Source organism: Phoxinus phoxinus (assembly GCF_949152265.1).
Source record: "Phoxinus phoxinus genome assembly, chromosome: 2".
NCBI classification, from domain to species: domain Eukaryota; kingdom Metazoa; phylum Chordata; class Actinopteri; order Cypriniformes; family Leuciscidae; genus Phoxinus; species Phoxinus phoxinus.
Genome location: NC_136877.1, coordinates 32,241,239 through 32,313,327, shown reverse-complemented (window position 1 = coordinate 32,313,327; position 72,089 = coordinate 32,241,239). Strand labels below are relative to the sequence as shown.

At 39.3% G+C, this 72,089-nt stretch overlaps 1 long non-coding RNA gene across 1 annotated transcript; it reads left to right on the top strand.

Annotated features, from left to right (window-relative positions):
- The first annotated feature begins 11,844 nt into the window (after window positions 1-11,844).
- Window positions 11,845-55,772, top strand: LOC306994756. Its single transcript, XR_013796734.1, has 5 exons — window positions 11,845-11,975; window positions 23,768-23,802; window positions 25,817-25,936; window positions 50,414-50,474; window positions 55,596-55,772. It is a non-coding gene; the product is annotated as an uncharacterized lncRNA (long non-coding RNA).
- The last annotated feature ends 16,317 nt before the right edge of the window (window positions 55,773-72,089 follow it).

Sequence of the window (72,089 nt, the reverse complement as noted above, 5' to 3'; positions counted from 1 at the left end):
AAGAGGAAAATAAATAAGTCTGAGTATTGAGGATTTTCAAAAAGTAGTAGTCACACTCTAATTTAAACACATTATCCCCACGTATCCCCCCATGTGTTATAGATCAGAGATTCTCTCCTGTTACGAGCACAATACGAGGAAGAGGAAGGTCAGAATACCCTGTAATAGTTTACTGTAGTTTCTCTAAAGCCTTTTGCAAGGGCACGCATGATAGCCCAAGTGCATATTGGCAGCCTCATCCATAATGCATGTGGAGCAGCGCCTGATGATCAGTACTGGGGGTGGAGGGGGGTCGTAAGTTAAATCAACCTTAATTGAAGAGGTAGAGCGCACTGACCAGTCACCTATCACTTTTCATCCCTATTGGTCTCACTGCCTTCAGGATCTTAAGAGTTCGTTTCAGATATGAAAACATCACATCCATTTCATAAAAATGATGTTTGGTCTTCATTCTTTCTTTCTTTCAAGTGTATAGATATATGTATAGATTCCAAACTTTGAATTATAGCATTCTCTGTGACAAGGGAATTTAAAATTTGAATGGTCTCTTCATTTACCTGTGTGTGTGTGTGTGTGTGTGTGTGTGTGTGTGTGTGTGTGTGTGTGGTGTGTGTGTGTCTGGGCCTCTGTTAGCCTTGCATAGGGATTATGGAGGCGCAAAGCCTCACAGCAGAAAGGTTAAACCAACAGCCAGCTTCACCTTCTCATTTAATACATTTCTCAGGCTGCTTTAATGAATTTCACAAAGCTTTTCTGCTTTTTCATAAGACAGATCAGAGCTTTTTTATGAAATAATAATAAGGTACTGCTCAGAGAGGGGCAGAGTGAAGGGGAGGGGACACAGGATCGAAGCAGAGTGATATCTCATTAAACAAGTCTGATATTCCTGATATATTCAGATGAATCCTAGACATACGAGATCCTGAATTATTGCTCACTGTCTCTGCTTGCTTCATTCCTGGCCAGGTATTAACACTGCTAAATTATCCAAAAATTTAAAATAAAGTAATAAATATTCTAATGAGAAGCCCTCAAATTATAATGGATGTGGCCATAACAGTGCCCAGCAAAATCCAAAACAAATTTCATCTAAGCAGATGGATAAATTGACCAGAGTAAGGGAGACTTTATTCTTCAATTATCTTCATCTACTAGAGAGGTAATAAAGTTATCAATCCAGCTATGTTAATAAAAGCTTTGCATTTCATGCAATAAAGTTGGAATTGCATCGACGTCTGTTCCCCAATGTCAAGCTTGAAATCATATAATTGCTCCATTTTCTGTAAATGGTTGATTTCTCATTCTATTCTATTGCAATAATTATTGTTACAAAACATGGTACATATGCCTATTATACACTATTATTATTATTATTATTTAGGAATTTAGAACTTGTGGTGGCAAACAAAAGACACTACACAATAGTTTCAGAGATTTGACAGTGTCCCTGAATGAATGTGCATTATAATTTATAATGTACATTTAAGTTTGTTATTTACGGTTTTCTCGAGTTTGCATGAACAGGGCTGGTAGCACCTCTGAATGTTCCGATGTAATTCAATCAGTGTTTCTGTGCTGTCAGGGATTTGTAACTTGTTACACAGAGATTTAACTGGCAGATACTTGGATGACTCATTCAGTGTCTCTAAAAATGCTCTCTAGTGAGTTTGTTGAATCTTTTGCATGTGTATGTATGCATGTTGTCTTCATACTATGCTATAGTTTAAATGTATGTTGTGTAAGGCTCCACCGTGTAAAGCAGAACACAGAAAAGGTATTGAAAGCAGTTGTGCTGCTAAATATTTTTGTGGAAACTGTCGTGCATTTCTTTGAAATAGAAATCTTTTCTAACACTACGATTGTCTTGTCTAAAATTCTTAATTTGTAAAACCAAATCTTACTGACCTCAAACTGGAATGACATGACAGAGTATAAATGATGACATTATTTATGTATTTATTTTAATAGGATGTGTGCGCACATGCAATGCTCAGAGTATGGCAACTGGGGAAAGATGTTCAAAGCACACACCAAATCTGTTCATCTTGCCAGTAAACTGTGGGGACAAATAAGTGCAGTATTACATTAGTGTCTCAGTAATTGACCGTTCGCAAAACCCCGCCCTCGAACGGTTCTCGTCCAATCCTAGCTCAGCAACTGTAACTAAGGAGAAGGACCTCCGTCAAACATTCCGATTTCAGCAAGATAGTGCAATGATGCGCCTATGGCAGTGAGGTCTGCACGGGCTTAAAACTTGCTGTATTTTATGATTGCTTGCAACTATTATTAAAAAAATAGGCTACATGTACTAACACCGTTTCACTACGGCACTGCGGCCCCTCATCAGTCAGCAAACAAGAGGAAAAAAAGAGAAAAAGCACGGACTTACTAATTACGAAACTTTGATGTGGTTGAACAGGTACACAGTCACAAATTCCTCTGGAACTCAAACATTAAACTTCAAAACAAAGTTCGCGCAGTTGCACAACTATTCACACAAATATATCCTTCTCAGTAGTTTGAGTTATGAATGAAGAGAACCGCATCGAGAGCTGATGGTTTCAGCGCGTCCTCTGATTGCAGTGTTGTGACTGAAATAGCGCGCGCGGGAGCACATGCGCAAAACAGTTTTGTAAAATGATATATGATCAAATAAAAATGATTAATATATAATTTTACAAAACTGTTTTGTGCATGTGCTCCCGTGCGCTATTCTGTCTATATTTCTGTCGTGCACTGGAGGATATGTCTGCTGCATTACTCCAAAACCAATCACTTAATGTATGGATCTCAACCCAGCCATGGCTATGGTTCTCAATTGTTTGACGGGCGTAGTAACAATAACTAAGGGGCGTGGCTTTTGCGAACGGTCAATTATAACCCTCATCATGACCTGTGAGACGACAACATCTGCAACATCTTGTGTGGTTCTAAAACTTCTGTAACTCTAGTCATCTTCTCTTCTGTGACCCCTCTCTCGTCCTCTCCTCTCTCTTCTCAATGCGCTTGTGGCCCCCTTGAAAAGGTCCCATCTGCAAATGCTTGTGGGTGGTTAACCAAATGCTGGTGCCAAGTCATACAAATAGCCATGCTTGGTGTTTGTTTGCATAAACACTTCTGAGAGGCTGCACTGTTTTGTAGCCGTTTCTTACAGTTGGTTGGAGGTTGAAGGGCTGCGACAGAAACACGGGGGATACGGTTCATTGCAAGGTCCCAATCTCCATTACTTGAGTCTGGATTCTGAAGACTGTAGTGCTTTTGGTGTGCAGGGCAGGATAGTATGGTTAAGTCCAATTTTTTTTGCAAACATTAAAGTAATCCAGGATGTTGTGATGTCAAATTTACTTTTTCACTTGCTCCTACTTCAAAGCCTCGTCTTGGGTACCATGCAGTATTAGTCAGGAGAAGTCCAACTAATTGAGAAGTTTTCGTTCACTTTTGATTTTACTCCTCGATTGAAAGAACGCCAGAAGGGGGAAAATGTTGAGCCGTGTAGGACGGGAGAATTAAAGATTAAGTTACATGTACAGGCAAAAAAAGAACATTCGTTTATCCCGTATTATGACCGCACATTTTAGTTTCAGGTTTTCATCCCTGGGATTTAGGAGCAACTGAAAATGACCAATTGGGTAGTCATCATCACGTAACTGTTGTTATTCTGTAGGTTTAAGAAAATGGACCTGACTGCTTTTATCTTCAGGTGAGAGTGTGCCACACCGGAGGTAAGTGGAAACAGACAGGCACTGTTGAAGCCCGCTCACATGCCCACGGACAAAACCGCCTCTCCTGCAATGACAGTTCAATTGCTGAGGCTTCTGGTCCTCATTTGCAGGCCAGGCACTGGAGAGGTTTTTCTTCTCCATGCTTGCTCTCAAACGCAAGCCAGATGGCTTTAAAAATATTTCCTCCACACGTTTTATTTTCATCTTTCCAGTCGAGCCCTGTCGTGTCAGTACTTAATGGTGCATTATTTCTGATGTGAATCCAATGTTCTCAACCAAGTAAAAAAATAAGAATAATAATTGTCCTAAACTAGCATTTCTTGTCATTTCTCTCTTTTCCATGCTGGGTAAACATTGCTGTTTATGAAGCTATAAATGATTTGTGATTGGCAAGACTAGATAAATAAATAAAGAAGTGCTAGATTTATGTATCTTTCATAATTTATCTGTTTCCTCTTCGATATTAACTTTAGCCTTTGGCAAAAAAAAAGACTGTGTTGTTTTATCCCAGACACAGCTTGGATTCACTTCACTCTCATGTAACACCCTAGGAATGTCAACCCGTACTCATTTTACAGTGTTGTGGATTTTCATTTCCAGGACACAATGCTGTTACCGTGGAGTGCCATTCAGACATGGCTATTTCATTTCATTTTTTCATTCAAATCACATGCATTATGTACTTCCAGAACCGACTGAGGTTATTTTCCCCAAACTGGAATCTGGTTTTCACTATAGCAGGCCTATTGGGAAAAATTTCCCTTTGCAGAACTTAAAAGCAGATGTTACATAGCTGCCAACATCAAACACTCTTGTTAACTGTACAGAAAGTGAAATTAAATACCTTTGATTGCAGAAGTAGCTGGTTATTGTAAACTAGTTCTCAACATGGTTCTTACATAGCCCTTGACCTTGGCCGCACATGCCTCATCAAATTTCAAAACCAACTGCAGCTTTTCATTTTTACTACTAATTCCTGATTAGCAGATTGCCAAGCTTACTTTGGGGACTGAGAAACTTGGATCAACCCATATAGGTGTTTCCTTTATTGTTTTAGAGTCAGCTTCTCTAAATAAACACAGATTAAAAGCAGTGTTATGGCGTTTGAAATGCAATAGTGCTTTTAAGATTTTTGCCAGCCCAGCAATTTTCTCTTACATATGAATATCAGGTTCAGTTGTTCTCAACCATATTATCTTAAGAAATTAGTGCAGAACCGTTGGTAGTTACACTATTTATTTATTGTATTCATTATTATTCTTTTCACCAAACCCTTGTTTAATTCAGAATTCAGAATTTAAAAATTGTTAAATTGTAAAAAGTTAATTCATGGGTGTGCATTTGAATTAAATTTGCTCCACAACACAAGAGTGTTGAATTGGAATGACAGGAAGTGGAACTTGCTTACATATAATTTCAGCAGATAATGGCATTCTGGAAAATTAAGGGTTTTCCCACCCTTCCGTAAATCTGTCTATAAGGCCTATACAACCTTCACACTTTTTTTTATTTTTTATCTTTCAAACAGGGCTGTCAAGCCAGTTAAAGGGATATTCCCCCAAAACTGAAACTCCTGTCATTATTTACTCACCCTCATGTTGTTCCAAACCCATGAGATTTTGGTTAAACTTCAAAACACAAATTAAGAGGTTTGAGAGGTTCCTGTTCCTCCATTAAAAGTCCAGGTAACCAAAACTTAAAAGATCCAAAAAAGGTTATAAAACTAATTAAACTAATCCATATGAATATAGTTGTTTGATCCAAGTCTTGTGCATACACAATTTTACGCTTTAAATGATGAACAGACATAGGACCCTATCATGCTCAATGCAAGTGTTTTTTTGCTAGTTTCAGCCCGACGTAGTTATCTTTTTCACGTCATGTGCCGTGTTGTTTAAATAACAAATACATGTGTGCCCTTTGTGCGCCCATGTGCGTGCTGGTCTGAAAACGAGGTGTGTTCGGGCGCATTGTTGGCACATTGCTATTTTAAGGCAAGTGAATTTAATAGACTGTGCTATTGACCAACTGAAACCTGGTCTAAAGTCAATGGTGCAGTATTTTTTTATTTAAAGGGCGCATAAGTAATATGCACCTTTAGGCGGGTGCACAATGCGCACGCTCTGCTTATCACACACACACATAGGGACGTGCAGCAGCACACAAACTAGCAAAATATTATTGCTTAAAGATATGGTGGAATCCGGCTTGTCCCGTATATGGTCTGCTTGCGCACTTTAACCTTACGCATGAGAAGATCCGTTTCTTATGGAGAAGCGTTCAGTCTTTCCGCTTGCAGATTCCGCCATTTAAATAGCAACCCGCCATGGTGCAAACACAACTGGCTTTTAAAGGGATAAAATTAAAATTAGCCCATGATTTACTCACTCTGAATCCATCCTAGTTATGACATTCTTCTTTCAGACGAATACAATCTGAGTTATTTTAATAAATGTCCTGGCTCTTCCTGTTACGGTTTCCCCATGTCCTGTCTCGCACTACATCTCCCAGCTCTCCCCTGGATCCGCACCTGTACGCACTTTCCCTGATCCCTGATTATCCTGCACCTGCACTTCATCAGCTCTGATCACCTCGCTGCTCACTATATATCCCCAGTCTCACTTCAATTCACGGTCGGCTATCGTCACCACGTCACTGATTCCTGGTTCCTTGTATATCGTCTGAGAGACATTCTATTCTATTTATTCTGACAGAATATCCGACCACACACGATGCAAGACTCTTCCCACGCCGTTCTTTTGGATTTTCTACAAGCCCTACTATCCCCAGCACCTCTTCCTTCTCCGCAAGTCAACCCAACCCAGTTCATCTTCCGTCTCCGTCTCCGCCCTGCCGAGCTGGCGTATCAGTTCGGATCCACCAAACCAACTCCTCACACCCACCCTTCCGAAACTGCCCTTCCGCTTTGGTTCCACCGAGCCTACTCACCACACCAGCCCAGCCAGCACATCTCATCTATTCAGCCGATTCAGCTCATCCCGTCTGCCCAGCTGAACCCACCCACCTCGTCTGCACAGCCAAACCTACGGAGCTCGAATGCCCAGCTGTGTCCACGTATCTCATCTGTCCTACCGAATCTGCACCTGCACTTCATCGCTGCTCACTGTATCCCCAGTCTCACTTCAGTTCACGGTCGGATATCGTCACCACGTCACTGATTCCTGGTTCCTTGTATATTGTCTAAGAGACATTCTAATTTGAGTATTTTCTGAGTGTTTGTTTAATTATCTGATATATCCTGAGTTTGCATCTCGTGTATAAATAAAGCTTGAGTTCATCATACCTGTTCCTGAGTGTATTGTGACACTTCCAAGCTTTATGTGAATGGGTATATATTTTTGGAAATACATGAAATGCGTTTGTGTAACAAAAATATATTTAAAATTTATATCGACTAAAATAACTAGCAGACGGCCGTACGCTTCAATTTACGGCGAAAGACTTCCCTTGAACTTGACGCAGAACGTAATGATGAACGCGGTTGTCCAGTCCTGTTTGTTTGAACCACAAGAGGCTTCTAAGCTTACACTACTCCTACATCCTACTTCATACATTGTAAAGTGTTAAGGTCATTGCACACTGAGTCCGATTCGTGATTCGGTGGCTCTGAATTGTCAAAGCACCATTCGAACAAAATTCAAATTGCTTTTTACGGATGCGAAAAATGCAGAAAATCGAACCCGTCTCGTTTTTCTTTTATGACGGACGAAAGTTTCAGATGCAGTGTGCAAGCGTGATTGACATAACGTGAGGTCAATCCATCCATCCATCTTCTTCCGCTTATCCGGGGCCGGGTCGCGGGGGCAGCAGTCTACGTAAGCAGAGATGCCCAGACTTCCCTCTCCCTAGCCATTTCCTCTAGCTCTTCCGGGGGGACACCGAGGCGTTCCCAGGCCAGCCGGGAACACAGTCTCTCCAGCGTGTCCTAGGTCTTCCCCGGGGTCTTCTCCCGGTGGGATGTCGCCCGGAACACCTTCCCGGGAAGGCGTCCTGGAGGCATCCGGAACAGATGCCCGAGCCACCTCAGCTGACCCCTCTCGATGTGGAGGAGCAGCGGCTCTACTCTGAGCTCCTCCCGAGTGACCGAGCTTCTCAACCTATCTCTAAGGGATCGCCCAGCCACTCTGCGGAGAAAGCTCATTTCGGCCGCCTGTATCCGGGATCTTGTCCTTTCGGTCATGACCCAAAGCTCATGACCATAGGTGAGAGTAGGAACGTAGATTGACCGGTAAATCGCTTTCTTCACCACGACAAACAAGTACATCGACCGCATTACTGCAGAAGCTGCACCGATCCGTCTGTTAATCTCCCGTTCCATCCTTCCCTCACTCGTGAACAAAACCCCAATATACTTAAACTCCTCCACTTGAGGCAGGAACTCTCCACCAACCTGAAGTAGGCAAGCCACCTTTTTCCGACTGAGAAAAAGTCACCACTGCCTTTTACATACATACTTAACGTGAGGTCGTATTTATTTTTTAACATGCGAAAATTTCAGATGCAAATTTTGGACTCAGTGTGCAATTGCCTTTGCTCTTTTTTTCACAAGTCGACTTGCGTATGGCCGTCTGCCGGAGGCGAATTATTTTAGTCAATAGTAAATATGGAAATTTTTCTTATACGAATGCATCACTTCACTTCAGTAGGCCTTTATTAACCCGCCAGAGCTAGGGTGACCACCTGGCTATTGCTCTGTTGCAGGTCAGCAGACCTGATTTTGCGGGACACGAGGGAGAAAACTAACTATTATTATACTAGGTGGATAAATATTTATTTTATATTAGATGTCTTTTTGCAGTGATGTTAACATGCTTTAAATTGCTAATAGGCTTTATAAAAATGTTAATGATGGCGCTGACCGGCGCTTTGAACATCACTATTAATATAAAACTCATTTTAACAGCACGGGTCTATTCTAAATAATTAAATGAAAATAATAATCCAATTGCTAAAAAGCACATTTCCAAATAAGCACATAAATTCCATTAGTGAAGAATAGAAAGATTGAATGCGTTCTTACCGGATTCAGTGCATCTTGAATTAATATTTTTTTTGTGTGTTTTTTTTTTTTTTTTTTTTGCTTCTCAGTGTTTGTTTTCCCGCTCTGGCTAGAACCAATAATAACGGCTGCGCTGCGCATGTTCAGTGTTTTCTTATTATCAATTTTTTTAATTGTAGAATTGTAATTTAAAGGACGATTAAATAAAATACAGACAAAATTAAAATGCTGGACACTGTTTATGACTTGCGGGACACGGGACAAAGCTTCAAATTTCGGGACTGTCCCGCAAAATGCGGGACAGGTGGTCACCCTAGCCAGAGCCGTGTGGATCACTTTTATCATGGATGGATGCGCTTTGATGGAAAAATATACCCATTCACTCCCATTATAAAGCTTGGAAGAGCCAGGACATTTTTTTATATAACGTTGATTGTATTCGTCTGAAAGAAGAATGTCATATACACCTAGGATGACTTTAGGGTGATTAAATCATGGGCTAATTTTCATTTTAGGGAATGGGAAATGACACTCTGATTGTTTTATTGCATGTTATGCCCAAAACATACCCATTATTCATTAAGAGAATAGGGACAACCCTTTTAGACCATGCGCCGAGCGCTCCAACCATTTTTCCCGTTAACTAGCAAAAGTGGATACGGACATGCCCTGAGTGCTCTTGCACCGTGCAATTTAGACCATGCACTTTTTTCGTTAAAATAGGGCCTATAATGTAGGTATTTATATTTATACCATGGTCTGCCTGAATACTCTATTCTGATTGGCTAGAAGGTGTTGAATGAAACCGTTTTAAGCACAGGCAGTTCCAAGTCAGTTTAATCACCGTTATATATTAATGCACTGTTTTCATTGAAACGCATACACACATACGTCACTCGCACACACGGAAATCGCGCTGCGCACACAAAGTAGTCTCACGTAGCCAGACCTCCAGACTGAAATTTGCCAAGGACCGCCTAGGGACTTTCTGACTGACATGTAAAGCAATCAATCACAGTTTGTTTTGTTCTGCGTCATGTTTAGGGATGTGAAAAGTTTTACACAGACCTGTTTGTAAAACTCTTGGATGTAGTTTAAAGAGTCGATGCCCCAAACTTTATATACTTCACTTCTGAATATCCAGCGTTTAGTTTATCCTGATAAGCGCTCATTGTCACAAGTGTAAACACAACAGGATTCTTCTTCCATAAGGGTGTTGACGCCACGTTATCTTTGTTTTCAGGAGGACCGTTAAAGAAAGTGACACACACGTCTCCCGGACATCCTGTAGAATTCAACCAATCAAATGACGACTTTGAAAATCCTGAAGTATTTCCAGTTAAGTGTGCCTTTTTTTTTTTTTTTTTTTTTTTTTTTTTTTTTTTAACCAACAGAGGATACAATAACACACAAACAATTGACCTTCAGACAATAAACAAGTTATGGCTATTTAGTCAACGAGAGAAATGAATGAACCTATTGAAAAATAGTTCATAAGAAATGGAAAAGAAAAATTAATAAAAGCATATTACGAAAGAATATTAACCCCTTAAGCGGCACCCCCTTTTTTTTAATAGACATGAAAATGCACATTCTGAACTTAAATGGTTGTAATTCAAGAATGCTTTGGCATATAGATGTAAGATTTATCTTTTTTTAAAGAAGAAATTTGGCAGATTTTTGTAGAAGTTAAATGAATTGAGAAAGTTAAACAGAAAAAAGTTATAGAAATTTGAGTTTATGAACATGTACAATGTTAAAAATGTAATTATTCATATTTTATATAAAATATATATTTTCAAAACCTGGTGAACTCTAAAAATGCAAAAAAATCAAAGCCAAAAATCTGAAAATTTGTTTAAATTTTAGGTTGATATCTAAATAAGCTTTCAGTAAGATTTTGTTTGGGTGCAGTACCAAACTTTTTCACTAGTTGACATTACTGCCAATATAAGGGCGCCTCCATTTCCATATGTTGTTTGAGTGATCTGAACCATTATTTTTTTACAATTTTCATACAATTTATGAAGTAGACATCCTTTTCAGAAGTAGTATTGGAAGTTTGACAGATTTTGAAATGAATTCAAAACACAAAAAGAACACTCAGACCTTTTTTTCTAAAATAATTGAATGGATGCTATCTTTTGAACTCTTGGCGTGAAAACAAACTGAGGTTTCTACCATTCTTTCATGATTTTTCGTGTTCATCACTGTGTCAAAATAAAGGTCTGAACACGCCTTAGGAGTATGATAATATTCTTGTTGCAAATTGATAAATTACGGCTCCTCTGTAATTTATTTTGAAATAAATATGTAATATTATATATGTAAACTAGAGATTGTAAGCTTTCAAATTATATAGGCTATAGTTTGTCAAGATTAGTTTAGGTTTAGTATAGGATATTACTGTTTTAAATATGTAATGGCTGTGTGGCCATTATAAGGGGTTAAACTTAGCACAAATTCTTGATGTTTTTGTAGCTTTCTTAAGCCACTGTGTGATTTCAGCAATGTTTTTGTTAAATATCAATTCACTGTGCAAGTAAACCGCATGCGATGTAAAGCCAAACTTCACAATTTATGTGATCACACTATGCGCTCCGATCATCAAGCAATGATTTGACTGCTCACACTTGTTGCGCACTCACGAAACAGGCCCTGAAAGAGGCGTACACCACTTACGATGCATAACTTGTGAATGATTTATAAAAACAAACTTGACGTGAAAAATTGCGCACCTGCACGCAAACTCTGACCCATGCGTATGGACATTTTGAGGGACTGAAGGCAGATGAAGGAAAACCACTTTAAATCTCATAAACAGAGGGCATGTTCACAATAACAGTTTAACAAAAAAATAAATAAATAATGTTTTAAACTGTTTTAAATCTGATATACACATTTAGTTAAAGGTGACACATTATTCCCCTTTTCACAAGATCTAATATAAATCTATGGTGTCAGCTCAAAATTCCCCCCAGATAATGTATTATAGCTTGTCAAATTTGCCCCTTCTTTGGTGTGAGCAAAAACTCGCAGTTTGGTGTGTGTCCCTTTAAATGCAAATGAGCTGCTCTCCTCCCCCATCTTGCTTCGGATACAATAACAAAACATGGAAATCTCACTCATCCAAAATATCAGAAATAATCTGTAGCAGAGTGCAGCCTTACGGAGAGACTCAGGAAGAGATTGCAACTTGCAACTGTTAGACTGCACCTGGACGTTTCTGAATGGTTAGTGGATACATGTATGTAGTTGTGGAGTTTCCTGATGTCTTATAAGACAGCTGTGACATTTTTTGGTCAAATAGTGTTCTGTGCTTGTCTGTGAGAACAGTTTGCATGCTTTGCTCGAATTTTTGCCATTGCCTTAGAACTTGTTACACCTAAATGGCGTCGCCGTGGGTAACCTGCGGGTGGTAATATTATAATAAGATACCGTTCCTACGCTAGAAGGGAAGCGAAATCTGATCGGCTTATTTTTTGACATGCTTGCAGACTGATGCGATGCTTTTGAACACTTTTCCTGTTGCATGCTGTGTTTTAACGTTTTAACAACAGTGAGGATTGCTTAGTGTATGATAATAGGTGAACTCATGGTTTGAGAAAATATTTTTGCTCAAATAATGATCAACAATGCACACAAATAAGGCCTATCTGTTTCCATTAAAAATATTAAGCAATTAAAAATACTTTTTAAAATTTAGCCAGTGAAAAAGATTGAGAAAAACATTATCTGAAATGTATTTTATACTATTTGATTTATTTATTCAAAAACAAGGCAAAGATATGCTACTAAATGATTTACAGAAATTTAATGTAGCAGCACATCCATATCTCATATTTTCCTAATGTCTTGTAGTACCATTTAACATGGTATCACGTGGATGAATATGCATATGCAATGATATGCAGATGAGGATATGCATAGTAAAACTGGGCGTTGTAAGCTCCAAATATGGTTATTTCGGGGAGGAGACGCATGTGCGCACATTTCTGGGATTTATAAAGGGAATCTTGCGCAGGTTCTGGCGTATTTTTGGCTTTCGGGCACACATAGGTACAGTTTTAGTAAGGATCCTACTCACAGTTTTAGAAATGAGACTCCTGAACTGGGCCATAACAAGTTTTAATATTGGTACCTATTCACAGCCTTAAAAGGGATAGTTCACCCAAAAATGAAAATTAGCCCATGATTTACTCACCCTGAAGCCATCCTAGGTGTATAGGTCATTCTTCTTTCAGACGAATACGATCTGAGTTATATAAAAAAATGTCTTGGCTTTTCCAAGCTTGATAATGGGAGTGAATGGCTGTCTGTCTTTGAAAGTCCATCAAAGCGCATCTATTCATGATTAAAGAGCTCCACGGCTCTGTGGGGGTTAATAAAGGCCTTCTGAAGTGAAGCGATATGTTCGTGTAAGAAAATATACATATTTAAAACTTAATCGACTAAATAACTAGTTTCCGGCAGAGGGTGTTGTTATATTGTATATTTCTCTCATTTGCCATTGTTCGTTTTGTGTAATAATGTTTTGGCAAAATTTGTGACCACAATGCTGCAGTGCATGTGAGACTTGGATGAATAAGATCAAATTGAACCTTTATTTATTTGTATTAAATATTTTTCATTGACAATTGACAATAATTCCCACGTATGCCAAAATTCGCAATATTAAAGTAGTTGCACTGTAAACGCGTTACTGTTTAAAGGTAGGGTAGGTCAGAATTGTCTGAAAAAACTTTTATTCAAATTTGTTTAAACTGTCTTTATATACCAATACATAATTAAAATGCAAGTACTCTGAAATAGAGAGTATACAAAACTGAGTGACTCTAGTGTATTTAATCTTCAATAAACACAGCTCATTAATTCCATTCACTCCCACCTATAAACGGGTGCACGACTGCGCGCACGTGGGCAGAGCCAGTAATAGCGGCGGTAGTCATGGCGACAGAGAGTGATAGTCGCGCAAGCCAATCACTTGTTTCGTCCCGGTAGGAATTAATAAGCTGTGTTTTTTGACGATTAAATACACTGTAGTCACTCAATTTGTATACTCTCTTTTTCAAAGTACTTACATTTTAATTATGTATTGGTATATAAAGACATTTTAAGCCAATTTGAAAAAAAGTTATTTAGACAATTCTCACCTACCCAACCATTAAGATTAATTAAATGTTTAATATTGTTAAATTTTAGTTACCGCACATTTATTTGACTATTTTAAACACTGATTATAAGAGCTCCAACGCAAGCAATACTGCTCTTGCGATAATTAACCGCAATTTTACAACAAATAAAACCAAAAAAACATGGTTATTGTAGTTAAACCGTGGTTACCACAAATTAACCATGATTTTGCTACACTAACCATAGTTTAACCATGGTATTTGTAGTAAATCTGTGGTTAAATCACAGTTCCCAAATCACGGAAGTGACCTCGACGTCCGGTTTAGTGGTAACATAAGTCATCAGGCAAATGTTATTTAATTAAACTCCTGAAGTACTTACAAACTTTCCAATGCCTCATTTTATGAGTACAGAACGCTGGTTACTGGTGTAACCTTGGTTCTATGAATAGTGGAAGACCGCCAGAGACGGTCGAACATAGTGGAAGAAGTCGTTGTTCTCTGCAGTCATTCTCTCAGTCCGAGTGACCAGAGACTCTGGCAGTCTTCCACTATTCATAGAACCAAGGTTACACCAGTAACCAGCGTTCTATTTCACTGTTACAGACCGCCAGAGACGGTCAAACATAGTGGAAGACGAATACAACCAAGTCACGAGGGCCGCTCACCTAGATACTGTCCGCTAACACAGCAGAACTGACCAAAGGAATAGGGGCCGCATTGATCCTGTAGAATCTTATAAACGTGCAAGTTGACGTCCATGTAGCCGCTGCACATATTTCAGAAAGGGGCACCCCACGTAGTGCTGCCCAAGAAGCAGCCACTGATCGGTAGATGCTGGAACTGTCTAACCTGCCGAATCATATGCCTGTACAATGGTATCCACCACCCAATGAGACAACCTTTGCTTCGACAAGGGTGAGCCTCTCTGGCAGGCATCAAAACGGACAAACAGCTGATCAGTGGTGCGCCATGAAGCAGTCTTCAACACATACTGTCGCAATGCTCTCACTGGACACACGGCTGTCTGGGAAGCCTCTTGATTAAACGCCGCAAGCTGAATGGGTTGGTTCACAAAGCAATCAGACAACACTTTAGGTCGGAAAGCTGTATTCGTTCAGAGTGTAACCTGATTGTACTCCGGCCCCCATCTGAGACACTGTGGACTCACCGAGAGGGCATGGAGCTCACCTACTCTTCTGGGTGACGTTATACACTTTATAGACTGGGTGACTTTCATCGAAAGTCTCTTAATATCAGCTTGTTCAAGTGGTTCATAAGGCGGTAAACGGAGGCTGTTAAGCACCATCTGAAGATTCCACTGGGTATGCATTATCCATGCCGGTGGATTAAGATGTACTGCTCCCTTAAGGAAAGCCACCACCAATTTTTCAGCACCAATCGATATCCCCCCCAAGGGGTTCCGATCTGGCCGCGATTTTGACGCACGAATAATTTGCGCGATGGTTTTATTTTTTGATCAGCTGCTGTGTAATGAGTGCTTCCACACCGAACGCGAATGTGCTGCGGCGGAAAAACTACTTTTTTTTTTCCGCTTCAATGTCGATTTTTTTTTTACTTTTGCGGCAACAGAAAAGGCTTCAGCCAATCACATACAGTGGATTGTTTATTTGAGTGCATGTAAACGTAGCCCTGATGATTTTAAGAGGACAGCTCACCTCCGCAGACTGCCATACGCTGCTTCGGACCGATTGGTTCTCTGAAGTTTGTGGTTTGTCTCGTCAGATGCTGTCTGAAGGAGCTCCTCAAATTGTCCCACAGAAATCCGAAAGTAAGTGCGGAACCGGCCATGATAAAGTTTTAGCTCCTGTGCAAGATTAGCATCTACTCCCCTTCAGACTCTCTGTTCTTTAAGATTGGGTGCACCCAAAACCTTTTCTGTTTTTAAAAGAAAATGAAAAGCTCGTCTTCACTGGATAATGATGATGAAGTAATTCTATGAATTCGGACATACTTCTCTGCTTGCGTACTGTTTTTCGCATACTATATACTATAGTATGGAAGTATTCGATTTCGGACGCAGCTCATGTTTTCTCAGCTGTCGGCGCGAAAGTTTTGGAATGTTGAAGCTCTGAACGTCGCAAATTCGCGCTGCGGCTGATGTGAAAGGTTTTGACACTAACTATTCGCACGCGAACTATTCGCTTTTTCGTTTCGCTTTTTCGTTACGGTGTGAAAGGGCCTTTAGAGTTTTTGGGGACCGCTAAGTGTCCAATAAATGTAGTAAGAATTCCAACACTGAACTGATGGAACACGTGACTGGGTTAACAGACCGATCTGTACACCATTGAAACGAAGATCTTCCATGTACTTGCATAAGTGCGACGTGTTGATGGAGCTCTTGTTGATCCTCACATCTTCGGAACACTGAGAGCTCCTGCTAAACCCCAGGGGCCATACACATAGACTCAATTTGCCCGGTGAGGGGTCCCAAAGCCCGTTCATTTGTGACAGTAGGTCCTTCCGATCTGGCAATGGTTGCGGTGGACCGGTCGTCAACAGCAGACTGAACCACGGTCTCACTGGCCAGCAGGGTGTCACTAGAATAAGCCTGTGTCTTCTCACCTGCACACTCTTCAGCACAGGCCAGAGAAGTGGAATTGGAAGGAAAGCATAGAGGAGGAGGTCTGGCCAGTCGTTAGCCAGGGCATCCTGGCCTAGTGATCCCTGCTCCTCCTGCTCCACGAACCACAGCGGACAATGTGTTGTCTTCCTGCTGGCAAAGAGATTGACAGCTGCGGTCCCGTAAAGTCCCCAAATTGATTGAACTACCGCCTTGTACAGACACCAGTCCCCTGGCTTCGGACCCGATCGAGATTGCAATGACTGGGAATGTGTGCCGCTCTGATCGACAGGAAGTGCTGGTTTGCCCACAACAGCAGCACTCGTGAAAGTCAATGGCAAGGTAGAGACCTCGTGCCCCCTTGGTGATTGATTATCCGTACCAGGATGTGCTTCCCCGATAACTCCTGTCTGAAGTAGAGGTCTTCACGGGTCCAAAAATTCTTACCCGAACCGGAAGGGACCCGCAATTTGCTACACCGAACCGACCCGGACCCGACTATTATTTCAAAAGCTGGACCCGGACCCGTGCAGACCCGATAAATGCCTAACAAGACCCTACCTGGACCCGTCGATTATTTTTGTAAACTGGACCCGAAACTGCCGGGAAGACACAGACCCGACTGGACCCGATTGTCACATTTTCCACCTTAAACTGCTATTACAAGTCAATAAACCTGTTGCGAAAAATTACAACTTTTTGTCTTACCTAATTTAAGGAGCCGTAGCAGCGTAACGTTAGTAGTCTCTCCATCCTTTCCTTGTAACGTTACGTTACCTGACTGGCTGTGATGCATTACAATCCTTCGGCTCCGACAAGAAAGTTATCCATGTTATTCCTCTCGTTATTCCACCAAGTCCAAGCTTAATCCTTGTTATTTCAGCTTCAAAAGTCCACATGATGTCACGGACTCACGGTGACGGATGACAAATTAAACGAGTTAACGTTAGCTGCTAACTCGCACAATAACTTTTGGCTGTTTGCCTTTTTGAACTATAACGATTGCTCGTTCGCCATGGCCGCTGCGCTGACGTTATTTATCATCTCCGTGCTCTCTGCTCTGCATCATCGAGTCTGAATCTGACCACTAAAACTTTAAGATTGAACAAAACGATTAATTGACATTGTAAAATCTAAAGCGCGGTTTGGCTGTCCCTCACTGAAGCTCTGCCTCTGGTAACTGGTTGCCATAGAAACATGACACGCGCTTGACTGCAAATGCGCGCTAGCTGGATGGATCAACCTAAAATATGCTTTTTAACGCAATTTATTTTGAGTGTCAAAGTAAACATTCATGTGACAGTTCACCTCAGATTATGTTACTGATTTAAAATATATTAAATATGAGTGTGACAAGACGCATTTTTGCGATTTGATGACTCGCACGGGTATTACACACAATGTTAAACAGACCCGGGACCCGAAGTAATAGATTCGACCCGACCCGGACCCGGCTGATCATTTAAAATATAGACCCGAACCCGTACGGGTCCCGGGTCGGGTCCCGGGTCAACGGGTCAACGGGTTCACCTGAAGACCTCTAGTCTGAAGTGTCTTAGGGTGAAAAGCACTGCCCACAGCTCTAGGATGTTAATGTGAGATGTCGTCTGCTGCAAGGTCCAACTCCCCTGCACACCCTGGTGTTGCTACAGCCCTCCCCATCCGGAGAGAGAGGCATCTGTTGTCACCACTTCTCTGCGTGCTGGGGGTGGTCCCATTGGTACACCCCCTTGTAGAAATAGTTCCTGTCTCCAAAGCCTCAGGGAGACAGAGCAACTGGTTGTCACCAAAACAATGGTATGTCGGTTGTGAACTGCTGACAACCGTCTGGCTATCAACCAACGCTGAAAGGGGCGAAGGTGTAAAAGCCCTAAGTGAATGGCCGATGAGGCTGCCGTGAGAAGGCCCGCTAGCCGTAAGAAGTGGACATAAGGCAGCTTGTGCCGAACCTGGAACCTCGCTATGGCTCCTCATATAGCCTGCCTCCTGCATACTTCTGGAGTCCAGATGCAATCCCAGAAAGCATATTGACTGGCATGGAGTAAGTCAGCTTTTCTCTAGGCTTACCCTCAGTCCTAAATAGGGCTGTAGCGATACACTAATCTCACGATACGATACGATACACGATATTCAGCTCACGATACGATATATATCACGATATTCAGCCAACGATACGATTCGATATAATTCGATACGCTTACATCATTTTCTGATAGATTTAAAGGGGACATAGTGATTTTGGTGACATCTTGTGTTGTGAGTGTTTCATTTACTTGGATTAATTGAAATGAAAACTCAAAAAACATCAGACAGCTTTGCAAATAAATGCTGGACAAAATTAATCAAAGATGTGTTGAGAAAAGTTGAAAAAAAACTTGCATCACAATAAGTTGTGATTTTCAAAACATTTGGTAACTTATTTTTATTAAGTTTACTGACAACATGTTACAGTGTTTAAGTGTTTAGCTGCATGGTTACAATTACGATTCATTTTGATGATTATTAGTTAGATACATGTTAAAAAATAAATCACTAATGCTGTAAACATAGAGAGCCCTAGGCTATTTTTATTAAAGGTTAAAAATAACAACTTAAATAAAATATAATGCGTTCTTTATTATAATAACAACTTTATAATATTTTAATGATATAAGTAAAAATATATGTAGCCTAATATAGTGGACATATTGAACAAAACTCTATAGCTCATTTTTCCAGCCTATAAATGGTCATTAAATTGCTTTCCTGATCCATTTATATTTACCATTTACCTGTTTAATTTACTTCTTACCGTGGTTGAAAAACACTGATTGATCCGAGGCATACATTTCGGTAAGTTCGGGTTTATAATAGTAAAGAAGAATTAGAGTTGATCGGGTCACGTGCCGCTTGAACTGAGGCGCTACAGAGATCTGTCACGTCGCATTTACAAGCGCCAAAACGGTATTATTGTTTGAATTGCGTAATAAAATGGACAGAATCTGAGAGCTGATAATTTAATTTAATATATAAGTAACCGGCTCTGTCTTGTCTGTCGTTGTCAGTGTCCTCTTTGCTCCGCGATTTTTTTCTGCGTGAGAAAATGGATGTGTGGCGTGAGAGCGTGTGGAAAGGGCCAGCCCTGCGTTAGTGCCACATAGCTTACAAACCGCAACGCTTTTATCCAAGTCGTTGCTTTCCTTCTTTTTTTTAAAAAAACCAAAGTGCTCCCACACATCTGCTTTTAAGCGAATATCCTCGCTCTGACTTGGTAAACACCAACACCAACCAACACTAGCGGCTGGCTGACCAAATCGCTCTTCCTGCAGTGCGAACGGGGGAAAACACGGGGGATTTGAATGGGACGTATGTATCGATACTCGCGGCTAAAAAATCGATACTTTTTTGGGAAAAAAAATATCGATTTATATCGCAGAATCGATAAAATCGCCCAGCCCTAGTCCTAAAGCAGTAACATGCTCCAGTAGGCGCTGTATGTTGTTGGCTACTTACTGAGGTGATCTGGCACAAAGCAGCCAATCGTCCAGGTAAGGGAGAATCAACATGCCCTCCCGTTGTAGAGGTTCTAGTGCCACTTGCATACACCGTGTGAATATGGCCAAATGGTAGGACTCGATATTGGTATGTCTTGCCCTGGAATGTGAACCGAAGAAACCTTCTGTGATGAGGTGCAATAGGGATGTGGAAATATGCATCCTTCAGATCCACAGAGGTAAACCACATGCCGGGTTCGACTGCTTGTAGGACATCTTTGACACGCAGCATGTGAAAAGAAAGGTGTTTGAGATTCCTGTTCAAGCATCTGAGGTCCAAGATTGGCCTGAAACTTCCGTCCTTTTTGCGAATTAGGAAGTACTTTGAATGAAATCCCTTCGGATGGATTTGGGGGTTTACTAGCTCTACCGCACGTTTTTCCAGTAGTTTCCGGACCTCGAGAGATAGAGCAATAGCTTGACGAGGGTCCCAAATCACTGTGGGCCGAGTGTGTGTGCATAATTGGGGTCTGTGACGGAACTGAAGAGAGTAGCCCTTGTCGAGTGTGTCGAGGAGCCACTTGTTGTTTGTAATCCCTCTCTAAAGTTGTAGTTGAGAGGTTGAAAAGTGTCCCATCACAGACCCAGACCATCACAGACGATGGGGAGCGGTTTCCTTATCCCTGGATGATAAGTCGCCACAGGGCAAGCAGGTGGTCTACGAGCACGGGATGCTTCCCTTCTCGAGTCATACCCAGGTCGAGTAGCCTGCTGTACAAACCTCTAAGACTGTCCCTGCCTGTGTTGGAGTGGATTCGCATGACGAACAGGCATTCAATACGAGGATGGTCCATAATTCACACTGCGCTCAAAGTGCTGGGACCGAGACTCCACTGCACGAACTCTGCGCTCAAGAGCTTCTTGAGGGGCTGGACCAAAAATCTGCCCAGATACAAGTGGTAGTTGATGAAGATTGCTACGGCAAGCCTCTGGAAGTTTAGACTGTGCTAGCCAAACCTGCCGCCTAGCCTGTGTAGTAAGCCCAAGAGCCTTTCCGCTAGAGAAAGCGATTGAACCCAAGGCTTGTAAGGAAGCCTCAAGTAACTCTGATGCGGTATTATCTGGTGGGTTAGCTGGGTTAGGACAGCGAAGATTCTGTCTAAGAGCCTCATCTGGTGACACTATCAGTGAAGAAATGCATGGCTCAACTGGAGGCATGTTACCAAGGCCCTTTTCGTCGGCTTCAGCCATCGTCGCTATTGTACGAGCCACGCGATCAGGTTTGGATAAAGGAGCTGACCGAAATGCAGAAGAAACAACATCTGTGAAGTCAGGACAACTTGGTATTAGGAAATCCTCTTGCTGGGAAACTGAGCGACGCAAGAGGTTTGACTGGCCTGGTAGGGGAGGAGGTGGATCCAAATTCTGCTCAGCGAGCACTATCTTGAGTGTGTCCTGCAGAGAGAAAACCACTGAAGAAGGCGCATCCTGAAGGCCAGAACTGGGAATGTGAGGGTATCGTCTCCTCCATGGGTGTATAATAATCCTGTTCCACCCTGTCTGAGTCAGAGGCCACAATAGATAAAGTGTCTGGTTCTCTCCTTGAAAAACTGGATGCCAGCTCACACCTGGGCAAGGGAGGAGCTAAAACACCGCCCCTGTCCCCTCACTCACATTCTGACGAGTAGGGGGTACAGATAATAAGTCTTTAATACACTGAACCGCGTTCGCAAGCTCAGCTACTTGCTGGGTCAACGTACTTGACTCCAAGGAGGTTCGCATCTTCTTTGAAGGCCTTCTAGTCCCACTGGCCACACGCTTGCTACCCACATGTGACGCTGCCGACGGAGCAGAATTCTTAAACTCAGGATCTAATTCATCCAGTCGACGTTGTCTCATCTCCAAGGACATCAAACCACATTCAGGACATGGGTCTACTAAAGCTTCTCGGAGGTGATCAATGCCTAGGCAAGTGGGACATTGAATATGAGCATCCATGAGATCCATTGGACCTGAGCAGAGGGAGCATGAATCTGCCATAACTTCAGACCAGTAGTTGAAAAAAACCCTGGTCAACCAATGGGGTTATAATAAAAAGGCGTTACAGTTGCCACGATAAGCCTTGTCAGTGTATCACTCTGGTTAACCAATAAGCATACACATAAAGTAGTCGTTTCAGACAATAAATAATACTACACACAGTCTGACAGAACCCTGGTTAACCACTGAGTTCACGTGAATACTCACCTCAACACTGCTAGTAGCGATCGGTTCCAAACAAACCCTGGACAACCAATGGGTATATGGTCCGATGCACGTCAATAATCCAATAAGTCCAATTATAATCCAAATATTTCTCCCGAGACACAGCTGTAGCGGGGAGCAGTTGCTCACTAAAAAAGCTGTGTACGCTCTATCAAGATCTCTTCGCAAGAATGACAAAAAGAACGACTGTGACATTAACGGAGTGGATATACTTCCGGCATGTCATCGGTCAGGGTCACAGGTGACAAATCAATGCAAAATTCTCGATATGGCTCGCGAGACGCGACTCCTTCCACTATTTTCGACCATCTCTGGCGGTCTGTAGCAGTGAAATAGAACCTATTTGTACTACTGTAGAAGTCTGGTACTATTCCGGGTATTATTAGTGGGGTAATTTACGAGATACAACCTTGGATCCATTAGCGCCTGCACTAAGCCATTAGGCTGATATCTCGAAATAAGCTCTAACTTTATTAATAATGTTCGACCAAATTACTCCGAACCATTGCTTTAAATGAAGATTTTAAAATACATTTAATGGGGCTACATGATTTTATTCAATTCATTTTATTCTTCTTGCATTAGTTTAATTTAACCTCAATTTAAATTCAGAAATTGAATTGGAATTTAAAATGCATTCTCATTTCAAAAACTGAGTATTACACCTCAGTGTCTCTGTTGATCTGATTCTGGTATTCTTGCCACTGCTTATCACAGGGTTTCATCTTGTGATTGCAGTGAGGAGAGATTCAATTTGAAATCCTATTATATCTACAGTATCTGGTGTGCAGCATGTATTGTGTGTGGTTCTCTGTCTGGTTGGGGAGTAACATTTTGGGCCCACAGAGTACAGGCAGAGGATGAATAAGTGAAGAGTGGAGCTATTGCAGAGATGTAAAGATTTTCTTAGAGGACTGCGTTTCAAATCTCAGATTATTGAGCAGCTCTTTGTTTGGCGGACTGACACCCCAAATGAATGCTCTCAGTCCCATACAGTGAATATTTTACACCTTGGTGGATAGCATAAAACCCATCCAGCCTCAGAAAAAAGAGAGAAAGAGAAAGAGCATAAACTCTCAATCCTTTTTAATTCATCAAAGCACCTTCTAAATGAGGGGCTCAGTTAAACTTTCATACCACACGAACAAGGCAAACAGCAGAGACAAGTTTTGGGGATTTTTTTCGATCTTTGGTATGCCCGTCTGAGATTCATTAGATTTTGAAGGCATGGGCTGAAATGGGTGAGAGGTAAAAAAAAATTAAAAATAGAGAGAACAGAAGAGAGAGAAATAAAGAATGATGACCGTTGCATCTTTTGACAGATGGTGGTAAGGCAACACCATCATCTCCTAAGGTTCTTGTCATTCACTGTATGATTGGTAGCTTTTGTGAGCTCTCACTTTCTGCATGGTTGTTTTTTAAATACTTTGCTGACAGACTCTCCTCCAAGGCCTGTCAGATCCACCTCCAGCAGACAGTCTGTTTATTTCCTTTCTCCAAACATGTTTTTATACTGATGTATAATTACATCAATCCATTGCTCAATGTGACATTTGTATTACTGTGTTTAGGAAGTCTTGGAACATCCATCGGACAATCCAGACAGGTATTTTTACCCAAAATATATTTTTTAAAGGCAGTCATATATGGAATCGTGTTTCCACCTCAGAGTAAAAATAAAAAGTATGTTTGTGAGCTTATTTAATATAAGAAATACAATCATATTGCGAGATGATAATAGAAAAAGCATGTTTTTCTCAATTCCTGTAGCTCAAACAGAAGAGCATGGCACTAGCAATGCCGAGATCATGGTTCGAATCTCAGAGAGTGCATGAACTGATCAAATGTACATTATACCTTGACTGCAGTGTAAGTTGCTAGGATAAAAGCCAAATGTGTAAATGTACAGTTGTGTAATATGCAAATTTAACAGTGAATGTCTGAAAAATGGTCACATTGTGAGGTGTAAAATTTAGGTATTTAGTCAAGCTGAAATTGTGAGATATTAATTCACTAAATTAATTGTGATTAATTGAGGAAAAAAAGTTACTGGTGTGAGATAAGTCACATTTAAGAGAAACATTGCAATATGAGAATTTAAAGACACATTCCCTCAGTTTCACAAACAAGGCTTAAAGGGTTAGTTCACCCAAAAATGAAAATAATGTCATTAATGACTCACCCTCATGTCGTTCTAAGCCCGTAAGACCTCCGTTCATCTTCGGAACACAGTTTAAGATATTTTAGATTTAGTCCGAGAGCTTTCTGTCCCTCCATTGAAAATGTATATACGGTATACTGTCCATGTCCAGAAAGGTAATAAAAAAATCATCAAAGTAGTCCATGTGACATCAGTGGGTTAGTTAGAAGTTTTTGAAGCATCGAAAATACTTTTTGGTCCAAAAATAACACAAAATAAGACTTTATTCAGCATTGTATTCTCTCCCGGGTCTGTTGTCAATCCTTCACAGTTACGCTGATGGCGTAAGACGCTGATGACGTGTTATCTGGTGCGCCAGAGCTTCATTTATAGACTGAGGGAAACGCACGCTGTAAAAGTGTCTCATCCGCGACATGCACATTTACGCACCATTAAAAAAATGATATCCACGCAAACAATGTAGAATAGCTTGAATATAGCGTGCGTCTCCCTCAGACTGTAAACGAAGCTCGGGCGCACCAGATAACACGTCATCAGCGTCTTACGTCAGCAGCGTCACTGTGGAGTCCTGAACGCAGATTGACAACAGACCCGGGAGAGAATACAATGCTGAATAAAGTCTTATTTTGTGTTATTTTTGGACCAAAAAGTATTTTCGATGCTTCAAAAACTTCTAACTAACCCACTGATGTCACATGGACTACTTTGATGATTTTTTTATTACCTTTCTGGACATGGACAGTATACCGTATATACATTTTCAATGGAGGGACAGAAAGCTCTCGGACTAAATCTAAAATATCTTAAACTGTGTTCCGAAGATGAACGGAGGTCTTACGGGCTTAGAACGACATGAGGGTGAGTCATTAATGACATTATTTTCATTTTTGGGTGAACTAACCCTTTAAGCTATTTCCAGACTAAACTGCATGTTTGAGCTGTTTTAATTGAAAGCAATTTTGCTCAGACATATCTTAAAATATGTCAGTGCCATTATTTGTCTCAAGATGCACACCACTACTGTTTTATTCCAAGGCATTTTTACCTAAATGTCCTAATTGAACTAAGGGCTGATCCTGGCTTAATTTGAAGCCCCCCTGGTGGAAAATAAATATACTAAGTATACTTGCAGCCAGACTAATTATCAGTATACTTCAAGTGTGTTAATGATTAACGATTAATTATTAACTTGAAGTGTGCTATTTTGAAACAACTAATTTTGTTCTAAATATATTTTAGTTGTAATTAAATTGTAGTAAAGCATAACTTTAAGGTTATTTGTGTACTAAATTGGACCAACTTCAAGTATACTTAGTATATGCCTGTGTAGGGACTAATTACATGCTTGATTAGTGATATTAAAGTGTACTTTATTTGTATAAGTACATTACAAATTCATACAAGCAATATACCATGAGTGTATTTATATTTTTGTCGTTATCACCTTTTATTGGGATAGGACAGTAGCTAGACAGGAAGTGAGGTGGGGAAGAGAGAGGAGGGATGGGATCAGGAAAGGTCCACGAGCCGGAAGCACTTGTCGGCGCACTCTCATGAGGCTATCATGGCTATCATATATGTGAGTAAAAAGTATAGGCTCATTAATACCTTTGGCTTAACTGCATACTTTGTCTTCAATAACAAATGTACATTATTAGACAAATAAAACTTAGCTATACTTTGTACAAAATACTATTGTATACTATAATGTATTTTGAAAGTATACTTTCAATGCATTGTTACAATGATCATTTCCAGCAGACAGTTAAAATATGCCTAAAATACATTTTTTAAATAGTGCAAATAAATCCACTGAATTTTCACTTCAAGTATATTTAAAAATATATATTTTTTGAGAAAATATACTAAAGTACAATAATTTTAAAGTGTGTTAAAAGTTGTATTGTGAAAATAGGTAAAAGCACGATGCTAATATACTTTTAATATATTTAAAGATAGTCAATATTTTGTTAGTATATTTGCAATGTACTATTGAAAAAGGGAATATATTTAAAATACAATAAAGTATACTTTTTTCACTAGGGCATACTCGCATACATTTGCTGTTTGAAGAAAATATTGATGACTAAGTTTCCCTATAGTCAACCAAATCTTGTGCTGATATGCACAGAAACTGTTTACGCTTTGTTTCACTATGCCAAACCAGATCATGTACTTCAAGAGAGGAGCCTTAGCTAACCTGTTACGGAAAGGTTACATCCTAACAAACAAATCTGAAAAATAAATAAGATAAAAATGTGGTTGTTAACCAGGCACAATATAGTTCCATCTTCCTTTAGGAAGCCCCCACCTCTTTTCCTCTTTTCTCGGTCGCTCTTCTTGTCACATTTCCTGCTGCTGTCTGAGTGTGAGTGGGGCGCAGGGGTCAGGTAGCTCAGCTCCATGATAACCCCTCATAAGAGCCGCCAGCACGGCTGACACTCACCATATGGCCCTCTGACCCGGTCTCCTTGGGAACAGGACATGGCACAGGAAGGAGAACACTGCTGAAGAGATTTGTACTCGGTGGAAAGGGATGGAAAAGATATGTATGGATAACTTGGACAAAACTGGGAACATTACGATAAGCACTTTCGGAAAGCAACGTGGATTGTATTAATGTAGTTCACAGCTGAAATGCTTGTTGACTGACGATAAGGACTTTAAACATGGCTACTCAAGGCTGCTGTTTGCAAATGCATGGAGCTATGATGTTCATTATGGGAATTAGTCTTTTATCTTTGGAATTGCAATCAATAACACACGTGCACACATGCGCATACGTATGGACTATCTGGACGGTTCCCTGGGGTTGAGGGCGTGAGGAGGGGAATGTGCAGTCTGGCCTTATTAGAATGCTCCATGTGTGATGAGAAGAGAGGAGCAGCAGCTTTCCCAATGCAGACCCCACGTCACATGCAGGCAGCGCCGCTAGACAGGGGCCACTGCCCCCTAACCCCCCCTTCCTCTTGGGAGATAGTCCAGGTCTGCTTTCTGTCACGGTGTCTTCCACACCACACCCCAGGGGGGCGCGCGGTGTGGGAACCCGGTGTTTTAAATCCCATCGTACTGTGAGGGATAGAGTGATATTTCCCCTGAATCAGAGGCTCTTTCCTTTTTGTCAGTTTGCCATTGTCTATCTCAGCCTTCTCCGGTATGTGCCTCATCTCCCTCTTTCCTTCGGATCAATGGTGTTAATTGGTGTGCTCTGTCAGTCCTGCATTGATTGTGACCACTAATAAAAGAGATATTGATTGGCAGTTTGTTTAACATTGGCCTGCGCACTGCGCACTGCCCTCTAATGCTATTCCTACAGCAACCTTTCCTGTTTCCAGCACTTCTTAATGTCATAAATTAAGCTGGTCGATTAGGCATTTTTTGTTCCTTTTTTTTCTAGACTCAAAAAAGAAAAAACTTGGATGGCAGCCTTATTTTTTATGTGAGGATTTTTCGTATACACTATATACACAATTGGTTAATTGTAAGTGACTTACAACTGTAAACTGGGGTAACATTGGTTAAGACCAAATTTTCAGACAGGAATATTGTTCCAGGATCAACTAAATATGTTGATCAAGGAACATGTCTTACTTGGCAAAATCACAGTGATGCACCATCACAAGGATTGGCCTTTATGGTCAGGCCACTTACGATGCACTCATTATGTGGTTCTACAGGCGGTTGTACCACCTTTATTATCATATTATATTATGTATTATTATGGTTGTTACTAGTACTTTTAAAGGTAAAAAACAAATTTTGGTTGTTCAAGTAGATTGGTAAACTAACATTCTATCACTTAATGAATATGGTTATAAGTTGTAAAATATACAGGCACCAATAAGCCATCCTGTAATACGTACTAACACTAATTTATACTCTATGAGGGCACGGTGAAAGTGAAAGTCCTCTGTGTGTCCCCTGAGTCTGTGTGAGGACTTCAGAAACAGTCTTAAGTACTGTACTTCATAGATTTAATTATCCCCATTAACTATTCAGTGATCAATAGAGTTAGTTTTATCCAATCGATAGGTGCCCAACCACCAGAAGGACAATGTGCATAAGTTAATATTTGCATTTGAAAGTGGCTGATGTCACATGCCCCATTGGAAATCCATAGCGTTTTGTGCAGCTGTATCTTATGTGTCTGTGTTTATGGCTGGCCGCTATTGATTCAGCACACTGTATTTACTGCCGGGACGGTGCCGTAGGTTTTAATTGTCAGAATGTTTTAGACCCCATCACATGTTCTCTGCTCCTCTTACCTCACTCCTCACACCTCTGTCATCTACGTCCTCTCGCTTTCTCTCACTTCTGCCAATTTAAAAATCTTTGTCTTTCTCCCAATCTGTTATTCTTTACTTTTTTTTTTTTTTGTATCCCTGTGGTACAAAGAAACTGATTTCTAAGTAGAATCCTCCTAATTTGCTTACTGTGTGTGTGTGTGTGTCAGTGTGCATATGAAGAAAAGGATTTGTGAGTTAGATTTAAATGGATACCTCTACGAACCCCAGAGAACAGCTCCAGTCACTTCTAAGTGTGTACAGCTGCTTATTGAGGCCTGTTCCCGATGGATTTCTGTTTGTTTACTAACTCATTTTCTGATGTAATATGTTTTTTTTTTCCCTGATCTCTCAGGCCGGCAGCACTTCACATTTGACATTTCAACATATGCAGGCAAAGCTATTGCTTTGATTTTATAGCCATACATTTCTTAAATCTTTTGATCTTTGTACAGTCAGGTTTATCCAATTTTAAAATATATTGGTGCCACTTTATATTAGGTATTTTCAACTATATACATCAGTCAAAAAAAATATATTAATAATAATTTGACACTTTATTTTACGGTGTCCTTGTTGCAAATTACACGTTACTGTAGTAATTACAGTAAATAATGCATAATTACATGCAACTCACACTAAAACAAAACCTAATCCGAACCCTATCGTTATATGTAGTTCATTATTATTAGTCAATAATTAAATGTATAATTACACTGTAATAAGGGCACCTTAAAATAAAGTGTAACCAATAAATAATAATACTAATTGTAATAATAATAACAGTATACTGGTACAATATTGTGTTCATGTTATATTGCAAAACCCTGTTGCTGCTATTGAGGTAAATACGGGTAAGGTTTGGGACAGATTTCATGGTATAGTTAGGTTTAAGGGTGGGTTAAGGGGTATGGGTCAACAGTGTAATTATAGATGTGATTACAGAAATGAATTACAGCTGTAATTACATGAAGGAATTAAAAACAAATATATATAAGTACAATGTAAAAACATATGTACACAATAAGTGCATTGTATCAAATGATTCATTTAAATGTTGCATAGTAGTTAAAGACACTTAATAGGCTATAAAGTGGGACCATATAATTTAATATTTGTATTTACTTTTTAAAATATTTACATTCTATATTCAATAGAATTAACCTTATTGCACAGGCTACAATTAAAGTCATTTTTAAGGGTCAGATTAGCTAGAAATAGATATCTGCATAATGAAAAAATGAGATTTTATTCTTGTTTCTTGTGGATGAAGCAATGTTCTATATTGATGTAGAAAGTATTGATGCGCAGGTAATGGATTATACAAAGTCATAAATTAATCCGTCTTATTGACTAAAACAGTTTATGATGGTGGCAACATAATGTATTGATTAGAAATTAAGTTAAATTACCCCCCACTGTAATTTCCTAAATTGTGTAATGATATTAAGGAAAGACATTGTGTTTGGCTGAGTCCAAAACTGAAGCATCTATTGATTGTAAAGTTGGTATTGACATTATTTGCGGAAATGCTATAGTGACAATCTGTCTCTCAAAGCCCCCTAAACTCTTATGTTTTGAAACATGTAAAATAGAAAATGTTTTCACAAACTACTTTGATAATGGTGTATATAGAATGTATTTGTGTTGGTCAGAATAGTATCATTCTCAGATATGATTATGTTGCGGGGATAACATTAGTCGGAGTGGCTAAAGACACTTTGAAAAGTGAGTCTAGTTTAAATTGCTCCCTGCTGTCTTTTTAATCTGCTAAAAATCAATAGAGCTTTTACTGTCACTCTGAATGGGAGGCAACGTGTATTGATGTCCAGATGTCATTCGGAAAGGATTTGAAGCCTCTATTTCTCCTCCTCTCACAGGGAATGGTGTGATATATCAGTTCATTCTGTCGTTTATTTTTAAGAGAGTTAGTAAAGCTTTCTGCTGTGTGCTGCAGAGTGCAGGATGTTGGGCCTTGCTAGCGTCTCTTTAACGTGCCTGGTTTACACAACAGGGCTTATTTTAAAGCCTTTTATTGATGTCCGTCTCAAAGAAAGCTCTTTAAATGAATACAGTCTTAATGGGTTATCACTGTAAGCTCTTACACATAGCTTGGCTCGCACAGGGCGAAGGCAATTTATTTGGCAATTCAATCAGAGGAGAGAAAGTTTTACATGATTCAATAAGGCTTTCCGGCTGGCAAGTCTCTCCTAAGGAGTAGGGTAGGGGAGAAAGACATGGGAAGGAGACAGAAAAGAAGGAAGAAGGGAAGAGGAATGAATAAATTAATGTAGTAAGGACAGATGGAAAATAGGCAAGACAAGAATAGGCATTTACATGCACTTTAAAAGTTTAATTTCAGACTAAAGCAATAATTCATCTTTCTTAAAATGTCATGTAAATGCTCCAGTCCGACTGAAATTGTACCAGTCCAGTTTTGTGAAGTTGGACAACATACCTAGATAATGTTGAATTGCTGAACGAAGCCAAGCTACAATCATGTTGGCCTCTGTGGGATCGTTGTTAAGCGATCCTGCGTCCTTGTGTTCTTGTACATCATCAACCATCAAACTGGGTTGGGTTCCAATACTCAAGATCGCGGTAACGAAGTTCGTTGTTATGGGAAGAAGGAGGCGGGAACTGGCGAACATTCAACACCCAATTTAATACCAAAAATAAAACAAATAAAACACCAAAGTGAAAGACAGCAGCCCCTCACGGACGACTGCTGTCACATATAATAAAATAAAACATAACACAAGTTCAGGCCTGTTCCTTTCTCGATCTCCAATGTTGTCTCTCCTCCTTTTATGCTTCCGCTCCTCCTTGAGAGATACGAGACCGGTATGTCAGTTGAGCAACAAGATCATGCACATTTAAATTTCAATTCTGTGTCCACGTGTCCTTCTGAGTTTGTTCTTTCAAGGATAGAAAGATAGATGGATAGATGGATAGATGGATAGATGGATAGATGGATAGATGGATAGATGGATGGATGGATGGATAGATTGATAGATAGATAGATCCACGAGAACACAAGTCTTTTGTTTGTGTTCTTAGAATTGAGAAAAAGTCTATAACTGGACTTTGCAAAATCCCGCTGTATGAACTGTTGATGTTAAGGTGAAAGCGGGGACTAACTGGATTGCATGAAGGCATATAGACATAAAGTGAAACAGGATAGACCTGTTTGCTCTTGTGTATGAGGCTTTGATTACTGATCTATCTCACTTTCTTCTTTCAATTCTCTCATTTTTGACTCTTCCAGAGTATCAATGCATGGGCTGGTGGGTATTGCAGGCCTATAAAACTGTAAGTCTGCCTGGATGGGTTTGGCCTGTGGGACTCTGCTGGTGGCCCTCTGTTTCTCTCTCTCTCTCCCTCTCTCTCTCTGCTCCACTGAGCCCACTGCCTTTGCCATTATTTATTTAGCCCTTAAGTGTTTAAAACGGAGAGGTCTGGGGGGACCAGGAATAGCTGATGAAAATATTCCCTGATACACTGCAGGGCAAGAGGGAATCATTTATTTTATTTTCTTACTTGAATCTCAGCTAAATAACCAATGTGAATGAAGCATGGATATAGATATAATAATGCCGTGTATAAATGTAGTGATGTGTCATAAAGAAGCTAATATGACAGGAGAAGGAGATGAGGGGTCAAGAGAGTATCATATTGTCTGAGTGTCTGTGTAATGGGAGATCCACATGAATAACTGATCTTTGACTGGAGGGTCCCTATAGGGGCATCACTGGCCTGAAGCGATTGGCCTTTGAGATAACATCGTCATCAGACACCCTCAGGTCAAAGTTCACCCCAGGGACCACCGAATAGGCCACTGCTTTTGTTAACCAGCTTGAGTTTGGATGTCTTATAGAAAGGTCTTATCAGTCTTGTCAGAGCTGTGCAATGATTTATTGTCTGTTTATGTTGGAACATCTAATATCATTACTCTGTTACCAGGTCCGCACTGTCAGTTATTGAATTTTGCAATCAAAGGTGTCACGCCTTTAACATTTTGCTAACACTTTACAATACGGTTCAACTGGTTAACAGTAGTTATTGCATTAGATATCATGATCTAAAAATTAACTGCATTTTTACAGCATTCATTAATCTATATTAATGATAATTATAAATATTTGTATTGCTAATTCATGTTTGCTCATAATAATATATTAATGTTCATTTATGCACGTTAAAATTTGACAAATGTATAATATATGAAGAAAAGTACATAAACATTGACCAATAAAAAAATGTGATAAAATGTTAAATTATATAATGCAAATAATGTTAGTTGAACCTCACTGTAAAGTGTTACTAATTTTTCGGTTACACACCGTGCACCTTTAAAACGTTTGGGGTCGGAAAGATTTTTTTATAGATTTTCTTGTCTTATGCTCACCAAGGCTGAATTTATTTGATCAAAAATGAAGCACAGCATCAGTTCTACCAGAAAGACTTGGGAGAATAAATACTGTAACAATTCTACATTCATTAACAGCCCAGCAAGCAAGATATGATATAAAGTGCTCGCAATCCGAGGGTCCGGACTCAGCATTTCCTGCCTGAAGACGAAGCCAGGGGCGCAGCCGACCCCCTTGGAGGTATCGGAAGGGACCATTCTGGTGGTTGGAGGATGGAGGTGAATGAAAGCATCAGCATCTGCGAGCTCAGACATGTGTAAATACAGATCTTTATACTACAATATTAGAACACGATTGGATAGATGAGAAGGTAATAAGTGACGTTAAAATTTAGTCTTCCCGGCAGAACTTATACTAAAGCTTTCATTTCTGGTAGGTCACGTTAGTCAAGCTCGCATCAGCTGACTCAGTCATACGTCATATGACGCCGATCACTGTATTAAGCTCCTTCAGTATTACCAAGAGCCATCGCGTTTCTCAGGAGCTCATTACCCTCCTCCATCCCCAGCTCCTCCTCTCGTCAGTCAGTATGGCTAAGAATATGAATCCGAAAATATATTCTCGAATTATGTTGTACTTTAAAAACTTGAATTTATTGCTGCTCTTATCCATGCTAGGATGCATGGATGCGCAGGGAGTTCTTGCCCAGAACAGAACCATACGGCCAGTCCTAACTGTATGCTAATTGTCAATCGTATTTGACGATAGTGGTCCTGACAGAAATACAGTAATATTGTTAACTGCAAGCAGTCATTACACCAGCTTTCAGTCACATGAGTGCTATTCACTATTTTTCAGCACACTCACAAATGGGTCACACACCCTATAGGGACCCTGCTGGTTTCCCCCTTCGCTCTCCTTTTCAGTCTCTTATTTTTTTGTTTGGTCTTTTACTTTATATTGATTTTGTATTGTCCAATTTTGGTTCTCTTTCTCTCTCCCACTCTTTCTTTCTCTCTTGCCTTCTCCTCTCAAGTTTACAAAATCTGGGCCTCAGTAAGAGCATCTGTGAGAATAAAGTGCCCCATCAGGGAATCATACTCACTCATACACATCAAAAAATGATGACACAAACCTGTACTGATCAAAAGAGGTTTGAAGTATTCTGGCCTTTGTGTGTGCAAGGATGCCAGCTGAGATTTTGGTGCATTCCCTCCACTCCGATTAGACAGAAATAAAATGTACTTAACAATGATTAAAATGCATTTTTATTGACTGTTGCTTATGGTTTGGCAAGCAAACAGGCCAGGGTTTTAGTAGACAAGTCAGTGAAACAATATTAACAACTGAGAGCTCTCACTTTTTATTGCATTCTAGAGCAGAGCCGACAACGTTCACTTCCACTGCAGCATTTCATGAAACACACATCCAGTCAATAGCCTTAAATCTGTGGAGAATTTAAGCTGAAAATTAAAGAAGTCATTAAACTGCATTGCAGATGGGATATTTAGATTAAACTACACTTAATGTAATTTCTACACAATACAGTGTTGCGGAGCCCCTTATGAATAGCCCATTTTTCCAGTTCTATATTCTAGGCTAAATGGCTTCTGTCATATCCTGCTAAGCCTAACCTGGTAAAGGTTATTAATGGGAGCAATAAAGGGCAAATTATACTGTGAAAGCAATGAAAAAATAAATATCTTGAGTCATAATGTGCATTTGTTTGTTTACCTTTAGTGGTTATTGCTTGTGCTGTGTGCTATTGGTAACTGTCTGAGATGTGACAGCAATGTTGTTGTCTTACTCTTGAAAGGCAAAAGCTAATTTTCATTATCTTCTGTTACTTTTTACAGGATCCCTGGTGGAGGTACATTTCAGCACACCAGAAGCGACTAGCCAAACATTAGAATTATTAATCACCTCCATTATATCCTGTAATTCCGGCATTGGTTTTTTATAAAGTATTAGTCTTCTGTAAACTAGCACCTGGAACTTCTCAGCTGTCAAACACACTCATGCAGTACACTATACTCTGAACTGGCCCTTAATCATATCCTCCCTCTCTCTTATAGTGAATGAACCTTATCAACTGCCGTTCTCCGGGGCAGACACAGCAGTGTGTATTGATTCACCTCCTTCTCCATAATGAACTACTCAGCACAGCTTTATCACAGGGCTGTGCTGCCATTGGCTGGTGGTAATATGAAATTAGACAGCATGCAACCAGCCTGTCAGTATCGATTTCCCCACCCAGATAACTTGTTATAAAAGAATAGAGCTGTCTGTGGCATAATTGAACAAGTTAACTCCTTGTCTCGTAAAATGTAAGCTAGCATTGATTCATAGGGACTTCTGCGTTTTCACGCTGGATAAAAAGAAAACGCCTTCGTGTTTTATCTTGATGAGATGTTCATAGAATATGTTTTCTTTTTCACTGTCCTATGTTCCTTCACACTGGCTTTCGGTGTTTTTCTTGCTGAATTGCAAGAAAAGTAAATGGGATTTTGTTTGATGCTGTAGGTGTTCTCCTGAGCGAGCCCTCAGCCCATATTCTCCGTTGTATTTTTTTTATTTTTTATAATGTTATTTACTGGTGTAACAATTAGCGTAACCAAGAAACTCTGTGTGTACGAGGAAAGAACTGCACAGATACATATTCAGACATAAATCTATCTATCTATCTATCTATCTATCTATCTATCTATCTATCTATCTATCTATCTATCTATCTATCTATCTATCTATCTATCTATCTTTTTCTAGTTAAGAATTATTAGTATTAATAATTGTATTATAATAAGTATTGAATTGCTCAGCTCAATTCAATTCTTAATGTCCACACACAACTCTTATATGAAGTGGAGCACCGGAAGGAAGGAGAGGACACACACACACACACACACACACACACACACACACACACACACACACACACACACACACACACACACACAGAGATAGAGAGAGAGCTGCGCCCCATAAAGCAGCTCTAAGCAGGTGAAGACTTTTTCCACACTGTTACTCCTGCTAATTACAGAATGGCGCTCAGTCAAGGGGAAAAATGCAGTCTATCTGAACAAACACTCCAGAATCAGCCTTTCAGGCCTCGCACTAAACCACTCCTTTTTGTACAGTGTGGGGGGTCAGCGGGCAGGTTGGGAGGGGGGATGTAAATTGTTTGATGAGCGTATGTAGCTCTTGTCGTAAGTCCAGATGCAGGCTAGATACAGTGTTTTCCCTCAGCGGGGTTAAGGGTTAATGAAACGCTCCCTCGCTCCCTGATTCTCCTCTTCTCCTCCCGGCACAGTGATAAGTAGCTAACCAACGGTGCCTGTAATTACAATCTTACAGAAACTGGCCAGATCTGTATATAAATCTCACCATCCAATTACAATGTGTAATAACTTTGCACTCAAGCTGGTAATGAGCTCTAATACTGCAGCATGTGATAATCCCCTCTGGATGCTGGCTTGATCAGATGTTGGCTTTGTAATTAGACTGGCAGAAAATCATTATTTCGTGTTCAGGAAAAAATGAGGTTGGTGGGAAGTTAATTTTGCTAGCGTTCTCTGAAGCGTAGACAAGAATTTAATGATTTAATCATGATTGTTAGCTATTTTGCAATCAATTTGTAATGATTGTGTCAAAACAGAGGGCTTTGCTAGGGAGAAAGACCGGGAAAGTGTCGCTGATATGGTGTGTGTGTGTGTGTGTGTGTGTGTGTGTGTGTGTGTGTGTGTGTGTGTGTGTGTGTGTGTGTGTGTGTGTGTGTGTGTGTGTGTGTGTGTGTGTGTGTGTCATATAATACCAGTCATAAATAAATTGCTCACTGTGATTTTTTCATAATACAAAAAATGTGTTGTTAGTAAATACATATCTGATCTCTATAATTTGAAATAAATTAATATTTTTAAATATCAGTGAAATAAGAAGTAAGGGGAAAGCCATTAATATATAAAAATAACATAAAACATTATGTCTTTTTTTAACATAAAACACATTGAAAAAGCCTCTTATTACTGCATTATTTAAGTTTATAATTGAATCTGTAATTTTTTAGACAATACCGTAGCCTGAGATTGTTGGGAGCATGTGATTTCTGTGCTCTTTGAAGCAGTGTGACGTGAGCTGCTTGAAAATATCTTTACTCGCTTGGTGCTTCTTCTGAGGGGCTGTGTGTGTGTGTGTCGGTGTGAGATAGGACTAGATTAAACTATCCACTGCTGTTATACTCTCTCCTCATCCTGATAATCTCGGGTGATTTGCACTGAAAAGCATATCGATGCAGGACTTGCTGCTTTCCTCAGAGGCTCTACTCCATAATTGATACTGTTTTGAAGTCTTCTCCAGAGACCCATATCTTTTCAGCGAGTTGGTGCTTTTTGATCAATTATTATAAAGTGCTATCCTCAAATGTTTGAGTGCACCCAAAATTTTATCCTGTCCGTTTAGAGTGCTCTATATTCAGAAATGCACTGCCTGCGCTGACCAAACTTTCGGCGAATCACATTTCAGATGGATTGATTTGGTTAAAATTAATCATAAATCGTTTGTTCAGTTTAGATTTTGTTTGCACAACTTTTTATGTCTGTGCATGTGCATTAAATGTTAAAAACACAGACCGTAGAGCATCACTTTTCGAGGTCAGCTATAGCTGCTCCACCTTCTCCCCAGGATAGACTCTCCTAAGAAAGCGGGAATGAAACAGAGAGTAGGCACGAGAGGCCCTTGGGTCTTTCCAATGAATTGAGAGCGATCTAGATCTCAGTGCGCTCCTCCTCTCCAGCTCCTCACACCCCACTGCCCACCTGCTCAATACCCAGAACAGCTTTCAAGTGTTCTTTGAAAAAAAAAATCAGCTTGTCTTCCTCTCGTTTCTCTATAGCTCCTTCCTTTCACACACTCTTTTGCTCTCTGTTCTGACTGGAAACATATCCTAGTTGTGACTCCTGAGGTATCAAAAGTTCAACATTAGATTAATCATTAGGCTATGGCTCTTGTATTTGGCTATTCCAACACAATGAATAAATAAAATCTCTGTTAGCTCTGTCGGTCTAGAGACAGCAGAAATTGCTGTGGGCACATGACCTGGCACAGATCCACTCCTCATAAATCTCCCCAAATCATACCCGCCAGGCATACTGGCATGGGCCCTCACCCAACTTACATGAAATATTACTGTCAACCTATAAAGATAATTAGGCCGGTCTCATCTTCTACCCCCTTACAATTAAATATGACCCCCTTGTGTTTTATGAGCTTTTGAATAAACCTCATACCCACCCAGGACTCTCCAAAGAATGTAGGGATAGCTTTGTGCCAGAGAAAAATTATATCACACAATAGATCGGATAATGTTTGCATTTGCCTTTACTGTGTTGCAGATTAGTGTATGTGCATGCATTTGCTTGTACAGTGACACCAAAATATACACCTGACCCACAATTAAAAATGAAACATCATACTTCTAAATATCTAAAAAAATATATAATTGTATGTGTATATATATATATATACATTTATGTGTGTGTGTGTGTGTGTGTGTGTGTGTGTGTGTGTGTGTGTGTGTGTGTGTGTGTGTGTGTGTGTATGTGTGTGTATATATGTAAACATACAGAAACATTTAAAAGGAAGCAAATTTGCTTCAATATAATACAATTACTACATGAAGAGACTTAAAATGAAGAGAAAGTGTATTTAGGTATACTTTCTTTTAAACTTCACCAAGTTAAATTAGTTCTGAGAAAATCATGTTTTATTTTTTACTTACTGTAATGCAATAAATAATTCAGGTTTTTTTCTTCTGTTTTGCACTATTTTAACAACAAGTACAGAACACCTAAATACCCTTCCTCAGAGGAGAAAAAAGGGTTTGCTATTAATGACACTGACATTTAAATTCAATCCTTAAGTGTGACTTAATTGTCCAAATACTTGTAGGGGACATTGTATGCGTAAACACTGTACTCTCATTAATTCATTAATTCATAAAATCTGTTAAGTCATTATCCACATCTTCTTGATATGACAGTTACAGTACATAAAGTGAAGTTATTGTCCAGCAGATAATCCTCACTCAGTACACGCATCAATGACACGTCTTACAGTATTTGCTAACAGCTGATTTGCCATTACAATATTGTGTCTATACAATACCTATTGTATAGACACATTTACCAGTATAAAGTGATTCAGTTTTTCTGCTCCGTTTAAGTTTGTTCCATTCTGAGTTAAGAAGGCCTTTGGAAAGCACTGATTCATCTCCGTTGCCCGAGGCCTCTAATACTCTGATTTAGCTCACACATTCTGCTCTCCTCACTCTCACCATGACATATCAGACTGTCATTTCTGTTTTAGACTCTCTTATCTACTAGCGCACTATCAGGGCAGAAGTAGGTCAGGACTCAATTTTCCCATAATCCCCATTATTTACCCTTGTATGAAACATATGCCCACTCTGCAACGATAGAAAGACTTATTATATGCTTGTAAAATGGAGATAAATGTGATGAAATGACTGAATTGGCCCAGGACAATGTAACAGAGTGAACATTGGATACAGTTTTAACCGTTTTATCTCATCACGCCGTTTTTTCAACAGTTTTTAACTTTTATGTTGACAACAATGGCAGCATAAAGCAATGCCAAAGTCACACTCCAACACGTGTGTGTGTGTGTTTGTGTGTATGTGTGTGGTCAGTGAAGTAAATATGGTTATTCATTGCAGAAAAGTATAAAACAGAACAACATAAGTATGTTGTGGGTTTTCTTGACAGCATCAACAACAGTACCAGGCCTATTTCTGTTCTCAGACATCTTATTTAGTCCAAGCTGCACATTAGCGTTGGGTGTGCACCATTAAATGCTTCCAGTTTGCTGTTTATGATGGTTCAGCCACACGGTGGAGTTGCCCTGTCTGAATGTGTCTGGATTTATAAATGTATATGCAATTTTGCCATTTCTTCTGCATCTTGCCCTGGTGTTTCTGGGCATTTTCTCTCACTGAGTGTCCAGTATATTATCTATACTGCAAGAATGTTGTTGGCATGATGATATAAACAAAGTCTGCATAAATTTCAGTTTGATGCTTAATTCATCGACCATGCAATAAATTATATAAAAAGAGTTTTAAATGAAGAGGAGACTTGTAAATAATGACAGAGAGTGATTTTAAGTGAGAAGACTGCGGAGAGCAAGACTGAGACTGAGAGAGAAAGAGAGAGCAGAGGAGAGGAGAGATCAGTTGAAGGTCAGAAGCAGGCAGTCTTCCATTAGCAGAGTCTCTGTTTACTCTCTGCTAGACCTCACTAGGGATTTGGTGGCATATGCTTGTGCCCCCGGCATCCCAGAAACGGCCCATTTAGCCAGGGAAAGGCAGGGGGCAGGCTGGGGCCATGTCCCAGGGCACTGCTCCTGGGCAACGTCATTTATCTAAAACCCTCCCTCACTGCCAAACACCTAGCGGAGCCTGCGGGATTCTCCTCTGCCCTCTGTTTAAGTACCATTACTGTCTGAATGTGTGTGTGTGTGCTTGTGCGCCATCAGTTTTTCAAAGTTGTTATTTACTTGATCTTTTTGTTTGTTTTCTTGTTTTTAAGGAGTATTGTCTATTTCCAATTTGTTGCAAATTTGTTTTCAGTTAATTTTCCTCTGGAAATGACAGAATAATGCAAAACCAATTGGCTCTTTTTCAATTAAAAGCAAGTGATGCACATCACTGGGGGAGAGAGGTACTGTACAATTCCACTCTTCTTGCAGATGTTTTAGTCTGCTTTTTTATCAAATTGATATTGTCCCATAAATATACAATTATATTTACCTTTTATGGAAGGACATATTCACGAGACAAATCTTAAAGTTTGTCTTTTATGATACCGTCTCATCCAGTCTAATTGATGAAAATGCTTCTTAAGAGGAGTACTGTGTATCAATCCTGTCATCTATTGGACTGTTGGTTATTAAGGAACAGAACAAGCTCTTTTAAGTCATATCGGCGAGATCTTCATTAGCTTGCTATAGTGAGTTCTATCTAATTTAATGCTTTCGGTCCACCTGACCCCTTGGAGAACCCTTACAGAGAGCTCAAGACTTCATGACAGGACACTAAGGAGGCTCAGATGTTACTCTAGAGGCGCAGCTATATGTGTTTACTGTATTTTTGCTGAGGCTGTTATTTGCAGCTAGGCTGTTTATTGGTACTGTTTGGCCTGTAACGCTGTCACTTTTTTAAGGCCTTAATGGGCATGTTTTGTTGACATGTTTGTTCAGCTGCACAGCTTTCACAGTAGTATCTGTTGTAAGTCTTCTTTGCCGATGTGATACATCTTTTTACTTCGTTATCCAGTCTTAGATCACAAAGAAGCAGATACAAACGAACAGAAGTAAACAAAGTGTCCACAAAACAAAAGCGGCCATACTGCTCGCCAAGTGACTCGAGTAATAATGACATTTTATCAGACTATATTTAGCACTATGGTAGTTCATGTTCACCCGCGTGCCATTCCATGTGACTTTCTTTCTTCTGTGGAACACAAATGAAGATATGTTTCAATATGTTTCTCATTAACTCACAGACAATATGATTGGCTTTCCTTGACATTTGACAATATGCATTTGACTTATTTTGTGTTCCACAGAAGGAAAGAAGTCATATAGGTTTGGAACGACATAGCTAATTTACATTTTTGTATGAACTATCCCTTTAAGAGCATAGCAGGAATCAATCGAGACTTTACTGTAGTCTTCTCATTTGTGTGTGTCTGACCACAAACACACACACACACACACACACACACACACACACACACACACACACACACACACACACCATGGGGATGGTTTGATTGAATTCTTTGGATGATTTCTCCAGACGGTGCATCTTTTTTGACATACAATAAGTCAGGCTGCATTATGTCAGTAGTGTGTAGTATAAAAAAATATATTTTGTTTGTTTCCATGAATTATCCGTGCTATACGTAATTTATTTTAGTACAAAAAAAAAACACCTGATATATCTGATGAAGCTTTCATAACTTGATGTAGGTTGTTGTGACATGTTGTGTTTACTGTCATTCCTGTGTGAATATTTTGAGAAGTGTAAATGCAATTACTGTGATATGTCAGGCTAGATGCTAACGGCTGGGCACTATGAAGATATTTGAGAGAAAGTATTTTAACTCATTTTCACAGTTTAGTTTCCCTGGAGCTGAAAATGGAATATGTGGGAAATCAATATCCATAATGCCTTACTTTTGTTCCTTGGTCCTCTCTTGAGTGTGTAGTGTTGTAAAGAGGTTACTGGGCAGCATAGGCTGGATTGGCAGGCACAGATGAGTCAGTTTGTTTCTGCAGGATGTCTGATGTTGAGGGGTTTGGATCCCAAGTCACAAAGCGGCCTCTCTGGAGGGAGAATTTGAGACCATAACCCTCAATTCTCAATTTAGAGTGATGCACTCTGGGAAACAGCTAAGTCCCTCTCTTCCTCTCATAACCTTTCTTTCTGTCAGAAAATCAGTGCTTTTTACAGCCCTCCTCAAATAACAGTTTTCATATTGGCAGCTTTCAAAACACCTGAATCAGCCGTGCTTATTGCAGTGCAGCGGGTGAATAGAGGTTAAGTAGATTGGGATGTTTTCGGATGACTTGCAAGTACAGCTCGAGTCATCAAACAGACAACTATATAGCAAACTTGAGTGTGTGAATATAGATATATATAAATATAGTTATATCTGACAACCACTTTGTTTGCTTTCAAACTTTTACAATGGCTTTTAAACTATACCTTATGTGGACTGATGTACAGACATAGAATACCGTTCAACAGTTTTGGGTCAGAAAGAAAAAAAAAGTTACTTTTATTTAGCAAGGATGCATTAATCAGATCAAAAGTTACAGCAAAGACTTTTACATGGTTACAATATTCTTATTCCAAAGAAATTTTATTATTTTGAACTTTCTATTTATCAAATAGTCTTGAAAATGTATCACAGTGTCCTCAAAAGCATTGATCATAATAAATGTTTCTTGAGCAGCATATAATGATTTCTGAAGGATCATGTGACTCTGCCATAACATAAGTAAATTACTTTCTAAACTATATTAAAATAGAAAACAGTTCCTTTACATGAATGCTGAGATTAAGCTCTGGTTCTCCAATTAAATGAGAGTAAAACTGAGGTTTTGATTTTCTCTCCCATGTCATCTACCTTGAAGATCATTTGAAGAGTTTAGGGGTAATTATGGACTCCTCACCAAGCTTTAATAAAAAGATTGCCATTGTAATAGGTAGCTTTTTTAAAATCTGAGATCAATTGCTAAATTAAAGAACTTTAATGGAAGGAAGGGTTTGGAAATTATGGTTTATTATTCCCTTTCCTCATCAAGGATAGACTACGGTAACTCTTTATATAACGGTCTCCCCCAGACTGCGTTAGCCTGCCTGCAGTTGTTGCAAAATGCAGCAGCAAGGCTTTTAACAGGAGTGAGAAAGAGGGACCATATTACCCCTGTATTGGCATCCTTACATTGGCTTCCTGTTAAATTCAGGATTGATTTTAAAAGTCTCCTGTTTGTTTACAAGGCACTATCAGGTCTTGCCTCCCAGTACATTAGTGATCTTCTTATTCCCTACTCTCCCAGAGTTCTCTGGTCTTCATATCAACAGCTTTTAATGGTCCCTCACTGTAATTTTAAATCAAAAGGAGATTGTGCTTGCTGTTTTTTCCTGTTTTTTTTTTTAATGCACAAAAGTGCAATGTAAATTTGCATTAGAAACTTCAAAAACATTAAACATTCTAACCATCCCCAAACGTTTGAATGGTAAAGTACATTTAAAACTTTATAACTTTATAACTTTTGCAATATTGCACGCTTACGTCCTTTTCTTAACACCAGTGATGCTGAGACCCTAGTTCACGCTTTCATCAGTTCACGGCTTGACTACTGCAATTCACTTTTCTATGGCTTACCCAATTCATCATTAAATAAAATTCAATATATCCAGAACTCTGCCGCCAGAGTCCTCACTCACTCAAGGAAATCTTCCCACATTACTCCAATTTTACGCAGTCTACATTGGTTACCCATTCGCTATCGCATTCAGTACAAGATACTCCTTATTACATTTAAAGCACTCCATGGTCTTGACTTGCCCCCAACTACATTTCTGATCTCATCCATACATACTCCCCTGTTCGCACACTTAGATCTTCGGATACCGGTCTGTTGATGATCCCACGGCACAAACTAGCATCGTTTGGTGGTAGAGCATTTTGCACCGCTGCCCCAACTCTCTGGAATTCCATTCCTCAACACATCCGTAATCTCTCATCACTACATGACTTCAAAACCCACATTAAAACATATCTTTTTGTCACTTGTTTCCCCGACCCCTGATCTATGTTCTGCTTCTATATGTATCTTCACAGTTTCTATGTCATGTTTTTATGTCATGTTTCTATGTCATGTGTTTTGTAATTTATTGTAAAGCGACCTTGAGTCTTTAGAAAGGCGCTATATAAAATAAACGTATTATTATTATTATTATTAATAAAACTTTCTTTCATCATATCATATCATACATGTCACACAGGCTTTCAGGTCCTTGAGACAAGAAGACTTAGAGTTGCATTAAAATCCTTATCTATTTTATAAGCATTGTATTATGTATATAATGTAATAATTATAGTCTATATAATGTGTAAAATTGCTTTTCAATAAGATTACTGTAAAGTGGTTTGTTGATAAGGGAATGAGGTAAAGTAAAGCGGCAACCACTCACAGACGACTGTCATATAAACAAAACACAACGTAAATGTCCCAGGCCTGGTCCTCTCTCGTCCTTCACTGTGGTCGCCCCTCCTTTTATGGTCCCGAAGCTCCTTTGTGAGAACTCAAAGCCGATGCGGCGCTTAACACTCGCACCGCTGGCCTCACTCCGTTCCCACAGCTGTCAGCCTCGTCCAGTTTGCCACAATGACTAATTAATCTTATTTTAAATATTGTTTTACTGAGCACTGATTCTGTGTGATCTATGGCCTAGCCCCAAATGGAACTGGACTTGCAGCCTTTGATTATGTGTCTATGAAGTCCACAAGATAGTATGACAGGGTTCCTCAAATCCAGCCCTGGAGAGCCACTGCCCTGCAGAGTTTAGCTCCAACCCTAATCAAATACACCTGTACCAGCAAGGTCTTCAGGGTTACAGGTACTGTCGGTGAGATCGATCACAGTTTGAGCAGTAAGGATGTCCCTTCTGTCATTTTATAATTTAGAGGGTGCCCAGGAGATGCGCAATCAACACTTTTACATTCTTCACAGTGACTACTATCCAACAGTCTGTGCGACGTTACTTCATCACAGTCTAGACCTGAACAATGAACGCAAGGGCTGAGGGTGTCATTTGAGACCGGGCATATCCGATTTTCACAATAGATGCTATGTGATTAAACACTGCTATTTGCTGATTGCGCCATTTGAATGTTTTAACTGATAATTTAAACAACAATGACCATTTCATTGTCTTTCTAGACAGACTGGGCTTTAATAATCCCTCTTGTTCAAACCCACATCTTTTTAAAATCACTTCATTGTTTTCTCTTTGCGGCTGCTTTCCATTTGAATCTACATCTGTCAGCAGAAAGGTAAATGTTGTTGACCTTTTGGACAGCTTATTTTCTTGTTCTATGCCCTTTTAGTCTGCATGAAAGAGGAAGAGGTGGTCCCAGTGAGGTTGTGAATTTGAGGCCGACTCTTTTGCCTGCCTATGTGCCTGCGTTTTGTCTCTGACCTTTTCTGGAACCTTCATCTGGCTTCTTCTGCTTTGCACTGTAGTATTTTATGTGCTAAGGTGGAAGTCAGTGTTTGGTTTTGATGTACAAATCTGTAGTCTTCTGGAGGCTCACAAGTGACTGTCATTTTCTCCGGCATACAAATAAAAGGCTGTCTATCTTGAGTAATTCAATACGACCATAACTCAAGTCTTTTATTGCATTAAAAAATTCATAAGTTTGCATTCCCAACTTTATCGCTTATTGTTGTTACCCCAGGCAAAACAAAATATGCACCACTGATCTCAGACACTTTAACACTCCTTTGAACTGAGCTTGAAATATGACTTATGGACAATACTGATGTCTTTGAGCACCATGTATGAAGGAGAAGGTTGAAAAATACTGCAAGAAATGTCTGAATTATGAATTCTTGTTTTGACTTGTTTCAGATGATCACTTCAAAGTTAACTCAGTCTAAAGAACATGCTCGAACTTGAGCCAAGGTTGAATGTACCACAGCAACATAAAACAGTGGAGTGTTCCCTGTGCTTGTGAGTAACTGCGGTATCACTCTCCTTTGTTTTTATTGAGTTTGCTTTTGTTGGGCCCTTCTAGAGTTTCACCGGAGAGAATCAGCACGATCAAAAATGGATTCCCTTTATACTTTCAGCTGCTCCTCGAAGACTTGAGGCCTGTCAGTCAGACACAGAAAGAAATGAAAGAAAGAAAGAAAGAAAGAAAGAGAGGAAAGAAAGAAAGAAAGAAAGAAAGAGAGAAAGAAAGAAAGAAAGAAAGAAAGGTTTGAGGCCTGTTGAACAGATGGAAGTCAGATCTGTCTGGCTGTGTTCCCAAAGGTTTGATGTGCGCTCTCTCTCTCTCTCTCTCTCTCTCTCTCTCTCTCTCTCTCTCTTTTTCTCTCTCTCTCTCTCTCTCTCTCTCTCTCTCTCTCTCTCTCTCTCTCTCTCTCTCTCTCTCTCTCTCTCTCTCTCTCTCTCTCTCTCTCTCTCTCTCTCTCTCTCTCTCTCTCCCCCTCTCTCTCTCTCTCTCCTGTCTGGCTCAGTAACACACAGTTGCTCCTGTTTATAGGGATATTATCATGTGTGATGCGTTAGGAAGTTGGAACTTAACTCAGGTGGGCCTGTGAAAATGTTTTATCGCTGTGGTGATTTCTGTCCTGCAGAATGACCCTTAATCTGTGGATCTAAGCTGAAGAGAAAAACAATCAAATTTCAAAGTGCAGGGAGAGTATGAAAGTGAGACTAAGAGAAAAAGATAGTATTAAGATTCCCAAAGACATTTAAGAATGTGTCTCTCTTTTTTGTGTTCTCCCTCTGGGGCTGTAGCAGACTCATTCACACACCCCCTTGTGGCAGGCAGAGTCATTACACTCTCCTCCCCTCCCCTCACATTGTCCCAGTCTCTGCCTAGAACACATTATGTTCGGACACTGTGCCAAAATACTGCTTCTGGTGTCTTGTCTAGCTATAAATCATGCAGCTATCAGTGTTTAAAGAAGGCACAGGCCAAAGAGATGCAGGCTGTGAGGGCATCTGTACTGGCTGGCACACTCTCTTTGAGATGGACAACCACAGCAGATCCACAAAATATATCACTTTGACAGGAAATTAAGGCAAATCGTTTTGAGTAATGTGTTAAATGTATGCGGATCGGTAAGGCGTAAAAGTGAATTAGTACTGAAAATCAGGACTTTCCTGGGTCAACATATTTTTTTCAACATTCCTGTCTGAAAATGTAGTCCTAATATAAATACCCCTAACACTGCCCATAACTTATCCCTAAAATCAGAGGGAAGTGATAGGTGAGTAGCACATGATGTAGATGTAGCATCTGATGTAGCATCTAACCCTAGTTGTAAGCCTAAACTTGTCCCTCTGATCTGATTGGTTGATTGGGATTGTTGTTCCAGGATCAACAAAAATGATGTTCCAGGAACATGTTGCACTTGGTGAAATCAGGTTCTGCCTCAAGCCAAGTGTTACCTAAAAAGTGATCAGTTGACTTCACTTAAAAAAGTGAGGAAACCCATTTTCTTAAAATGATTAAGTAAATAACCTCATGCATAGTTAAAAAAAGACAATTCCACATTACGTATTTTGTTAAATTACGCATGACGTTTATTTACAAAATAATTTCAAGGCAACAGGTTTCCTCTCTTTTTTTTTAATGATCACTTTTTACAGCGTGCCTGCTTGTCCAGGCTGTAGTCATTACAACTTGATTAGATTAGCACTACTAAACACTACTTAGTGTTATTCACAACTTGTTGACTGCACATCTGCACATCTAACATGAAATTAGCAGAAAGCTTTATATTTGCTTTCGTAATGTTCTTGTAATCTTTCTACAATAATACCCTAGAAACAATAATACCCTAGAAATGGATAATTTCTCTTAGAAATACATTGGGTACCGTATTTTGGTGTTTGTATTCACAGTAAAAAAATAAATATATGATATTATGAATCCATGATAAGACTGATTGTGTTATGAGGCTATTCATTTCTTTTATAATCAAAATTAATTGTAAGTTTGAAGATGTTGTAGAACAGTGCTTAAGAGTTATATTATCATTTGTTAGCTACGTCATAATTACATTTAAATTCAATTTACATTTACACTGCATTAATGTACATTCAAGTTTGCTGGAAAATTACCTCTGTATTAATATAACTGTATATGCCTATATTTGTCAGGAGAATGGATTAGTCCTTTCTATACAAGTCAGGATATTGAATTGAAGTCAGATTGAACAGATGGACCTTTCTAAGACAATCTTATTGTATGCAGAAAGATTGAATCAGATCTTTTCTGCTTGAAGGCAGGATACTTTTTCCAGCCGCAACTACATGCACACACATCTTCATATGTACATATGCATAATAATAAAACAAAGTAAAGCTTTCTGATGATTTTTGTGTGTGTGTGTATATAACTCTTTTACCCATAGAATACATATTTGGAATAGAAGATGCACCTCACCTTTTGAATGGTATATACTATATTTATGTTCATTCCATATACAGTTAATGGAAGTAGCTAGTCTGATTGAGTATACCTGCACTCGGTTTGAGTGGCTTTGTATTGTTCTGACGCAGCTCAGGTACTTTTGCTCCATGCGAGCCATGTGGATTTTAGCCTATTAAAAGCATGGCAAGAAAGACAAAAGAAAGAAAAAAACACACACACAGATGTTTCGAGTTGGCCAGCAGCCCGTGTCTGCGTCTGTGGAACTGTATTTGACAGTTTTTGATTCATCCTGTTCACCCTATAGGTCAGGGTGAACCGATATCTGTGTATGTCCGTGTAGGGAAATGTTAGCGGTATGCAGTGGGATCTGTTTGGAGCAGAGCGAAGTGCTTCCTGATGTGGGATGCCCTGTCAGAGGTTAAAAGCTAGCAACAGTTTGCGCTTGGACTTGAATGTGGATTTCTTTCTCTATTTTTATTTTTCTGCCTCTCGATCTCAGTCTCTTTTCTTCTTCTTTTATCGCTCTCTCTATAAAATGTCTAATCCATCTGGGTCTAATGTGCGGCCAAAGCATCAGTATTCATCTTGCTCTCTCTTCTCTTTCCACCTCTTCCCCTTGTGTTTGTTTTTATACTATGGGGGTATGATAGCCATTTAATAATTCATTTTTAGAGTGTATACCCTTGCAATGAGAAATTCTGATTCATCCTTAGAGTTGCCGGCTGCCCGCTTCTTGCATCATTTAGGCTCGAGAATAAGCCGTGGCTCGCTAGCGCTCTTTGGAGTTTAGCTGTCTCCATTTTGTTTGCTGGAAAGTTTGCTGTGGACAAGCGGCTAGCAGAGTCAGGGGTTTTCCTTCCTTTCTCTGACGACATGGCATTTTAAAAACAGACGAGACCACAACGGCCCCTTTGATCTGTTCTAACTCAGAAGGAAAGAGAGGGAGAGATGGAGCGAAAGAGAAAGAGAGAGCACTGACCAATACCAGCCTTCTCCCAACTGTGGTCTTAAAGATTAAAGGGGAATATTCTGTGTGTGTGTGTGTGTGTGTGTGTGTGTGTGTGTGTGTGTGTGTGTGTGTGTGTGTGTGTGTGTGTGTGTGTGTGTGTGTGTGTGTGTGTGTGTGTGTGTGTGTGTGAGGTTGACTTGTGGACTATGGCTAAATGTGTCTGTGTAATTGAACAGTTTTCGCGGTTGTGCTGTGCTGTGGTCGCAGTTGCTCTTTTGAAGCGTTGGCTAGCTTATTTCCTCCTTGTTTCATTCCCCTAATCCTAAACCTTAAACATCACACATAACCAGCTTCACTCAGCAAACACTCATGAATTGCCGCTATCCATCATCTTTACATATTACCCTGTTCAGTTTCCAACAGCGAACCAGTTAGCAAGACACATACATTTTTAATACGGTCTACTGTTATGTTAGTAACAGAAGGTATTGACTGTGAATCAGGAAAAAAATAAAAATATAAAAGAAAACATTTCAAAATAAAGTTTACAGACACTTACAATGGTAGTAAATGGGGCCAATTTGTCGATGATTTAAAAGCAGAAATCAGAAATCATTTTACTTCTATTAAAATGTGTTTATTTGAGCTGTAAAGATCTCCTAATTTTTATGTTTCTATGTTTTATGTTTTTAGGGTTTCAGGTAGTGCGTTATGGAAACAAAGTTGTGAAACTGGATATGACTACACTGAAAAGGTTAGTTATTTTCTATCGCTAAAATTGTGTCTTGTGGAATTGAAACAGTTAATATTTGAGTGTTTATGGAATATTTTTGTTTACATTCACTTCCACTCTAAGTGCCTCTCTGTAACCCTGACGTTTTGTGAAGAAAAAAGTCTGAATTAATTTTTGTGGTAATTAACAGTATGTCTCGAGGGCTGTCGATGGAGCTTAATTTAAATTGAACCCGGATTATTCCTTTATGTAATATAATGATTCTGTTTACAGTGTTGGGAAGTACAAATTCGGTATTGCTTATTTATAAATGTGCATCTGTGTTTAGAATCTGGGTGTGTTTTAATGGCAGGCCTGAATGTAGTGTAATATTTAATCCTAAAACCGTTCTCTGTATTGTCCACCTCTTTTAGTTTTGGTGTGATCAGTCCATGTTTCTTGGGTGGCTTCTGTCAGAGAGAGAGTAAATATAGCCTCGGAATAAACCATGAATACATGGTTGGGTACCGAAAATCACAGTGGCACAACGCCACAGAGAGGGACATGGCCTTGTGTGGGTCTCTGACAAACAGCACATGCCTCAGAGTGGAAACAGCAGCTCACACACAAACATACACCGCTGCATGAGTGCGTTACCCAAACAGCCCAGAAAATAGCAGCTCCCTGCTTCCACTGAGGGAAAAATTGCTTACTCACCCTCCCACATGCCTCATTTCCTGTTCTTATTATGGAAAGTAATGGTGGAAGTGGGCCTCTGCTGGCTAAACTGTGATCAGTGTTGTTTTTGTATCTGATGCTTGAATACTGATTGAAATAAGGATATGTGCACAAATTAGGTGTACAGTAGGACTACAAATGGATGATTTTTTTGATTGTGAACATGCATGCAAAACTTTAACATTTTTAGCTATATCATAATTAATTAATTAATTAATAGGCCTATGCAAAAAATGATGAATGCATTATAATAACATTATGTGCTCAGGGTATTGCATTATATTGTAGTTAAACAATATATATGGATTTGACAAATACCATATTGACAAAGAACATGGGACATTTTTGATCATGCAATTATGGACTGGGTTATAATCAGGGGTGCACATAACTGGTGTGCAGGTGCGTATGCGTGGTAAAAATAAATGATGCACAAATGAAAACATGGAGTGCTCCCCTTTTTGAGGACCAACATTTTTTGGGAACAGGGACAGTTTACTTACTGGAGTATCTCTCCAGTCTCAGAGTATCACTCATGATGATAAGTGTTTATTAAATTTTAGTTGTTAATACTGTAGGTGTGCAACAGATCGCAATTGGTCCGCGATCTGTACGGACCGGGCCCCATGGTCAGACACCCTAAGTTTAACAATCATAGAGTAAAAGTTTACCATTTGGACGTGTTTTGTCACGCCAATTTACACATTCAAATGATTTTAAATGCAAAAGAAGAGTGAACAGTTGAGCGAGAAACCGGATGTGTGTCAGTATGTTCAGTCCGTGCATTTGGTCTTAAAGTGACAGAAGCCTAATATTCCTGCTGTTGCCGGTGTCATTAATGTTAATAAAATAAAATAAAAATTTAGAGATGAACCTATATTTAATTTCTACAGTGAACGAATACTGTTATAGTGAGGTGAGCAGTCAGGAGTAACCTGATGACGACAGATTATAGGATAAGTGTGCCGCGTAAAGTGTGAGTACCAAACAGCGTCTCCAGGTGCTCCCTTGAGAAACAGACCAAAACATGTATGTGCACCCCTGGTTATAATTGGCATCATGATATGTTGGGGTATATTTTAAACAGCCACAATAACTTTAGTTACATTACATTAGTATATAATTTTGAGCTCCTAAACTGGCCTCTACTCGTTTAGATGCTTTGGGATGCCATGCTGTCTGAAGAAGCCGCCTTACGCCCGTTTCACACATACTCCGTATGCAGTGCGTTTGCGGTGCGTGTTGCAGTGCGTGTGCGGTACTGGAGCAGCACGCGCTATAGTGCTTTCACATATGCTGCGTTTGCAGAGCGCTACTGATACGTAGTTTCTGTGTCACAAAATAAAAAATGGGTAGGGTAAGTAATTTTGATTTTAAAACCAAACTTTAACTTTGACATACATTACAACAGTATGAAATTAATTTTAATCATTGTGATTGTTTTAGTTCGAGTTGTTGACAGAAGAAAAGCTATCACGCTATATCTGTTGCTAAGATATAATACACAAATATTTTAAATTAGAATACAAATGTAGGCTATAAATACTGATTATAAATGCATATTTTAAGACTGAAAAAAAAAGAAGAACCGGGAGAGGGCTAGCCCCCAGAAGACAAAGGACCTTTTTGGAAATTAACATTTGATATAATAATTATTGTTAGCACATGCCACTACATTAAAACGAGTATCCTCTGCTATAAATAAGGCTGGCTGTAGCACCAAAAAGTTAAACATTTTGATTTACAATTACATAGTCAAAATTAATTATAACTAGCCTACATAACTATAACAAACTTATAATTACACCCTGTTTAACTTCTTTATATTCAAAAATAAAACTATATAATATGATTTACTTTTGAATTCATATAGGCTACAACTAGGCTACATATTCAGATGTTCATTTACATTTAATAAATTCGCATGACATGAAGGTTGAATGTGACGATAAACAAAATAAATAAAAAGGGCAACACAGTAGGCCTACATATTCATGTTTAAATAGAACAACATGCAGCAATAATATATATTTATATTCTCGTTTAAAACGTTTTTAATTTCTTGATCCTGTAATTTAGTAAATGTAGAACACATTAACTGTAATTATGAGTAGCTATGATCAAATTATTACAGTTTCTTGTCAATCTATATTTATTTCAATGTGAACAATACGCTGCAGTGCGGTGCAGCACAGCAGAAAATAGACTGTGCGTAAACGATCGCTGCACTGCTGTATACGCACCGCAACTGGAACGGATTGCCGGACCGCATCCGTGTGCAGTGTGAAAGCTCTAACCTGTTAACATGGGTACGGAAAAAAATACGCACCGCAAACGCACTGCAAACGGAGTATGTGTGAAACGGGCGTTAGCCTTGTGTCCAGGGCCACAAGGCAAGTGTGTGTGACTGCTTGATCCCATACATGGATCGACCCCCATTTTTTTAAATTACAATACTAAGTAAAATATCTACTTCAATATACTTTAAAATGTAATTTATTCATGTGATGGAAAAGCTCAATTCACAAGAACAGCATTTATTTAAAAAAATATATAATTTGTAAAGATGTAAAATTCTTTACTTTCAATTTTGATCCATTTAATGCTTCCTTGCCGAATGAAAGCACTCTCTCTCTCTCTCTACCTATATCTTTTCGGGTGAACTAACCCTTTAAGTCAGGAAAGCAGGCCTGTAGTGTGTGAGTGATTTGAATGTGGGGCAAACACTCAATCGAGCAGTTAGTGAGGTTTAGGATATGAACACACACACACACACACACACACACACACACACACACACACACACACACACACACACACACACACACACACACACACACACACACAATCACACAATCACACAATCACACACACAATCACACACACACATACAACTTCAACAGCACAGTCTCTTAGTAGACTGGGAGCTTTATCATCATCAATGTCCTGTGAATGAGCTCAGTGCTTAAAGGATTAGTTCACTTTCAAAAAAATGTTTGCTGATAATTTACTCACCCCTATGTCTTTCAAAATGTCATCCATGTCTTTCTTTCTTCAGTCGAAAAGAAATTAAGGTTTTTGAGGAAAACATTCCAGGATTTTTTGTACACAGAATGGACTTCAATGGCAACCATCTATCCCAATGTTCAAAAGAAGGTTCAAATGTCCGTCTCAATGCAGCTTCAAAGTCTCTACACGATCCCAGTCGAGAAATAAGGGTCTTACCTAGCGAAACCATCGATCATTTTCTAAAAAAAAAAAAAAAAAAGATATACTTTTTAACCACAATAGTTTGTCTTGTGCTGGTCTGCGACGCGCCACGTATTACGTCATCACGTTGGAAAGGTCACAAAATAATTAAATAATTAATCATTAAAACAAAGTTGGAGGAGAAAATGAGATGGAGTTTTTCGCCCTTCCCTACTTTTTTGAACCGGAGTACACAGACAAATAACTTAAATAGTGACCGTGACCTTTTCAACGTGATTACGTAAAAATTTTTTTTAGAAAATGATCGATTGTTCGCTAGTTAAGACCCTTATTTCTCGACTGGGATCGTGTAGAGACTTTGAAGCTGCATCGAGACGGACATTCTAACCTTCTTTTGAACATTGGGATAGATGGTTGCCATTGAAGTCCATTCTGTGTAGGAAAAGCCTGCAATGTTTTCCTCAAAAACCTTAATTTCTTTTCGACTGAAGAAAGAAAGACGTGGATATCTTGGATGACATCGGGGTGAGTAAATGATCAGCAAAAAATGTTTTGAAAGTGAACTAATCCTTTAAAGTGTATCGATGGGCGATCACCTCCCTAGCTCATAACACACAGCTTTGACCCTCTGCCCTCACACACACACACCACTGGACCAACCTAGTCTTTCAACAGGCCATAACAGTGTGTTTGCTGGTATGGAGTCATCTGTGTGTGTGAGAAACCGATATATTCCTGCATGTGTGCGGAAATGTTCATAATCTGTGAAGTGTGTGTGGATTGGGTGTCAGTGAGAGCATTCTCTTCGCTTGGTGCCGAGCTCTCTGTGAAGCACCTGGTTGCTGACGGCTGATATCTTTCACTTTCCCCTGTGAATGTTTATGTGTCGACTGACAAAATTCCAGTCCTCATGGAAACTCCTTGGGTGTTGGTGCTCTGAATGGCTCCTTTGTTTTTGCATTCCCGCGTTGTGTGAACAGTGTTTTGGTTTCCCGAGGCTGATAATTGCTGAAGCGACGGCAGGCTCTGCTGCTTTCCTGTGCCGGCTGCTGGGCTTCACTCTCTCAGCCGCAGACCAGACACTGATGCTAACTCCTCCTGACAAACACTTAAGCACACTTCAAACACACCTATGGTCAAATTTGCTTTGACTGTGAGAAGGGAGAAGAAAAGCAACAAAATCTGTAGACGTTTTTCTTTTTGTTTTGTTTTCAGATAATTGAAGGTGTCCATGTGCGTTTTTGAAGGCCCTGGATTTTGAGGTTGTTATTTTACCGTCAGCTGTTGAAGACAGTTTGATGGGATATTTACACAGTGTGAAGTTCAGCCAAAGTGTGAGTATTCCATACTAAATTAGAGTAATTAGCATGGTTGTTGTTCTTGCGTTCAGCCATAATGGTGAAGATGAGAAACACTTTCTGAAGGCTAGAAATATCAGCATGTTGTGGTCAAAACTCATACGTGATGACAAATTTAGTTTACATGTGCTTTTCCCAATTGTGCAGAATGTGATCTATTCAGATATTATATAGAATACACTTCTGTTTCATTTGTACGATTGTTTTTTGTTTTTGAAAGAAGAGCTGCATTTATTTGATCAACAATATAGTAAAAGCTGTAATATTGTGAACTGGTATTTATAATTAAGTTTACTGTTTTTCTATTTAAATACATTTTAAAATGTAATTTATACCTGTGATGTTAAAGCTGAACTTTTAGCTTCATTACTCATCATTACTCAATTTGTGCTCATTAAATATTTCCTATTATTATCAACAGTAGTACAGCTAAATATTTTTGAAACCACAATAATTAAAAAAAAAGTTAACAATGTAAGTAATTTTTTATCAATTTACTGCATCCTTGCTAAATAAAAGTATTGATTAATTTCTTTAAAAAAAAAAAAAAAAGATTTCTCATTTCAACCAAAAATGTTCATGTTGGCTATGTGGATCACTAATAAAACACACACTGAAGACTATCACTCAATTTAGTGCACAACCAGGATGACATGTGTCCTCTCTTAACAATTATGTTTATATTTTGATAATATATTTATCCATCTTCATTCTATTATTTTATTTTTTTTACCATAAACATCCAAAAAACGTAGCCACTGCGCCCTTCATGAGAACTCAGTGTGTGTGTGTGTGTGTGTGTGTGTGTGTGTAGCAGATCCTGGGATTGTTGAGCTGCACAGTGAGAATTGATCCCCTGTCTTTGATGTCTGTGAGGGCAGGCTTAGCCACCCTCTCCCAGTGTTTGCTTTGGCCCGTGCACCAGCACAGCAGCATTGGGCCCTGGTAGCTCCCTTTAATATGATCAGTGGGCCAGTTCTTTTCATCAGTCTGGAGGTCTAATGCCTTTAACTGGCTTACGCTGACCTCTTCTATCCCCCCTTAACACAAACACTCACACACATAAACCCACCCACTAACACATACACAGACATCACTTCATCCCCATCCTCTGTTCCTGCCCTAACGGCCTCTGGGAGTCACTGTGTCACTGGGGCGTGACGGTGGCAGAGGCTTCTGGGTAACAGATGCATGGATCACCAGAGGGCTTGTGCTGTACATGTCAATGCACCTGCCGTGAAATGACTACATGGGAAAACATGAGCATTAAGGAGGAGATTATACTTCGCAAATTATTATTCATGCTATAGGAACACTGGTAACTGAATTGCTCTCATATTGAAACGTCCATCAGTTAAGATGGCATACCAGCCGGTAAGGTGCTCGTAGGTCAAACCAAAATGCAAAAAAAAATATTATACAGTATTTAGTGACCACCAATAATTAATCATTTGAATAGTTTAAAAATAGCAGTAAAGTGGTCCAGATCTATAGTGAGAGTTAGTGAAGTCAGAAAGACAAGAAGAGAAGGGGAAAATGGTCACACACACACACAAAAAAAACCAGCAGGCAGTAGATGAGTGCTATGCTCCATAAATGTTTTTAGGAAGACGCATGTGATATGAGGGTGTTATTTTAGCCAAGCTCTCAGACTGTCGTCATGGAAAGGACCAGTGAACATGGGATAAAGCAGTTCATCCTGCACTCTGACTGAGTATCATTCCATCGTTCCATCCATCCAATTCCTTCTATTGTCCTATCATTTTATCTATTGTTCAATACGCTGGCCACATGGGTGCCCTATGTGAAAAATCGGTGTTACCAATTCCCGATCGGTTGAAATCGCTGTCCAGGGATTTAGGTATTATTTTTTATCTTTCATGCTATCTATCATTATATTATTCCATCTATAGTGCTATCTGTCATTCTATATATTATTCTATCATTCCATCTAATGTTCTATAGTTCTGTATACCATTATGTCTATTATCTCATACTGTAATTCTATCTATTCATCTTTTATTGCTATTTCTAACTATTTTTCCATAAGTTTCTTTGTCTCTTTGTAGACTATGATTCTGCAAAAATACAAGTCTCATGCTTGCATGTAAAACTGCATTATGTATTCTTGCAATGCTAATTTCAAAACATAAAAATATAATTTAGATATATATGCAGTATATATTTTATTTACATACCTTTATACCTCATGTCTCGTTTACTTTATTTTAGGTATGTTAATGTTGTTTTGTTCAATGTAAGAAAAGTGCAGAACTATTTTTTTTCACCTTCATTGCAACCCCTCTGCCATTGCAAAGAGTGTCTTCCTCGTCTGGCAAAATTTAAATATGGTTTCCAAATTCTGCATTCATAAGGCCAAAAAAAATCTTTTCATAAGTTGTTTTGAATTGCAAATTTGTCAAAATCAGCCGTCGCAGAGGAGGCCAGGCCCATGGCGCTTATCCTCCAAACCAGTAAGCCTGGCGACGTTGGCAGCAGCGCACTCATACACGCATACACACAAACACAAACTGTCATGGCATAATTATGTAACCCAAACCTCGGCAGATTATTTAAATGTGTGCTGGAGGTGTCATCCTCAGTGTGCCCATGGCAGGTGAGGGGTGTCACATCTCAGAAGTGGAACGGGTGAAACGGACCCCCCATCCCCCCCACCCCCCAATAAGAATGCACAGAACTCTGCCATGCCGGTCTAATCCAGGAGCTGCGTATGCGTGTGTATATTTTAGCAGATGTGTGTTAGCATGTTACCTTTGATGGGTTGGATTAAAGCAAATCTCCACTCCTTTGGTGCAGTTCAAACACACAGGGACAATACTGCACACCACAGCCCAGCTAATGAGAGATAAACCTGAGCCCAGGAAAGTGAGCGACGACACATCAACCTGATTAAAGACCAAGTCTCTTGCATGTCCTCCTTCCCCAACTCTTTCTCCCATCACGCATGCATCTAATTCCATCCCTCTCTTCACCTTATTCTTTGTTTGTACCCCTTTCTTTCGGAGAGCATGGCTTGACAAAGAGGCCAGCTTGACTTTATTGCTGTGATGGGCTGTGAATGTCTTTCACTGCATGTAAATGAAGAGCTTTACATCTTTCTATGTGTCTCTACTCACTTAGAGAAGGGGCTGTGTGTTATTACAGAGGTTGTTGACTCTGCAGATTTAGAGCTGAGCTCTCTGCTTTGTGATTTGATAGCTTAATTAAACATGCAAATCTGCTATCTTTATACATCACGCTCAAAGTGCCCCATTCACAAGCACCTCTTTCATCTAATAAATAAGGCTCTGGATATGCAGAATTGCCCAAGACGAACATAATAGCTATGCCATGTGTGTGCGTGTATGTACATATATATATAGTCACACACACACACACACACACACACACACACACGACACAGCTATTATGTTTGTTATATTTTAAATTAGCTTTTATTTTTATATTTTCACTTTTTGTCAGCATTTAATTTTACAGTCCTGTTCCTCGTGTACTTACTATGTACTGTAATTGTAATAACTATGTAATAACTGGTACTAACCCTTAAACCTAACCTTAACCCATGTAGCTATTACCCAGTACTTTCTTAGGTAAGGACACTCTAAGTTCACTTGAGTGCTCGTACTGTAGAATAAATAAATATATTGTTGTGATTTTTTTTTATAAATGTATTTCTATTAGTTATTTTTTTTGTAATTTTATTATTTTTGATTTTGCTTTAATTTATTTTCATTTCAGTTTTAGTAATTTTTGTGCTTCAACTTACTCATGTTTATTACTTACATCTAATATTTATATTTTATTTCAGCTTTATTTCAATTAATGAATTATTTGAATAAATCAATGCAATTTAATAGTTTCATTTTAGTTAACAATAACACTCTATTCTAATCATAATTTGATGTTTTCAATAAAATTTCACTCTTAATTTGAATCATTCCAGGGCTTATGTATGCTCACTGACTGTACGTTAAGCTAACAGGCACTATTGATGTTAGTAAAGTGAACATTTTATGACATTGATTGGAGATTTTGCTTTTAGAAGGGAAGCCTTACCGCTAGTCTTACAAATGACCCCTCTATCTCTGGTACTGACACACCGCTGCGTTGCTTGTGTTGACACAGCTCCGTATGCTCTGGGCAGGATGATGAAGCTGTCCGGCGGATTTGAGATGTGGTAATCCGCTGCTGAATTAGCTCAGGAGGATGTCTCAAGGCGGTGGCGGTGTGGTGCCACTTATGTAGGATTGAGTAAGTACCCTCTGGTCCTCTCGCCGCCCCTGGGCCAGGGAACAGATCTCAGCCTCCTGTCTCTCAGACTCCTCACAAAAGAAAACAGAGTACTGACACAAAGAGACACTCTGACATGATCTGATTTTAATAAGCTCAGTGTGCTGAGGGTGACTTGTTTGCGAGGGAGGTGAATGGAAGAGTGTTTGGTAATGTATGTGCGTATGTCGAGGGGGGTCAGCGGTCGGAGAGACCGAGGTTGATTGCGTTTGGGTGTGTGCGTATGCGATTGGTTTCGGGGGTGAGGGTTAGACTCCTGTGTGCGGCGTGATCCCGGTGAATCTCCTCTTTGAAGCGGAACAGATGTGGATTTGCATATGTGCGGGTCCCAGGCTTCAGTGGAGATTAGCGGCTGGTTTTGTGGAAGGTGCATATTTAATAAAGGCCTGAAGCGATGCCGAGCGCAGAGCAGACCCCAACAGACACGCAGGACAAAAGCCGAGGAGGGAGAGGAGGGCCGGTGACAGGCAGAAACAGACCTTAGACCAGATTGGACCGACATTTTAGTGGGGCTGTGACAGGACTTTAAGGGTTTACAGACAGAGAGTAAGAGAACGGAAGAAAGGGAAAAGTTAATATAAGAGGGTTTATAACTTGTTCAGTCTCATCTGCAAGTTTATTTGTTTGTTTGCACGCTTGTCTTTTGTTGTAAGGTTGAGCTATTTTTTCCTTTGTTCATGCTCGTGATATTTTTATGTTGTAATTTGGGATAAGGGGGTGGGATGGGAAGCAGATATAAGGGATTTAGTGGAGAATATTTGGAGATGAAAATAACTCCACATGTTTCCCCCCAAGAAACTGAGTCAGTTTCATCAGTACTGAAATAATTTTTTTTAAAGATGATGTTTACTATTATAGTTAAACTCTTTAATAAGTCTAATGATGGAATTTAAATAATATTATAATGTGTATTTATAAATTATGTACATTCAAATTTGGAAACAAATTTGGAAATCATTAGGCTAATAATTGATCCAAACATATAATTTTATGATGATTAATTGACCAGTTTTTTTAAAATACTTTTTTAGTATCTTGGTCAGTAAGGAACCAAGAGGCACAGAATTTGTTATCTGTTTCTCAGTGAGTTGTTCTTTATTCATCCTCTGAGATATATTTCACTGTTTATTTTGAACTGAGAATCAAGTTTTTAGAGGCACTGATTTTCTTTTCCTCTCTCTCGTCGCCTCTCCTCTTCTCTTTCCTTCTTTCCCTGAACTAACCGAGCTGTGTCTCTACTACAGGTCTGAGTGAAAGTGTTGTTGTTGTTTTTTTGCGCTTCAATTGGTTAAGAGAGACTATGTAGATAAGAGAGTTCTTAAAAACTATACTGTTCAGAAGTTTGGGGCTTGTACGATTTTTTTTTTTCATGTTTTTATAAGAAGTCTCTTAAGCTCACCAAGTCAAAATCAAGATCAAAATACAGTAATGTTGTGAAATATTATTGCATTTTTAAATAAATGTGATGATAAATCTGAATTTTCAGCATCATCACATGATTCTTCAGAAATCATTCTAATGATGATTTGCAGCTCAAGAAACATTTCTTGTTATTATCAATGTTGAAGTATCAAGTCAAGTCACCTTTATTTATGTAGTGCTTTTTACAATACATATTGTTGTATAAAGCAGCTTTACAGTGATAACAGAAAAATGAATGCAACAACGATTGTTTTGGATGTACAGCAGCTCTAGAAGAAAGTCATTGTCTAGTTTAAGCAATTTCAGCGTTGATTAATTTGTGTTGTAAAAATCATTTTAGGGGCCGTTTACATGACGCCGTTTTCAACTGAAAACAAAACTTTTTATGCATTCCGGCCGTTCATTTACACAACAATGGCATTTTGGCCTGAGAATGCAAACTTTGAAACGGGTTTCAAATTGCACATTTTTGAAAACAAGATTTCAAAAATGATATCGTTATCATGCACAGGGGTGTTATGTGTTTAGCATGTATAACAAATACAAAATAGCCCACAGTATTTTTGTGGAAAATGTGATTTAAAACAATCTGTCTTTTTTGATGAATGGAAAGTAAAAAAAAAAAAAAAAAAAAACATTTATTTAAAATATTAATATTTTGTCATATTTTATAAGTTTTTACTGTCACTTTTAATTAATTTAATTAATTCTTACTTCATTAAATGTCTAAAAATATCATACTGACCCCCATTTTAAAGCAGTCAGCATGATCAAGACAGAAAGTGTCAAAGAGAGAGGACAAAAGATGAGGTGGACTCCTACCGACATAATATGTGAAATGCTAAAATAATCAATCACAACAAGGAAGGAAACAACACAAGAGGTGATGGAGATGAAGAGATTGTGTATTTTTGTGTTTCTAATGAGTTAAAGGCAGAATGAAGTTGTTTGGGAAGTCAGGAGAGCGCTGGTTCTGGGTTGTGTCTCTGGAGTGGTGTCCTCCATGGAGTGGATGAGATGATGTCTGTCTATGTGTGAGTCTCAGTGGAGGCCCTGTGCCTCGGTGGGGTTAATCCACCCTCAGAAATCCTCCTAATGAAGCAGATCACACCCCAGCATCACGGCACACTCAAGTCAGCAGAACAAAGTCATAACACCAACATAAATATTTCAGTCTGCTTTTTATCTCAGTGCTAACACGATAACACCACTCTGTGGCATGGGTCAGGCGTGAAGAATAAAGGGGGAGAGAGAAGAAAAGAAAGAGAAATTTTGAAGTAAGATTACAATAGTTTATTTGATCTAGAAGATAAAATGAATGACCAAAGTTCACCTTCAATGAGGTCTAGATGAGCAAGAAAGGTAAAGAATGACGAAAACCACCTCAAGATCTTTTTTTTAATCAAATTATCACACTTTTGTTCCCCTCCGAGCATCCTAACGAACGAGAGCGAGGCCATCCGTATGGAAGAACAGGAAGAGAGACACTTAGTGATGCCTATTACAATCACAGACATTTAATGCATTTAATATCTCACTTGAGACGAAATGTGTTATTTTCAAACCTCCCAGTGGGATTGGCGTAATCACCTCACATGTATCGCGCACGTTACAGTAATTAAACTATTACAAAGGGGCAGTTTCTGATCAGGCGAAACACAGGAGGGCCCTGGACACAATAGCAGGGGCCTCCCTTAACATGTCGGCTCTCGGACGGACATTAATTGATTCTTTGTAGAAGGAAATGAGGAGAGGAGAGTTACCTGCGTCCGCACACACCAGATTAAACCCTGTGATGGGGTAGTCAATGTGATGGTGTGTGTTTGCATTTGATGTGCCTAAAGGAGTTTAGGAGTGTGTGTCTGTGGTGAGGAGGTGTGTGTGTGTGTGAGGGCACTGGTCTGTGAAGAACCACAGAGAGGGAAAACGCAGGGCATCCTTTATTTATTTGTGTGTGAAATATTTATCTGTCACAGTGACGTGGAAGAATGGGGCTGTCAGTCTCCTCTGCGCAGTCAAGAGTGTCGACAAGCTGGCGGCGGAGCCTGGACCAATCTCCTGTGAATAATTGCTGGAATTTCACTTTTGGGAACAGAGACTCCCCTTTCGATGCCACACTTCCTCTCTCTCTGTGTGTGTGTGTGTGAGTTGCAATGTGTCTCTTTTGCATCGAGAAAAAAAAAAAATCCTTCAGGACATCTACCTTCAAAAACCGGACAGATATGTAAGACCTCCAATAAATTATTCATATCATTACTAAACAATGAAAAGCCAATCAAGCTGAAAACCAAATCAAGCATTAAATGTGTGGACACTCCTGAGTTTGCGTGTGTGTGTGTGTGTGTGTGTGTGTGTGTGTGTGTGTGTGCGCGTGTGTGCGCGTGTTTGCGTGTGTGTGTGTGTGTGTGTGTGTGTGTGGACGTGTTTGCGTGCGTGTGTGTGTGTGTGTGTGGTCTTGGATCAGAGGAGGGAGATGTAATTCGGAGTGAGCAGCGTTTAATTGTTTTAGCACTCCTGTCTCTTCAGGGAACTCTTCGAGTCCTCTCATGCAGATAAACACACCGCGTAAACAATAACAGGCCTAACGTGTTGGCTTACAGCACTCTGGGAAATTCAGCGTTGATGCGGGTGTCAGGGAGGGAGTTATTCTTAAATTGCATTAAGCATTTGTTCTTTATTTTAATGTCTCAGGTTCAAAGCACAATTACTGTGGGATTCCCTGAGTGTCTGCTTTTACTGCCTGCAGTCATGGGGTCATATGGTATCTAAGTAGCAAAAAATTGCACCATTGTGGGCTCAACATGCAAATGGAAGTGCGTGTACACAACACACACACACACACAAGTGTACAAATACACACAATGAAATGCAAGGTTTGTGGTCTGTGCATGCATAATTGAGGTGTACCTTGCTTTGGGAGAGTGGCTGTCATCTCTGGATGCTCATGCCACATTCCAGCAGAAAGCATCTTTGAATAATGAAGAGCAGCAACACACATGCAAAATGCAGAAGGAAAAGAATTGCAGGGAAAAGTGAGAGTGGTATAGTGAAGCTATAGTTTAAACGGCACAGCTTAAACATTTATTTATAGTATCACAAACATATATTTTATTATCACCATCATTATTATTTTATATAAAGAATTTAACTTTATACATTTATACAAATAAATGTATTCACAGGAAGTTATATTATTTGTATAATAATATACTATAATATTGTATAATAATTTATTTAAAAAAATATTGTTAGGGTGTTGTGGTTTTATATTAGATGGGTAAATTAAATTGACAATAATAATTTTTATTAAAAAAAAAATATAAAAAAAATATATGCAAATCTCAAATTCTCAAAAACACACTAACTAAAAATAATTTGCACAATCTTCCAGAAGTTCAATTTTGCTTGAATTTAGACAAATACAGAACACTTCTTGAGCTCTTTGTTGATTTATTTATATATATATATATATATATATATTACATTTTGCTGTCTTGTGTTTTATTTTATTTTTTCCTCATTACAAATGCCGTTATGTTTGGATCCCTGTGGCCTAATGTAATTGCAACAACATTTTGTCTGCTCATTTCTATGTTTTATTTTGAAATGCTTAAATCCTGAAATGGTTTGTTAGTTTGCATTTAATTATTTCAATGGACTGAAAGCAGTTACCTGTATAGTATGAATTTAGTTGACATATTCTTCTGTACTATATTACAAAAAAAACTTCTAAAAATATTCCTGAATTGAATTTACAAGCACAGGGCAAGATTTATATTGCTCTAAACATACTCTACAAGCTATCAGTGTATGTTCTTCTTTTTTTGGTAAGCACAGTAATCGTAAAGTAACTATTAACCCATACATAAATGTTGTTTTCAATATCAGTGATTTACTCCTCAGATATTCACCAATGAGCAGCAGGTCCATAGCTTCCTGTGTTTCAGGTGCTTTTTGTGTTACTTCCCTCTGTTCAGTGAAATCAAATCAATGTGTATCGTCAAAGATAAAACAAGCTGAAAACGAAAGGCTACTATTCATGTTTTCTTTTTTTCCTGTCCATCTCCTTCCCTCACTTTAAAGGACCACTGGCCATACAAAAGATTAAATAATAAATTAGAGGGTGGTCATAGAGCACGCCGGTCAGAGTGGGATTCACAGCCAGACTCACTGAGGAATCAATTATTTAGAGACAGGGCCGAGATTAAACAAACGCTCTAGCCATGAGACAAACTCCTCCACGCGAGGGCCCGGGAATCATGCGTGTTTGTGTGTGTAACAGAGTGTATTTGGTGAGTGTGTGTGTGTGTGTGTGTGTACCGCGAGCAATTCTAAAGGGAAGGGAAGGCAAGGGAGCGTAGGGCTCATAGCTGAGGGAGCCGTCGCCATGAATTAGTAAAGTGCAAAAGTAGCTAACCGTGTTCAGAGGCCAACTTTCAGAGATAACAGTATGTACCTGGATGTTTAGTGTGCGTGTGTGCGTGTGTGCGTGTGTGCGTGTGTGTGTGTGTGTGTGTGTGTGTGTGTGTGTGTGTGTGTGTGTGTGTGTGTGTGTGTGTGTGTGTGTGTGTGTGTGTGTGTGTGTGTGTGTGTGTGTGTGTGTGTGTGTGTGTGTGTGTGTGTGTGTGTGTGTGTGTGTGTGTGTGTGTGTGTGTGTGTGTGTGTGTGTGTGTGCGTGCGATTGTGTGTACTGTAGAAAAAACCCTTGTGTGTTTTGTGTGCACTGATAAAGAGTTCGTCCTGGTTGTAGTTTTTTTTTTTGTGTGTGATCTTTCACCTTCATGTCTTTCAAAACATTTATGCCTTTTTTTGCCTATACAGTGAAAGTCAATGGGGTCCAATTTTGCTTTGGATTTGAACACCATTGATTTTCATTGTATAGACAAAAACATCTGAACGATTGTTCAAAATATTGTCTTTTGTTGTTTTAGAACATGAGTAAATGATGACAGAATTTGTATTTAGGGGGGAACTCTCCTTGTATTCGCGCATTTTTGCACGTTGTAGCCTACCTTACTTTTGTGTTCCTTAACTGCAGAGCTATGATAAACTCTTTATTGTCCTGCCATATAAAGTCTAGAATTATTTAAATTAGAAGCAGAATACAAGTGGGACTAATTTCATGCATTTAATAATAAACTCGAGCATCACAGTCAGTGTCAACAGTGGCTTTATACTGAGCATTTTGAAGCTGAGGAGGGCCCTGGTGGGGAAGACGGTTGTAAAATTGCATGTGTGGCATCATGTCTTGCTGGTTTAAACTCGTGTCAGTGTTGCTGGGACAAGTAAATGACAGTGTGACTGTGGTCTCAGCTGTGGGTGAGATTTTTTAACTCACGGGGGAATGGCAGTGTAAAATGTGCCATTTGATTTCATTTTACACGGGGTGCTGAGTGTCCATGAAGGGGGGAAATGCTACTCTCCCCAGGTCCCCTGCCCAGCACGGCCCAATATCGTACCTAATTAAGTTTAGAGCAGTGTTTTCATTTGTTAATCACTTAAGTGCTTCCAGGATAACCTGATCTTCAAAGGTCTGGTCCCAGTAGCCCCCAATGTCAAAATGCAATTATATGCATGATTAGCTTGACCTGTTTCCAGACCGCCACCCTGTCCCACTCCTTCTCTCTCTGTCTCTGTCTGTCTCTTTCTCTTCTTCTATCCTCCTCTCCTTCTCTCTCTGCTGATTTGCATGTTGAGAATAGTTGTGAGTGACCTTGTGTGCGTGCATGCCTGTGTGTGTGTGTGTGTCTGTGTCTGTGTTGTGTGTTTGTGTGTGTGTGCGCATCTCACTATATGTGCAGCAGGGCACCCCCGTCTGGTGGCAACAGGAAATGATGCGGCGTGTGTTTGAGTGTGGGTCTGGGTCTGCCAGCAGATCATGTGTTGGCAGAAAGTTGTTAGGAGACAATCATAGATAAAGGTGAGGCAATCTTGAAAATCAGCTTCAGAGAGTTAAAAGAGAAAATAAATACATAAGAATAAAACAATTTATGCTGCTTAAAGGATAATACGATCAGGAATATTAATCAAATCATCTTGATCCTTGCTGCGTGTGCGCTGCAGTGCTTAGCAACGCTTCAATCCCTCTCTAATCTGATTGTGTGTAGATAAGGCGGCTTTAGTGACGCCATTGTGCCATTCAACTATGCACATATGTACACACATACTGATCAGTGTCTTTGAGAGTTAAGAAACACACACATAGTCATCAACATAAAGGTGTTCAGGGATGATGCTGGTATTTAGCGCTATTTCTTTAAATCTATAATAATTCATCTATAATTTTATATGATATATTTTTTTTTATGATATATTATACATTTTTCACACCATAACTGAAATTAATTAAAATTGTGAAATTGTTCATCATTATTATTAATTTATAGTTAATATTATATTTAATTATGATTATTATAAACAAAAAATATTGAAAAATATATTAATATTTAAAGAAAAGTTGCATATTTTAGATATTTTATTTAAAAAAAAGTCTGTGTTTTTTGTCCATAGCCTACAATGAAAGTCAGTGGGGTCCAATATCGTTTTGGATCTGACTTTCATTATGGACAAAAGCATATTAAATATTCTTCACAATATCTTATTTTGTGTTCATGCTGAAGAAAGAAAGTAATACTGGTTTGGAATGACATGATGGGGAGTAGATGATGAAATAATGCATTTTTTGGCAAACTATCTCTTTAAATGACAAGTCATAGTAGTATCTAAAATATACATGTTCCTTATACACTCAAATTTGAACCTAAAAACGTGTTGAAAAAACCCCCCGTTGCTTTCCCCCATATCCAGTGTTGCACTTTTCATGTTTACAATGATTATATAGTTTTAATGTTGTGATGTTTTTACACCAGTACCATTTCATGATCATGCCTAGAGCCCACAAACACTAGGCCAGCCCTGCTAAAAAAGACAGAAGACACAGACAGAAGCAGTTTTCAACACTGTTGCTGACTCTCTTGATAATGTTTGAGTATTGACAATAAACTATACTGGTTCGTAATATTTCAAGTTCAGAAGTGAAAAAGCAGCGTTCATTAGAAATAAACGACAACAGTGCTGTTAATAAAGACAATGCTCTCTTTTCTACTGAGAAAAAAAAAGATAGAAAGTAATGCACAAACGCATATTCAAGCATGCACTTTTTGTTCACATGCTTCTTTCACTTTTTCATTCTCTGTTCCATCCTCACATGTGTCGAAGGCCCGTGTCAGTGTGTAATTGGTGAGACCGAGGGGGAGGAGTTAATTACATTTAAAGGAATATGTGAATAGGAGGTCTCATGTGCTGTCTGACATGCAGTCACCCTCGTACACACAATGTGCGTCTCTCAGGAGGGACACTCCGGTCCCTAGGTGCTCCATTAGACAGATTCACAATGAGAGAAGTTGAAAAAGGAGGGGTGAGGGGTGACGGTTGGCAAAGAGAGGATGTATGCAAGTCCTAGAATATTCACTGTGTCCTGTGTGTGTGTGTGTATGTGTGTGTGTGTGTTATTCACAATACAAATGCACACATATGCACATTCAAACTCATTAAAACAAAACAAAATGAAAACAAAGGCTGTGCTCCAGCTACCGACTTTAGCCATTGTTTTCTGTCTATTGTGAATTTTAGATGCTCTGTTTGGTAGAGCAGTCACACAGAACGCTAATAAAACATCTTTATTTTTGTCGTTCTCAGTGTTTTGCTCTATTTCTTTCACATAAACACGCACTCAGAACCTGCTGTTCCCAACGATGTAGGTTGTTTCAGGTTTCACTATTCTTGTAAGGATTTGGACTACATAATGTTGGCAAAACTTGATCCATACATTCAGAAACAGTATGCATAAATCCAAAACATTTCCAACTGTGTATCCAGAGTCCGATGTCTCTGACTTGTTATGGCAAATCTTTCTCAGTGACATCACTCTATAACCTCTAACTGTCCATCTCTGCGTCATGACAAACCGTAATAGCGCAGACACACTTTTTCATCAGTGCTATATCAACTGTTGGTTTGATGCGTTCTGCTGTACTGTGGTTTTGGAAAAAAAGTCTTTGTACTGAATTCAGTAGAAAAATGTTTTATTAATTGCCATATGTTTATTGACTTCTCTTTCATGTCTGTTCTTTTGTTCTTTCTTTGTAGTGGCAAAAGATCCCTGTGCATCATAGTTTGGGAGCGATCTGAAATGTCAAAGGTGTCCTTTTGATGTCAAGTATGGGCCTCATGCAAGGCAGCACCTGTGTGGGACGCCGTGTGTGTGTGTGTGTGTGTGTGTGTGATATTCCCATATTCACATCCAAACTGTCAGGCTGCTCCTGTGGGAACAAGGGATAGTAAAGAGACGAAAAGAAACTGGGTTGTGCAATCAACTGCTTTCTCTCTCTCTTTCACTCCCTCTCATTCTCTCTCTCTCTCTCTCTTTCACTCCCTATCATTCTCTCTGTCTGTCTCTCTCTCTCTCTCTCTCTCTCTCTCTCTCCCTCTCTCTCTCTCTCTCTCATTAAGTAAGTGGAGTGATTGTAATAGTTTGATGAGTGAGTATTGAATGTTTAAGATGTAGATCTCTTTGATGATATGGTACAATATGACTTACACTGAAACCCTTCCCATTCAATGCATGTTTCACTATCAGTCCAGCATCAAAGTCCTCTCTACTAAATTAATTAATGTATGTGTGTGTGCGCTGCGTGTGTTTGTTTGTATTTATGTGAACCTGTGTGTGGGCTGCGTGTGTGTGTGTGTGTGGTGCGTGTGTTTGTTTGTATTTATGTGAACGTGTGTGTGTGTGTGTGTGTTTCAGCTGCCGTAACGTGTTGCGAATCTGAATCTGAACTTATATCCACTCCATCTGCTGGTCAATAAGATGAACACACAGCATAAAGCTTAAACTGCTACACTCTCACAGAATAATCTTTTACATGTTTTAACAAAGCTAGCTTGTTTGTATGAAACTATGGTACAAACAAGCAAAATGCAAATAGGAAATACAAAATAAAACATACAAACAAGCTTTTAATAATACCATTGGTTTTACTTTCTCATAAGCCAGTCCAACAAACAAGTGAAAAATACCTGAAGGAATTGTATTAATGTTCCTAATGAAAACAACCAGCAGCAAAACAAACATGTTGTTAATTCTCTTGGTCTTCGTTGTGTTTTATAACAGTTCTACCACTAGTACACATGCGTTTCCACTCATGCGTGTCTGTGGAGAGTTCTATAAAAAGTTGAATGTAAGAGTGGGGAATGAGGAGAAGAGAGCGGTGCATGGGTGTGTGTGGCAAGTGGCAGACATTTTCTGTTTTACCTTTTTGCCGACTTTTATAAAAAATAATAGAAATATGTTCCTTTAATTGGTCATCAAGCCTTCACATGGTAATGTTAAAGTCCGAGTTAAATACACCTTGCTTGTCATCTCTGTTTTTCCTAGCAAGAATGCAAAGCTTGGGCCAATTCTGAATAACGTGTATATACACCAGCTTTGATCCTATTATCTAGGCCTGTCAAGGTACGGTCACATTTACAGTTATGTGGCTGAATTTCTTGGGCAAAATCCAGTGATTTCAATGAGGATCCAAATGTTTGGGAATTTCACATGCATGCAGATTTCTCCACGCAAATGGAGAAACGCTGTGTTGACCAACAGAAATCTGCTTGGTTTGAAAAAGACTGTAATGACTGAGTTGTGCTTCATACATCGCTACACTTTTGACAATTATTGACAATTGATATTTTCCCCCAAAAAAATTCAGCAGAAACCACATCTTTTGTCCAACTTTGCAATAATGGAACTTGTACATTTTAGACTGAAGCAGTTAGAAGTCAAAGTATTATTTCGGTCTTGTAAAAAGATAAATTATTGTTTTATTCAGACTGAAATCTAACTTTAAAAACTGTTCGTAAATGTACTTACTGAAAGAGAGATGGCAGTGGGACACACTAGTATATACTTTGCTAATTGATAGCTTCAGGATTAATTAACTGTGAGGAAATCACTGACTCCTAACAAATGTTTGTGTCTTGGGAGAAATCAAACGAGAGACAGATGAAATTAAGGGGATCTCTCTTTCTCTCTCTCTTTCTTTATAGCAAAAAATCTGTTTGCTGGTGGCAGTTTGCTGACATCTTTGTTAATAGATCCCTCTAGATGAGAGGGATTGTTCAGTGTTTTACTCTGAGATGGCATCACTCAGTAATGGGAATATGGATAATTACTTTTTCATTTATCCTTCTTGTTTCAACATGTAAACCCTCCTGATGATTAAATGCCGTACAGATCTGTAGCACACTGCATACTTGCTTTGTTTGGCCCATTTTTCCTTTTTGTACCTGTGTCTTAAAGCACTGGTGTCTAACCAACACCCCTCCCTCTTGTTGTTTCCTTTGATTATTTCCTGTGTTTACATGTTAGTCATTTGTTTTTTATTAAAAGTAGTGCCAGAATTATTTGGACTCAGTTTGTGGACACACACAAATGCACTCAATCGCTCTGCTTGTTCTTTTCCTAAACGTCTCCAGGCAAAACACATTTGAAAAGCTAAATTTAAGGTTGTGTGTACACGCTGTATATTAGTGTGAAAGAGTGCTGTTAGATTAGGATGGATAACTAGAG